Genomic DNA, 72,089 nt, shown 5'->3' with positions numbered 1-72,089 from the left:
ACAAAACAATTTTTAGACCTTTAAAGTATCGAATCCCCGTAACGAATATTCTTCTTGAATAAAGTTTAAACAAAAGATCTCCATTAAGCCGAAAATGAGCCTGAATATAAACAAACACTAGGCCAAGAGTAAAACTACCACTCATTACTATCAATAAATATATGAAAACCTAAACTAATAGAAATTAAAATTAAGAGCCAAGTCAAAACCAGCAAAATTATCATGAGTATGGCTGTTAAGCAACAAATATTCTCAAGACCGGAACATACTTTGCAATTTAATGAAAAAAACTGCAAAACACATACTTAGATTGATATATATTAAATACATTTTTAATAATTTTAATTTATTAAATTGAAAGAAGTGAAAGCATTCAATTGTATTTTTTTTGTTCATTACCTCGTCATTTATGTTTTCGTCTTGAAAATATTACTCAATAAATTCAACTTAGGTAGTTATTAAAATAACGTATAGCATTTAGTTATATAATATTTGGACAACATACTCCGCACAGTTGAGCAAAACAAGGCTGAATTTAAATGGGGGTTTACTATATACGGATTGGGTTTAATGGGGGTCATTTAAAGGGGGACTGTGTTAAATGGTGTTAAGTTGCAAGGAAGTTCAGTTGAACGGAGGTTCATTAAAAGCCATTTCAGGGTCACCTGTATCGAGGAGCGCAGGAGTCAAGCTGACAGGGGGCTCGGTTTCACGACAGTTCAGATAAATGGGGTTGAGTTTTACGAGGATCTAGTTAATCGAGGTTCACCTGTATCTTGAGTCAGAAGCACGACCGTTCAGTTAGCCTGTGTTCAGTTACACCATGGATCATTTATAGTTTCATAGTTAATTTTTAAGCTGTTTGTTGCCAAATGTATTTAGAGTGTACTCAACGATCAGATTTCATTTTGGCTGATCTTGGTTCTTTAAATTGCTTAACATAAGTAGACAAAATTTTATTTAAGAAGAATATAATTTAAATTTCCTTTTGCTCTTATGTAAGTTATTTTATTTCATAATTCAGTTTTTATAAGAAAGATGGATATCAAATTTGACCTGAAGTCCTATGAGACTCATTATGTATTTTGGCCAAAAAAAATGTGAATAGGTGTTAAATACCGTGTTTTTATCTTGTTCATTTTGACTTCTGATGAGTGAAGTGACTAACTATATCACTTTTGGAGGGGGTGGGGGGGGGAATTGTGGATTGAGCGTATTTTCGGACTATTTAGACATGTATAAAGGAATTTTTAATGGGGGCGGGGGCGGGGTGGAAAAAAATGGAAAAACAGATAATAACACGTACAGAGAAATTTGAGTGAATTTATGATGTAGGGAGGGCGTTTGCAAGAGCAGTGGCAGCGTTAGGCATTAGAGGCTGCAAAAGACTCCGTGTCAAAAAGGTTCCGCATTAGGGTAGGCATATCGTATAAATGCAACTCCATGTAAATGCTCTTCCATTTCTGTTCAGCACGGAACGATCCCTCATGCTGCTTGCCAAAAACTTTCATAGATTATATCTGAATTAGCTGTGAACCATGATTCAAATCTCTAAAAAGCCATGAAATTAATTTTGGATTTTTCTAAGAACATAACAGCTCTTTGTACAATATCAATTAATATCTTTTAGGGTATTGTGTAGGAGATGGGTGTTTGGGCCAGGATTGAATTTCCGACGGCTTAGTGCTGCAATGAGTTGTCAGTAGTAGTATTAATAGTAGGTGTCAGTTTTAGTTATCAGTGGTTTATTCAAACCTCTTATCCAAACTCTACAATAAATCTGTTAGCCACTCAATCAATTCTATATATTTTGGCCACACGTGCAAAAAAAAAATCGTAATGGATGACACAGAATAATCCTTCAATGTATCGAATCCCAATAACAAATTTTTTTCTTGAATAAATTATTTTACAGTTTTATAAATTTTTTTTCATTTTTCAGTATATCTTTAAATTCTGCAATCAATTTGATCGTTTTCTCATAGAACTTCAGAAGAAATGTCATTCGTCCTAGATGTCGGGTCCCTGAAAGTAAAAAAGAAGTTCTATAGATTACCTGACACTTATTTGGTTGACTCTATTCCTCAACTCACAAAAAAAGTTGGCGATGGCAAGACTGAAGAGGTGTATACTTCTATGTATCTTTCTAAAAAAAATGCAGTTAAGAGGTCTATAGGGTCTTATGCCAATGTAGAATATGAATCTCTTATTATTAAGGAGGCTTCCTGTTTGTTCAAGGGTAGGCACTCAAATATTTTGAGGCTTATTTTTGTCTGTCCCACTGAAATGTCAATTGGAATGGAGTATTGTCAGAAAGAGATGGACACGCCAAAGGGGAGTATTGTTCTTATTGCAGAGAGGCAATTAATCGGGCTTATGTCTGAAGCAGAAGCTTGCTATAGGAATAGGTTTGCTTCATAACCATTTTTTGAAATCGCAAAACAGGTGGCATCTGCCTTAGAGCATCTACACAAGCTCAAAGTTGTACATTCTGACCTCAAATCAGCTAATGTACTTGTTACTTCTGGGAAAGCATATAACTCCTGGGTTTTTTAACTTTCCGATTTCGGTTCTAGTCAATTATCAGTAGGGATTGCTTTTAATTGCTCAATAAACTTAAAGTGCCTGTCCAGTTCATGGTGTGGTACTATCCATTTTATAAGTACCGAAAGATTGAAATTTGAAAAACCAACTCTTTCATCAGATATTTTTTCGTTTGGAATGATTTTTTATTAGTTGCATGACTGTAATCTAAAACATCCATATGACAAGGAATCGATAAATGACATAGACGAAATTGAAACATTAATATTAAATGGCAGTCTACCTAATCAGTCGAAAATATCAAGTGAGCTCTCCATACTATTCAGGCTATGTTGCAATTACTCAGTATCAACTCGCCCTTCAGCAAGTGACGTTTTGAAGACATTACCATCTATGGAAGAAAAAGCCTTTCAACAACCAATGTTTGATACTTCCCTAATATCCATAGGATATTTAGTGTCTGACGATGCTACTTCGCATAAACAGCTGACTAGTAATTTGTTGTCTACAATTACCGACGGTCACTGCTCTCCTATAAAAAAAAAAATACCAGTATACCAGTCAAACATCAGCAGAAAAGCCTCCTCTCCTTTTTTAACAGAAAATCACTACTCCCAAGACAATATTACATAGTACCCCGGCAAGCAAAACGGTTTATCGCTCTAAGTCAAATATAACTCAGAGCCTTGCTCTTGAACCATCAAATATATCAGATACCAGAGCTGGAGAAGCTCTAAGACACTTTGGAGTAATCAAATTAAAAGATTTTCAAATGGAGGCTATTACTACTGTACTGGAAATGAAAGATATTCTGGTTATTTTGTGAACATGCTTTTGAAAATCTCTATTCCATCAAATTCCATCTATAATGAGAAGTGGCATCACAATCTTGGTTGTTCCAACCATGGCCTTAAGGAAAGATCAAGTAGATTACCTTAATACCCAAAATATTAAAGCTTTTGCCATAGGACAAAAGGGCAACAGAGAGGATTTCCTTCAGTCCCTTGAATATATTAAAAAAGCTGCAGACACAAATTAAATTATATTAGTAAGTACTCCTGAAATTTTATTAGGTCATAACGGTTTAGACGGATTTGTCCGAAGGAATGAACCTTTGCTTTTACTGCATCTCAGACTGGTAACAATTGATGAATGCCACCTTCTCTACGAATGGGAGGGGTTCCGGACATCCTTCCGTGAAATTGTAAATTTTAAAAGGCTTTTTCCAAGCATAAGTCTTCTTGCATTGACTGCCACTCTGTTACCCACGGAGGAACAACTTTTGGTAACAGAACTACTCCATTGTCCAAATGTATATCGTTCTCCAATGGATAGAATTAATATTTCATTAGACATAGACTATTATAATCCACCATTGGGCAAACCCAGAGACGATAAATGGAAGGAATAATGGGAACTAAATGTGCGAAAATTTGCAATAATCGCAGATGGAAAGCAAACAATCATTTACTTTTTATATGTGAAGGAAGCAGAGACAGTATGGTCTTTTCTTTTGCAAAATGGCATAAACGCAGCTGTTTACACTGGGTATTCTACCACTACCGACAAAAAGCATGTCCATTCCGCAATGCAGAATGGCGAAATAAAAATTCTTTGTGCCATAACTGCTTTTGGATGTGGTTTAAATATCAAAAGCATCCGGTGTGTAATTCGGTTTGGGCTTCCAAAAAATATATCAATTTGGATGCAGGAGCAAGGTAGGGCGGGAAGGGATCAGAACCAGTCAAAGGCAGTTTTACTGTTTAACGAATATTATGATCTCCATCGCTGTGTTTATTGGACGAAAGAACTCGGTTGTGACGCAAAAAAGAGTTTTGGAGGATTTTGCCAAGGTTATAAAATATATATACGCAGCATTCTCAGGAAAGTGCATCCGAAAAGAGCAGCTTTCATTTTTTGGGGAAAGCTGCAGAGCAGAATCATCTCCTTGCTGCAGCAGCTGCAATGCACAATACGAAAAAGTACACGGAAAACAAGACCTTAAAAAACTGTTTGATAATTTTTCTGCATTTGAAAAGTGTGGTATATATGGCATTACCGAAAGCCAGGTTTTAAGTTTTCTTGTCGGAAAATTAGACAAATATCTTGCAGAAAAATTGGATAGTCATGATTTTGATGAATGCCCCTGTCAAAGCATTGGTGCTGAGAAAAAGAAAAGGTTCAGTGCTCTCCTCCGGCAGTCTGTCGCTTATGGAATGTTGGACTTTGAGCTTCGTGAGTTGTTTTTTGGTGGAAGAAAGCAATATCAAATTTTTTTTTTCTAACAGGCTCTTTTCCAAATTGTGAACTTCCAAATTTGTTTTATGAGTCCAGATTTATCAGTTTTTCCAATGATTCAGGTAAAAACAACTACGGAAGAAAGAAAATATCTGGTATTGTAGATAATGCTGTTAAACTAATTGAATCCACTACTTGGAAATAAGCCACTTTATCAGATCTAAAATTTATTGGGCATACAGAGAAAAATGAAACTGTGCTTTACGTGAAAAACTGTGACATATTGGATTCTAAGACATCAGATAAAATAAAAACAGTCGAGATCCTGCCTTAGGATTTATTCAGCTAACACTCAAAAGCTCTGCACCTCCTACGAAAAAAACCATCCGAAGTCCCAGAACATGTTTTGAAGAAACTGAATTGCTCAATGTCACTATACACGTAAATTAGTGTGCTGGTGTAAAAACGTAATTAGGAGAAGTTTGTACAGTTGCATTTCAGAACTTTTTTACCAAGACCAGCTACTTGTAATATCAATTCTTTCATTTAGTTCAGAAAACATGCAGATGCAAGATTGTCCTAGTAAAGCCTATAAATTATGAAAATCGACGACAATGGTTTTTGGCTCTCGGGCCCAAAGTGTCATCAGAATTAAATGCTCACAGTCATAACAGTCTACCCGAAAATAGACTTACGCAGGAGATACGAAAGAACATAGCAAAGACTTTAGATAAAGACCCCAATATTACAGTTGCAGAAATTCACAAGGGAGTTGGTCTTGATTATATTCCTGCAGAAAAAAATCTAGCAGCTGCCAATTTGGAACGTGTTAGGAAAGTAGTTGATCGAACTCGAAACTGCAATTTTGTGAGTCTTAAAAGGCAACCAGAGACATTTAATGAGTTTATACAAAAAAGTATTCCTCCTGGACAGCACTCTGACAAGTCAGTGAATTCTAAACTTTTAAATTTAACCGGTGAATACGTTAGAAGTTTTTTGGTTGAAGATAGTAACTCCTTTTGCGTTATAATGTTTACATTTCAAATTGACCTCCTTTCTAAAGCAGATTTTATTATTCCAGACGTAACATATCCTGAAACCTTAGCACCGCTTAAATATGTTTTGAACATTGTAGTTTATGATGAAAAAACAATGCAGTATTTGGTAGCCGCCCGTGTACTGATGTCAAACTTGACGGCAAAAGCATATAAAACATAATTTGATACTGTATTTTGCTTTGTTAAGTAAAACTTTCCAAATTTCCTACCTCTTGATCTGGCTGTTGTTGCAGACTTTTCAGACGCTCAAAAATTAGGACTACACAAAGCAGTAAGTCAATCTAACATCAATGAGAATGAACGTTCCTGGTCCAATGATCTGGTATGGGTCAAAGGTTGCAGGGCTCATTGTATGCGCAGTGTAAGGCAAACAATCCAACAACTTTGCAAAACAACAGCAGAAAAAGATTGTTTTTCTGCTATATGTGAACTTGTTTGTAAAGTATCAACACATCTTGAGGCAGAGTGATATTTGGGAATTTTAGGAGTGGGACCAAACACGATTCAAATTCAGACATTTTCTTCAGGCCGTTCAATTAAGACTCTAAAATTCTCAAGAGGATGGACTTCCAATTTCAATTGGACATAGTGGTGGCTGCGTGCCAATAATCTTAGACTTATTTGAAAGAATTTTTCAAACTTTACAGACGAAGAGTGGGACTATTTGCCAGCAACTACTAATGCAGTTGAATCCCCCAATAGAATTTCAAAGCCTACCTCCAGAACACTGTTAGCTGCAATGAAATGGTACTACGGGATGGACAGGTCTATTGCGTCTAGATGTATTGCAGCTCGCAACGGAGTTTCCATTTCTTTTAAGAATAAAAGGTGTAAAACTCTGGGGAAAAAATTATTTCAGACAAGCAATGACGGTTCTTCTCTGTCAGTTACACGGAGTGGAAATTCCTGCAACTCATTTAATAATAGTAATGTGGCAGGGTTCATAGGAACGTATGTTATGGTGAAAACTCAATGACTCAAGGGAAAGAGCAATGGCCCACTTTTGGCATGTGTCTCTGAACTAACAGAGGATGGGTATCACGCAGTTTACCATGATCCACGTGATAATAATGTATTTATAGAAGGCCCTATGGACCCAGATGTAACTGTCCTACCTCATGATTTTGTGGCTCCGCCAACCAAACGAAAGCGTATAAAATGATTATTATTGAATACTTAGATTCTTGAGAATATTACCCATAAAAGGAAAAGTTAAATTGTACAAATAAAGCATAGAAACAGTCAGTTAATCTTTATTTCGCAGAACTTTGTTATATAGGAGTCTGAAGCATCTTATCTCAATAACTTAGAAAAACTAAAGAAGGGACTTATTAAGACACACTCTGCCTTCCACGTATTTGGGGAGACATGGGGGAGGGGGGCGAGGTAGTAACTTCAAAATATAAGTGCTAAAAAATATTAGCTTTATATTTCATTGTAATCATTATTCAAAAACGTTTTTATGGTATCATTTAGGCTCATTGTAAACAATATAGAAGTACAAAAAGACCTATATTTCTTTTGGCCATATGACTTTAAATCTTAAATGGTTTAAATATTATTTGAATGGGGTATCAATATAATGTAATTTTAAGTTTGACTTTAAATAATATGAAAATATCACTTTTTATATTTATTTGACCTTGTTTGACATTTCATGATAGTGATATTTCATTATTGTATATGTGTTGTAATCAGTTTTGGAAAACTGATGAAAAAATATAAAAAGATGAATTCAGTTAATTTTTTTTTTTATAGAACCTGCTTTTGTTCTTAATCAATATTTGTTTCAGTCTTTTTGAGAGAACGTACACAAAACCCCAAAAATATTATAGAACTATCACCGTTTACATACTTTTATATAACAATTTTGTGATTTTTAAGTAACGAAAGAATATTGAAAAAGCTTCTAGAGACAATTTATGTATTAAAATACTCCCACAACTTGGGAGAGTATCTTTGTGTGAGGTTTTAAATGTTCTTTAATTTGTTAAACAATCACAAAAGGGTTACAAATAATTACGTAAACAGTAATCGTTCTATAATATTTTTGGGGTTTTGTGTATCTGACATAGGAACTGAATAGTAGGCCCATTGAACTGAAGGATTATTTAAAATTGTGTGTTGAAATTTAGTGTGCGTTCGCGATCATTTTGTATTTAATTTAATTATTATTGATGAAATCTGTATTTATTTTTATTTTTTTATTATCGCTTCAATATTTTCGCTACGAAAGGTAAATTCTTAGTTTTGTTACAATCTTTTACAAGACTATTTTGAAAACATATAATTCATATTTATTTGTTTTTTTTTTCTTTTTAGTATTCTGTATTTATGAGTAGCAAAAATAGTTGCATATGGACAATTAAGTTTCAATATGAATATTCTTAGTTTGCATATATGGTCAAATACAGTAATTGAAAAAGTGAATACACCTTTTACCTGACAAGTACCATTTAAAAGTGTGTTTAAAATTTAATTTTTGTTCTTGAACATTTAGTTTTTTGTTTGTTTTTTTTGTGCTTTCTGTCAGTTTTGTTCTATACCATCTAGTATAGTATTTTATTGTTGATTACAAATCACATTTGACCATTCCAAAAAAGATGTGACTATTCTTGTATTAGCAGAGACAAGTGCTCAAGAGTAACGACAAATCAGTTGTGACCTTTGTTTTATGAGTGGTTTAAAATTACCAAGAAAATATACTTTTTTATAATGGATATGGTAATAGTTTCAACCTAATAAATAATAAACCAAAATCCAAGCACTATAGTAAATTGTAAATCAAATCCTGTAAAAACCAAAGGCTAAAAATTACTTTAAAAAAAACTGTCAATTAAAAATAATTTCCTGTTGGCTACTGAGGTGAGTCTATGTATATACAGACAAAAAAAATAGCTAACTAGGATTCTCAGCCATAAAGAGCTAAAAGTAATTTTTTAAGGAGGGGGGGCAAGGATAATGGTGTTGACTGGACTTTATTTAGTGAAAAGGGGTGAAAAGGGGAAAAGCAATAAACAGAATACTAACGTAAAGATAATAATATATATAACAAATTTTAAAAGAAGGATTTGTCACTCACTCATTGCGGCCTGCATGAATAAAACTTTAATAAATCGATTTATTCTAGTACACTTATGTTAGTTATTTTTTAGCAGGCAATACCCTGCCTGGTTCTAGGCTGATTTCCCTGGAAAAATTCTGGCTGATTTCCGGCAAGGATAATGGTGTTTAATGGTGTTGACTGGACTTTATTTAGTGAAAAGGGGTAAAAATAGGGTTAGAAAAGAGCCGGTCAGGATTAACAAAAATGTAATTATTTTAGGAGAGTGCAAAATATAGCTCTTGTCTGACCTACTCCAACCACTCAAATTTTCCATCCATTGATGCACTGTACACCGGTTTCTTTTGATAGTTTCTTTTAGCTTGGTATGAGAAAAGACAGAGAGCAGTGATAGAATAGATGAAAAATATGTAATTTTGTCTATATAATTGAAAATTAGGGGGGGCACTAGTTGGACAGTGTGAAGTTAGAAAATAATTCGTACATTAGAATATCAGAAGAATTGCGGCCAACAAATTTTGCATGCAGACCCGCTCTAATTTACCCCCACCCTCCTAAGTTAAACATATATCGCATAAATCTATTTATAAGGTATTAAATTTCTATCCTAGTTAGGTGTATTTTCTTAGGATTAATCCAGCTTCACTTTTTGAGCGGTTAGGGTGAGGCGGGGTTGATTTGAAGTACCGATTAATTTGAATTTTCTCTTTCCATCATTTCAAGGAGGCACACTTGTGCCTCTATAAAGAGGCGACCCACCACAATGTTAAGCGATTTCCGGTCCTAGCGGTCGCAGAGAGACAGCGGTAATCGCATTTTGTAGCCCAAGCTCAAACTAAGAAACGTGCAAAATTTCACCCCCCCCTCCGACTTTATCTTCATGGGTAAAAGTTGGCCGGAGGTTTCGACCCTCCGACCACAGCCCCCCTTTAACGTTGTCCGATTGGGCTGAAATTTAGAGGTTAAGCTTTCCTAGGGCCCGGGAGCTTATCCTCGAAATTTCAGCTCAATCCGATCACTCCAAATTTGTTTTTCTGTTTTTCCTATATTTGTTTTCCAAAAAACAAATATAGCCAATTAAAGTTAATTTTTTTTTTCTTGTTAGCCACGCCTACAGGCCACAGTTGGCAATTGATCCGAGTGATTGAATAGTCCTTCGTATCGGTATGCTACCTGTTAAGTCCTTTTGAGATTTTCAGGCCGAAAAAATTATCCCCCGACTTTATATTTACAAAGAACCTCGATTTCCCACAAGAGTTCAGGTTAATTTTTCCAACCACAGTCTCAAGTTAACGTTGTTCGATCGAGCTGAAATTTAGAGGATAAGCTTTCCAGGGGCCTGGGAGCTTTTTCACGAAATTTCAGCTCAATCTGATCACTCCTTCCCTGTTTTCCAAAAACCAAATATCAAGTTTTGTGGGGATTTGCTTGCGTCAAAAATAGATTCCACATACTAAAAATACAAATACAATTGTGACTCTTTAGTACAGCGGTTGATACTCCTGACTGTCAGGCGGAAGACCCGGGTTCGATTCCCCGTCAGAGGAAATTTTTTATATACTGAATTTAAAGTTTAAAAAAGAAACTCAGTTTCTTTTTTAAATTATTTGAAAAAATTACGTTTTCTAAAGAGTTAAAGAGGCTGAGTTACAAGGTCGACCTTGAAAACACCCTGTCGAGAATAAAAAGAAGAATACACAAATATCTACCAGTCAGTCAAGCAATAATAAGTAATAAACTGTACAAAAACTTGCATAAATTATTTAAAAAAAAACTATGTTTTCTAAAGAGTTAAAGAGGCTGAGTCACATGTTTTAACCTTAAAACGTACAGGGACTAGAAGGTACAGTTGGGGGGCTGCCGCCCCCCCCCCCCCCAAACCCCCCGCTTTCGCAGCCTTTAAATAAATAAAAAAATTTCAACTAAAAGTAAGGAGTGACATTAAAACTTAAAACGAACAGAAATTATTCCGTATATGAAAGGGGTTGTGCCCTCCTCAACTCCTCGCTCTTTACTCTAAAGTTTTTATTGTTTAAAAAAAGAGTTATGAGAAAGTCAAACTTTAGCGTAAAGAGCGAGGCGTTAAGGAGGGCACAGCCCCTTTCATATACGGAATAATTTCTGTTCGTTTTAAGTTTTAATGTCGCTCCTTACTTTCAGTGTAAAATTTTTTTTTTATTTAAAGGCTGCGAAAGCGGGGGTTTGGGGGCGGCAGCCCCCCAACTGTACCTTCTAATCCCTGTACGTTTTAAGGTTCGAACTTGTGACTCAGCCTCTTTAACTCTTTAGAAAACGTAGTTTTTTTTTCAAATAATCACTATGATGGGCCGGGAAAGGAAGGGGGGTGTGGAATATATTACTTTTCGTTCATAATCTCTAGATGATATTTAGACTACTTGGCTAATATCAAACCGTTTTATGTATACATGTGCTCGATTTATCCAACCAGTTGGCTATCAAAAAACAGTCTAAGTATGCACGAAAATATAAAAGAGCGAGCCGGTTGGCTACTGAGGTGAGTCTATGTATATACAAACAATAAACATAGCTAACTCGGATTCATAGCCGTAAAGATCTAGAAGTAATTTTTTAAGGAGGGGGGGGGCAAGGATAATGGTTGTGACGGGACTTTATTTAGTGAAAAGGGGTAAAAATACGGTTAGAAAAGAGCTGGTCATGATTATCTCTATTGATAAGGTATTATCTCTTATCTCTATTGATAAGCCCTTTTCAGTAATTGAATAAATGAATTCAGCAATAATTTATATTCAAATCCATGAAGCTGAGGAATGTTGCACTAAAAAATTTATTTGGGAAAATTTAATAAAAAGAGATAATGCAATTTTTACTGAAACAAAACAAGAACGAGCAATTTCTTGCAAACAAGAGCATGTTTGGGAGTAACGCGGCAAATATTGTGCTGGCCTTCTTCCATTCAGCTTGTAGCGTAAACACATGGCCTGAAATGAGAATGTATTATTGGTAAAGTTTCTTTCTCTTACGTTAGTAGTGTTGGGCGATATTTCGATTTTTCGATATATCGCTATATCGATATTTTCACTTGCGATATTCGATATTCGATATATCGATATCGATACTTCGGAACCGTTTTTGGCTCCGATACACACTTGTTTTTGCCAAAGTTAAATAATGAAAATCGTAGTTAAAGAGTATTTTGCATCATTTTTTTATAAAAACTTCGAATAATACACCATTGAACAATGAAAAAGCAACTTCGATTATATGAAAGAATATCACGAAAACCCAGACATGAAACTACTTGGGCTCAAGAAAAAAAACGCGGCTATATTTGGCTATTCAAAAACAGCAACATGTCAATGTTTTTCCCAGAGAGTCGGTTTCGCCGCTCAGTGGTCAACTGACCGGCCTTGGAAAAAACTCTCTCAGAAGGGACACTGGTGGTTGGCACAGACATGAACTTCAAGGCAACCTCGTAAAGATATTTCTGAGAGTCCATGTTACGAAAATTCCACTACTTGAGTGGATCCATTTTTCTTGTAAATAGAGAGTCCCTGTTAAAAAGCTCCACAGCCATGATAGACTCGGCTGCTGTCGAACCAAGTCCTGAGTTGACTACCAGAACTTCGTCATGTGAGCCCCACAAACTGTCATGAGCCTGTCGATGCTGTCTCGCGGGGTTTGTGACGGTACTTGTACCTGCTGCTACGGATTCAGCAGACAGCAAGGCCAAATCCATCTCTCTTGCTATTTTGCCCTCAACCGAGACAAGATCGTCAGGGGAAATATACATTTTCTTGAAACGCGGATCAAGGTATGTGGCAATCGTCACGGGTGTGACCTGACGAGGCTTATAAGCCTAGCTTGCATTTTCTCCATCAAAGCCTTGTGGAGGTCCTCGGCGACATTTGTAAATCCACCACAATCTACCTGAACAAGGTGGCGTCTCAAAATCTTGGATAAAGGCAGGACTTTTGAGATGGAGGGATAGCTTTCAGAAGAGAGCTCCATTGTGACCTCGTCAAAAGGTGTAAGTACCGCGATCACGTTTAAAATAACATCCCACTCACTTTCAGTGAGTAGGAGATCTACTTTACCCAGAAGCACAAGCAAACTTGGTACCGACTCTTTCAAATCTTGTAGACTACGCAACACAGCAAGAAGCGAATTCCGTCTAGTGGTCACATCAGGTATCAGTTTTTTGATACAAACATTGTCAATAGAGATCTGAACCTGGCGCAACTTGTCGGCAGCTACAACACTACGTCTGAAACAGCAGACTATGTTCCTAGCTTTTTGGACAAGAGGTGACAAGTCAGCAGTATCATCAATAGCACCCCTCACAATCAAATTCACAGTAAATGCGAAGCACGAAACATGTCTCCAGCCTTTACCTACAGCAGATGCAGCATCCTTTACAGCCCGTACCACATTTGCTCCATTATCGGTAACTACAGCTACAACCTTTTCCTTAACCCCCCACTCAGTGGTAATTTTTAGAAGATGAGCTGTGATAGCATAAGCACTATGCCTTTCTTCAATTTTCCCAGTAGTAAGCACGTTGCTGCAAAGGCAGCCTTTCTTATCAATGTACTAAACAGTGACAGCTATGAAACCCTCAGTTACCCGGGGGTCCATATATCTGTGGTAATGGAAACATGTCCTACTTTTTTTTAGCGCCTCCTGCAGCTTCAATTTCTCTACAGCATAGATTTCAGGGAGAAGATCTCTTGTCACTTTAGCTCGGGATGGCAAAGTATAATTGGGGTCAAGGCCCTGCACCAGATCTATAAACCCAGGATTTGAAACCACAGAGAGGGGTTGCATATCTTTTGCAATGAATTTCACAACCAGTTTGTTCATTTTACAGTTTTAGGGTGCTTTGCACTGTACTTGGTCTGTAACAACGAGTCAAGTCTCAGCTGCTTTGCACTTGGTGCTCCTGAGTCAGTCTGGTCACTTCTATCACGGGTAACTTGGTTAGGGTTACTAGCTTGACTCAAAGGTCTGGTTGAGTTTTGGCTATGTGATGGGACAATTTGACTTGAATCATGTTCATCATCAGATGGGCACGAATCAGAATCAGGGTTAACACTGGCACCCCCGGCCGATGTACTTCCTTTTATGCTTTGGTAATGTTTTTTGTGGTTTGTCTTGAGATGAGCATTAAGGTTGGTGGTATTTCCAGAGGTAGCAACACTTTTTTTGCATATTTTGCATAGTGCAGACTTAGCCGATACTTTTGTAAAATATTCCCACAAAGGACTTGGCATTTTTCAAAAAATGGTAGAGACCTGGACCTGCAATATATTAAACATTCAGAGGCAAATAGAATCCAATGGAACTGATTTTGTTAAATAAAGTGGTAGTACCAACCAGCAAATAATGGACCAAATGTGGGGATTCGATTTGGTATATAGGGTTGGATTTTGCTATGTACTCTAGATCAATAAGCAAAAGAAAATGATGAAAAATTACAGTATATTATCAGCTAAATTTCTAAATATCAATTATTTGGCAAAATATTATATTTTGCCAATCTGTTTTACAGAAATGTTATCTACTAGTCCAATAGCCATGTAGCAAGACAATACTCTGACATTAATGAGATTTCAAAGTCAAGACAGTGTTACCGCCTAGAGTCTAGGCGGTAGAGTCCAGGCTAGACGAGTTGTCGGAAACGCATCTGCCTAAAGAATAATCAAATCAACCGAGCACAACCTGGAGAGGCTGTGACACTATTTAATTACCAAAGGAAAAAATCATCAGACTCATTCTTCCTGACTGAGCATAGAAGCAGCATAAAAACAGGACACACAAACAGGCACCATTACAGAACCCTTTAGTGCACTTCTACATTTTTGAAAGACGCCCTCTGACTTACCCATTACATACTTCATACCAGCTTCATCACAGGTACCTATGCAACCTCGGACTGTTCGGACAAGAAACTAGTGCCGTGGTAATAGAAGTGTCAATCTAACCTTCAAACTATAATTTAAGCCTTTTGACCCTGTGTGGCAAAGGGAGGTTGTTAATTTCAGTTGAAGAGCTAAAATTATGGTCTAAAAGCTTGATTAATACTTTTTATCACCAACGTACGAGGCTATACCAGTCTGAGGTTGCATATTTTACTAGCATAGGTTCCCTGTACCTGACTTAAACCCTGATTTTTACGAGGTTGGCTGAGAAATTCTACTTCTACACTTACCCAGCTGGGAATCAATAAAAGTATTTTGGGTTATGGGGCTATAAGCCCCATAACCATCATTGTCACATCATTGTCACATCATCATTGTCACAATGATGATTTTATTTATATATAATAAACAGGCCTTAAGGGTGAGTATACAGGGTTGCGAGCTTTTTGGTCAATGAACATGTCCCTTGAGCATCCAAAAATGTGTCCTTTTCAGCCAAATTATGTCCATATTTTATATATAATATGTCCATAATATATCCATCTTGAATTCTCAAAAACTAGCTGCTTTCCGAAGTGTATAGCTATTTCACAGGTGCCCGTTAACCTAGAATATAATGAAAATGAATATGATTCATTTAATCATACATGAAAAATGAAGAAGTGTGAAAGCACAAATGTCGTAGATACATGTATTCAGTAAAAAACTAATTGTCTGAGCTTAAGGCTCATCTTCGTACGAGAGTTCCGCTTGACAGGTATGGTCGGCATGAGTGTCAGCCTTTTCACGTCCTTTTGTAGATTTTTGCCAAGCAGAGTTGTTGCACAGATCAGAAGGTACAATCCAGGAGTTAAGTGACGTTGCAGACCGTTTTGAAGCTGGGTTGCTCTTCCATCAGGAGGATGACATCCATCATAATTCAGTAATTGATTCTGTTGCAAGTTGCATCTTGAGCCCTTACAGGGGCCCCAAAGGTATTTAATTTTTTTAACCACACAAAGAAGTTATCAACAGTAGTTAAGTTACTGAAAAGTTGTTAAAAACATATCACTAATTTATAAATAACTTATTCAAGAGTAATATATTCAAAAAAATAACAATCAAACCTCATTTATTGGGCAACACAAATATAAACTGTTTTCCTTATGTTTCAAGTTTTCAAATGCCGTCAACAAAAGTAGCACTGATTTTTGCAATTTGTAAATTAGCTGTAAACATTTCAGGTTATATTTTTGCACATTTGGCTGTTGGGGGTGGGTAAATTTCGTGGTAAGTTTGCAGTGGACCATATAATCCACTAGAATGAAAGTAAAAACATCATTTGATACTTTTTATGCTCTTTCATAATTCATATAAAATACCTTCAGGGCCCATTTAAGGGCTCAAGATGCAATTTGCAACAGAAGCAATTATTGGATTATGAAAGAGCATAAAAAAAGCATCAAATAATGTATTTGCTTTCATCTTAGCTAAATTATTGTGCCACCTGCATATTTACCACCAATACCAACAGCCTAAACTTATACATTGTGCCCAAGATTGGGAGCCTGTTTTAAATGTTTAGGAGGAGTGTATTTTGATCAGGATAGCCTACTTGTCAAAGATTATGCATTAGCCAAGCACTGGGAGGTTTTACCCAATATAACCACTCCACTATAGACTAGTCTAAGTTAAGTTTGTATTAGTTTTATAAAAGTTTTCCAGAATCTTACTGGGAATTTCACATAAACCTAAGGGTGACTCATTCAAACAGGGTGCGTGACTGCCTTTGTTCCAGCAATACTTTACTAGGCTATAACTCCACACAAAGTTTTCATATAGCCTAATTTATTATCAACCAGGTAGAATCACGACCCTTCAAGGAGACCCTTAATGAAATTATTTGAAAAAAACTACGTTTTCTAAAGAGTTAAAGGGGCTGAGTCACAAGTTCGAACCTTAAAACGTACAGGGATTAGGAGGTACAGTTGGGGGGCTGTCGCACCCCAAACCCTCCACTTTCGCAACCTTTAAATAAAAAAAAAGTTTTTTAAACTGAAAGTAAGGAGCGACATTAAAACTTAAAACGAACAGAAATTATTCCGTATATGAAAGGGGCTGTGCCCTCCTCAACGCCTCGCTCTTTACGCTAAAGTTTGACTTTCTCACAACTCTTTTTTTTAAACAATAAAAACTTAAGCGTAAAGAGCGAGACGTTGAGGAGGGCACAGCCCCTTTCATATACGGAATAATTTCTATTCGTTTAAGTTTTAATGTCGCTCCTTACTTTCAGTTAAAAAATTTTTTTGTTTTATTTAAAGGTTGTGAAAGTGGGGAATTTGGGGGGCGGCCCCCCCCTAACTGTACCTCCTAATCCCTAAACGTTTTAAGGTTCGAACTGGTGACTCAGCCTCTTTAACTCTTTAGAAGACGTAGTTTTTTTCAAATAATTTCTGTACATGTTTGTACTGTTTTTCATTTTTTATTGCTTGAATAACTCTTAGCTTATCGTGTCTGGATTTATTTCTGGGGAGCTCCGTACCCCAACTCCCCCGCTCTTGAAGATTCTTGTGTTAAGGCTTTTAATTCCTGAATACTCAAATCAAATGCGCGGTAAGATTTTCTTTTGTCAACTTGTCTTCGAGCATGCGGTTATACGGCATGTTATCAAAGCAGTGGAGACTTACCTGTAACCTGAAGGCCGACTTTGATATTCTTCTGGAGACGCCTGTTGAGCCGAAGGATTTAATAGATTGGATTTAAAAAAGAAACTGAGTTTCTTTTTTAAACTTTAAATTCAATATAAAAAAATTTCCTCTAACTGGGAATCGAACCCGGGTCTCCCGCCTGACAGTCAGTAGTAACGACCACTGTACCACAGAGACAATTGCTATATTATTTTTAGTCTTTGCTATCTATTTTTGAGGCAAGCAAATCCCCACAAGACTTGATATATGGTTTTTTGAAAACAGGGAAGGAGTAATGGGATTGAGCGGAAATTTCGAGGATAAGTTTCCAGGCCCCAGGAAAGCTCATCCTCTAAATTTCAGCCCGATCGGACAACGTTAAAGGGGGACTGTGGTGGGAAAATTTAACATGGGCTCTTATAGGAAAACGAGGTTTTTCGTAAATGTAAATTCGGGGGATAATTTTTTCGGTCTGAAAATATCAAAAGGCCCTAACCGGTCAAAGTCCGCTTAGAATGAGTCCTCATTCACCTGGATCCGTTGCCAACTATGGCCTGTAGGCGTGGCTAATAAAAAAAAAAGAGAAATGAACATTAAGTGGCTATATCTGGTTTTTGGAAAACAGGGAAGGAGTGATCGGATTGAGCTGAAATTTCGGGGGTAAGCTCCCAGGCCCTAGGAAAGCTTAACCGCTAAATTTCAGCCCGATCGGACAGCGTTAAAGGGGGGCTGTGGTGGGAGGGTCGAAAATTCCGGCCCAGTTTACCCCATGAAGATAAAGTCGGAGGAGGATGAAATTTTGCACGTTTCTTATTTTGAGCTTGGGCTACAAAATGCGATCACCTCCGTCTCTCTTCGACCTCTAGGACCGGAAATCGCTTAACATTGTGGTGGGTCGCCTCTTTAAAGAGGCACAAGTGTGCCTCTTTGATTCAACTTGTAAATATGACAAAAAAACTTGTTAACTGACACTAATTACACATTTTTGGAGGATATTGCACTTCCAGCATAAAAATGTACTTACCAACATAAACATGTTATGATTTTTTGAAAATTGCGGTAAATTTTAAATAAAACTAGATAAAATCGCACAGTCCTCTGTTAGTTTACAAAATTTACAATCATTCTATTAAAAAACATACAAACTGTGGAATGATAAGGAATGACAATATCATTGTTGTTTATTTCAACGTTTCTGGAGCGTTCATTAGCTCCGTCTTATGAGTCATGGGATTTCATAGGTTATTCTTCTTCTTCTGGAAGATTTGGAAAACTTTTTTCTCTGTGGGACCTTTTCTGTTGGTCGTTCACGAGTAGATGGCGAGAAAAGCTGAAAATACTGGAAAATTCCGAAATATCGTTTTCGATATCGATATTTACGTTTCGATATTAGATATCGATATTTCGTCCGATATATCGATATATCGATATCGATATCGAATATCGCCCAACACTATACGTTAGGTCTTCATCTTCATGGTAAATGAGATCTAATAGCCAACTGGTTGGCTAATCTAAATGTGTATATAGCCGACACTTTAAAAGCAAACTAGTTTGCTACTTCTAGGCTCTAATATGTATTATAAACTTTATTGATAGCCAACTAGTTAGCTAATTTTACATTTGTAGGCTCTAGAAACTGTATTGATAGCTGACTAGTTGGCTATTTTAAACTAAAGTTTATGTATACATTGGACATTTAATAGCCAACTAGTTAGCTAAATCTTACATTGTATATAGAACTCTAACATTAGCTGACTTGTTGGCTAATTAAGGCTGCAATGTATATATAGGTGAGATCTAATAGCCAACCAGTTGGCTAATTTTAAGATTGTATATTTATACACGGTCGTTCTTATTAGCCAACTAGTTAGCTAATTTTGCATATGTAGGCTATTAGAAACTGTATTTATAGCTGACTAGTTGGCTATTTTAAACTAAATTTTATGTATACATTTGACATTAATAGCCAACTAGTTAGCTAATTCTATATTGTGTATAAAACTCTAAAATTAGCTGACTAGTTGGGTAATTAAGGATTCAATGTATATATAGGTGAGATCTAATAGCCAACCAGTTGGCTAAATGAAAGATTGTATATATATATACACGGTCATTCTTATTAGCTGCCTAGTTGGCTAGACATTTTTTTTCTATATATAATGCTTGGCTAAGGTTTTTTTTCTTTATATATAGACTGTACTATTTTCAATTAGCCATCTGGTGGTATCCCATTTTGAAGTATGGTACCTATTTCCACTCCTTCTCCCTCTAGAGGGTCCTGACCTTTGATGACCTTTAAAAATCCATGTGTTATAAAAGTGAAAGCTTTAAAAATAGATCTTCTGCTCGAATGAAGTACAACAAAATTGTTTTCAGCTTCACAACTTTGCTCAATCCCAATTTATAAGGATTTAAAGATATACAAATACATTTTCTAAATTGAAAAAAGAACATTGATACGGCTTGAAATTCTACACAAATATCAGGAATTGGATTTTCAGAACTGAGCCAGAAAAAAAGAAACTGATAACTGAAAATTAAGGTAAAATGTTTTTCTGTCATCATTTCAATAGGTATAGACCTGTCATGTAGGTAAATTTCAGGACCCTCAAGAGAGAGAAGGATTAGAGGTAGGTACTTCAAAATACCTTCTTTCAACATACTTTTGCCTGTAGATCCATCCCTGAAAGTTCCATTTTCCTAACCTAACCCCTTCCCAAGATAGCCAAAAGTAGCTAAAGTAGAATTTTACCACACTTTTTGTTAACATCAGTGAGCTGTAATATGGGTTAAAAAACAATAATCTTTGCAGAAAGATCTTAGTGCTAAAAAACAGCCCTAATGTTAATCATAGTAAATTGATTTTATCTCCTTTTCATACTAGATTACACACAGTGCTATATTAACGTCTAGAATCAGGTGCCCTTCTTTTCAATACTTGGTTATTTAATTGGAAGCTACATCCCTCCCCTCTATACCAGGTCTACTTCTTAGCTAATGAAACTATCCAGCATGTCTTATTTGATTGTCAGCCACTGAGTTTGAAGACCATTTCTCTTAAATGCCTCTGCTACATGACTAATATCCCAAATACTTACACTACAATCCTGAATTCTAACTTGCCTTGTCACTTAGACAGAAAGATTTTTAAGGCATTGATATTTTAAGGAAGAGTCAAATTGAATAGTGATTATTTATGCACAATGAAGTCATTAAAAAGAAGGAGTTTTATTTGTCTTTTGTTTTGGAGAGAGCAGGAGTGAGCATGAAGAAGCATATTGGTACCAGCCAGTCATTAGGTCTTAAACTGCAGGGTAAAGGTGACTAAGTACCTGCATTTCTAAACCCATGAATAAAATTAAAAAGTTCAATTGGGATTACTGTTTTGTTTTAACTGATAAGAAGACTTTGTTGCAGATGAGTACAATGAATTTCTCAATCTGATGATGCTTTTTTGAGAGTCAAAGGGATGAAAGGACTAATTGGTAGTGCATATACCCTGATACAAATTTTTGGAACTGGAACTGAGTGTTAAGTCTAACCTAAGGACTTTAGTACTATTAGTGGTCAAAAAACATCATTAATCAGATACAATGCAACAAATTTTCTAGAATCTTGATGAATTATTTTCATGGAGTAATTGAATTTTTTTCCATTAAAGCATCTAGGCCTAGGCTATTTGACATTTCAAAATGAAGGCTAAATAAGTTTTAAATGCTAATGCTTATGTAGATTACATTAGGGAAAATGGTAAACAATTCTTTGTTTGTGTGCTAGACTGGGTCAGATAGAACTGACTTCTTATTACTTTATTATGTAACATTGGCTAGCACATACAGTTAGCCAAACAAAAAAGGAATGGAAAAGCAAGGCCATATCCAGGGGGGTTACCCAGTTTGACCCCCCCCCTGAAATCTTTGACCAAGTCGAAAATAATTTGAAAATTAGTAAAACCAAGGTAAAAATCAGTAAAATTAGTCGAAAACTGAGTCAAAAATTAGTAACCCCCCCCCCCTGAAAAAAAATCCTGGATCTGCCCTTGTGGAAAAGACTTGGTTTGGTAAGCCTAACACTTTTGTGCATGATTTATTCTGTATTAAATGCTATAATAACAAAGCCAGTTGATTTTCCATTCAACACTGCTTCTAATTAAAGGTGTAGTCTACTTGGTCCACCATAACAATTGCATCCCTCTCTGACCTTATATAGCCCAACATAACCCTAGGCTACATAATAAACTTTTCTGACTCTTTGGGTTGCATTTTTGTAATTATTTCCAATTTACAGATGGCTAAGCCTTATGGGAATAATGCTTACTTTAACAAACAAATAAAGAAATTAGGCAAGTTTTGTATATAGACAAGAGTATTACCATAGATAATCTTTTGATTGCTTGTTTTACATTATTTATGGTATTTATGGTCATATATATGATAAAGCAACCCCTCCTCTTCCTAATTGTCCCTGATATGGCCTTTAAGCATAGACCTATACAAAACTAAAGCTTAAAGTCATGAAATTCTTACTAGGCCTATAAAATATGCATCAAGTTTCAGCTAATCACAGAGAGACACTTTAGATTATTAATTTTATCCTTAAACTGCATGTCCAGCAACATAAGGTGGTGTTGAAACTCCTATAGAAAATCCTGCTGTTTGTGTTTCTAGGTTATGATTAGACATCCCAGTTCAGGCTCCAGTCAGTATTTGCCCAGTCTTGATTGACTCTTTTCTTCAAGGCTCATAGAGTTGGGGACTGGATAGTGACTTCAGATAGACTTTTCCAGAGTGGGATGGAGCAGACTGACAAGAACTACTTGTACTCTTGCTTGAGGCAAGGCTCTTGCAGGGGACCAGTAGCTTCTTGTTGTGGCTGAGAGGGCAGGGAGAAAATATGACTTAAGAGGTCATTTTCTGGCAACTTACAAGTTGTTATTATGTCTTCTCTTTTCTTGTAGTATACTGGAGCAAAAGAGGAAATGCAGCTTTGTATTTTTGACTATTCACCCCCAACCCTTTAATAGTCTCATATGACCACAGGTTATGTTGAAAAATCATCTGAATTATTGATAGAAATTAATTCAAAAATGGGAAAAAAAGAGATATGATTTATTGATACTTGGTGCATATCATAAAGTAAAAGTTTCATCATTTTTTGGTTAGTTTCTTTGTATATCCTAGAGGGGGCTAGGGATGAGTTGTAAAAATGAAAACAAAACTTTGAAAATGAGTATAAAATTTGCAATCTTGAAATTTCTCTCTTTTTGTTCTAGCATGTCTCCTTCCAACAAGCTGCTATTCTTAACCTATACCCAAAAAATATTTGAATAAAACTCATATAGAGAAAATTAACCATTGAGAAGGGTGCATATTAAGAAAAAATTTTTTACTTAAAGATGCAGAAAAATTATTCTGCATATATAGTTAACAAATATTAAAGGTGTTTCCTCTTTCATTCCCTTTTCATCCACTTTTTTTTAACAAATAAAATTAATTTTACTTCTTTTTAATATATCATACCTTTGGATTTGAAAAAAAAAAAAATCTTGTAAAAACACCATTGTTGTTTTGTTTCTTCTTGCTAGTTTTCTGAAACAAAATGCCATCTATAGTATTGTTTTATAGCACATGTTAATAATAATAGTAGTGGTGGACTAAATTTGATCAAATATTATTAAGGAATAAATAGATTTGTGGAGTTGGAAAAGAATTTTTGTTCAATGTGTGAGAATAAATTGATGTCTTTTACAGTGGACTATCTGTCTAAAGAAGACATGCAAAAACTGTTGACAATAATATTCTGACAAATGAATTTTATTCTGAAACGTGATGAAAGCATTGCTATTTTGATATAACAAGTAGTTTTGTTTTGATATCAGAGTTAAAAGGATTGTGCATAAAAAAAATAAAACTAAAAAATAAAGAAAATAACATCCAACTTCAAACAATCAATTTGCAAAAGGACTTGGCTTGGAAAATCAATTCTTTCATTCAGAGAAATTGCACAAATAATGCTATATTTTGTAAAGTCCCAAGATCTGGCTGTGTGCTAGAGTTTATGGTGAATGAACTGAAAATTCCAACACACACTACTGTAAATTAGCAGAATTTTTGAAGAGAAGTGTGCTTGTACTTTGTTGATTCAAGCAGTGATCAATTAGGTGGTCCAGGAATAGTTGTAAAAATCAACAGATCTAAGATTAGAAAACAGAAATAGATCAGAGTACAATTTTTTTAGGACAGTGGGGGTTTGGGGTATTAAAATTAACTCTAGTTGCTTCTTCAGTGTTCTGTTTTTTTGGACTGGTCAGCTGATACATTATTAGATGTTATATGCAATTGGATTTATCCTGGCACCACTGTAATGTTGGATTGCTGGAGAGCATGTAATACTTTAAATACTCAAGGATTTTTTTTATCTAACAGCAAATCATTTGATCAATTTTGTGGACTGGGCAGTGGTGCTCACACTCAGAACATTGACTGAGAGTGATCAAAATGTGGGAGCTTCACAAATTGGGATATTCTTAAACTTTGCTGACCAGGACTATTATCAAACACACTCTCACTAGGGACACCAAGAACAATTGGAGCACAATGTCAACTAGTATTTTTTCAAAAAATGTTGAGCTTTCAGTTCTTTCCTTTTTGTTTCTAAAGCTGACAGGCCCAGTTCATAGTAAAAAGAAGGGATTGGTGTGGATTTGATGCACCCAAGAACTTGTCTTAATATCTATTGGAGAGCAGTATCTGGCTTCTGTAGTAGCCTGTTAGGTTAGATGTTTCTCTATAAAGAGCAGAACCATAATCTAGCATGCTGATTATTACAGCCTTTGTCAACTTTGCAACAATTGTGTATAGGGCTCCTCTCTTACCAAGACATATGGCATTCATAATGTGAGTCCTAGGTAGCAGTATTTCTCTGAGCTTGGCTCCATCTAGCGATAATTAGCAGTTGAATGAGTCTTTCCCCTAGAGGATAGCACTTCAGAAGACTTTAGTACTAGATGGAGCATCTTTAATACATGATCAGAAAAAAAATTATGGAAATATATAACCTGGACATTGGGTTCCCTCCCTATATAGCCCCAGCATATTGCAGTGGTTAATCTGGTGCTGGATTGAGAAGCGTTTCTTGAAGATTTTCTTGAAATGCCCTCTTGTCACAAAAGTTAAGTTGATATGGCATCAAATGTGAGTCCTAGGTAGTGTTTCTTGAAGATTTTCTTGAAATGCCCTCTTGTCACAAAAGTTAAGTTGATATGGCCTCAAATTTGAGTCCTAGGTTGCAGTATTTCTCTGTTCCCTGAACATTGGCTCCATCTAGTGATAGTTTGGGCTGAATGAGTCTTCCTCCCAGTTAATAGTATTGCATCAAACTTTTTAGGTGAGAATTTCATATTGTTTTTTTCAGCCCACTTAGTCAGGCAATCAAGTGCTTTTTGAGTTGTGGCATATTATAATTGTAGCATATTAAAGCATATTACAATTTTTTGAAGTAGGGGTAAATGCAGTATGATCAGGATAGATGTATAACTTAGATCTAGGAATTTCATCAGTATCACTACAATAAACTGCAAACTAGAATGGGCTTTAAACTCCTCCTTGTGGGAGTCCTGCATTAGGTTTCCACCTTGATCCTGAGTTACTGTTGCTGATATTAACTTCCACTCCCCTCTTTATCGAATAATCACCTATCCAATTTACAATATTCTTTCAAATTGTGAGGTCATTTAATTTGCTTAACAAACTTGTGGTGTCAACCCTATCAAATACAGCCTTCATATCCAGAAATGACACCAATGATTTTTCCTTGCTTAAGTCCTAATTTTATTTAGTGTTCAAGTCTGAACAGTGCATTAACAGTGCTCCTGTTGGCAGGGGTTTTCCGAGAGGGGCGGGGTCAAACTTTTTTGGCATTCGGTAAAATTTTCGGTAACGGCACAAATTTCGACCGAAATATTGCAAAATCGGCCGAAATTTAGCAAAATTCTTAATTTCTGGAGAAAATTCGGCATAAATCAGGTAGCAATTCGGTAAAATTACGAACATCACCCCCTCCCCCAATGAAATTAGCCTCAGGACGCTCCTGCCTGTTGGACACAAATCCAAACTGCTCCCTCTGTATGTTCCTCTGAATTTCAGGCATGATATGAGTTTTTATAATATGTTCCATCAACTTACACAGGCATGACATTAATGCTATGGCCGTATAAGAAGATAGAAGGTTTGGATCTTTCTCTTCCCTGAGTACAATTATAGCTTTTTTCCATATCTGGAGCACTTCTGTGGATTCCAGTGACTTAATAAAAAGAATAGTTACCATTTCTACCAGCTTGGAGTTCATCATCTTCAGCGTTTTACTGTAAACTAAGTCTGGCCTTGGAGAGTCTGACTTGAGCTTGCTTGATGCCAGCACTACATCTTCTGGTTGGATACAGGCTCAGTTTGCCTCATATTTATTTTATTTTTCTGATTTGAATTTCTTCGACAATTTTTTTCTAGCTTTTGTCTTATTTGGCAATCAAAATACACATCAGCAGTACCATCTTCAAGGCAACCCCCTTTTAGCAGTCTTTGAAGAAAGAGACCTGTGAGTTGTTGCTGATTGTCAACTTAAGCACCCATGCAAAATCTGTATCGTTTTCTGCCCTCCAATGTTTTGGAGTGATTAAAAGAACTATCTTCAGCAGACGCCCAAGTGTCTTTATGAGGCTCTACAAGGCACTAGTTTGCCCTCGTCTAGTTGTTGGAATATCCCTGGCGTCACCCTACTTCAAAAAGGACAAAAAAATACTAGAGAGTACAATGAAGAGCAACCAAAATGGTAGGCCTCAAACAAATACCATACAAAGAGCGTTTACATTACTTGAAGCTTCCTACTTTCAAATACAGAGGAGATGTGGTGACATGATTATGGCCCACAAAATTATTTCTAAAAATAATCTCCCTGGGCTCCTTGCCCCCCCCCCTCAGAACGTCCTGTGACAAAAGGGCATTCCAAGAAAATTTTCAAGAAGCATTCCTCAATCCAAGAAAGAAACTATTTCTTCAGCCAGTAAGTAACAAACTTGTGGAATCAACTGTCTGAAGATACAGTGGCTGCTGATTTGATGGGTGCATTCAAGCAAAATTTTGACAAAGAATGGCAACAGCAAGAGTTCCTGTACAACTGGGAATCTGTTGAGCACTCAGCCCACATGTAGCAAGCAACCACATCAAACAACCTACAGAAGTCATAACAGAGCATTACAAGGATGAAAAGTCCTTAGATTCGCTCCAAGCTGCAATTTAAGGGAATTAGTGCCTTCTGACATTGGACTTTCTATCCAGGGTTGGAATTCAAATTTCTTAGTCTTGGTTTCACAAAGGCAAAATGTTTTTTGCTGCATGTGTCATACATGTTGTAACTAGTTCTGTCATATCTATTCACTGACGTTTCTGTTGCTTTTGGGTGTAAATCCAACAGATGATCAGCTTCAATTCTCCAAGCTGGTCAAAGTTCTTCTTTAAATTGACAGGCTTTAATCTCTTGTTCCTGAGGGGCAGAGTTGGTAAAGGACAATTTGTATAGGGTGATGGTCAGATAAAAGGATATATGGGATACATTTGTCATTGTCCACTGAAAGTTCTGTAGATGCTAAGGTAAGGTCAATTGTTAAGGTGGCACCTGTCCCTGGATCAAATCTTGTTCCTAGATCCAAAGGGGCAAGGAGGCAAATCTTAGATGTGGGATTTGTTATAAGATCAGCAAGGTCACAGGAACAGGGGTCTTTGGTAGACAATGTATCTCACATGTGGTTATGGAGATTAAGATCCCTAGCTTTTAACTTCTGCATCTCACAGGCTTCTAACACTTTTTCAAATTGGTAGATATTAAAATCACTTGTTGATATGTTATAATTATTCACAACACTTAACCAATTATTTTTTGGGCCCTTCACCTTAATAATACCCACTTCATTCTTACCAGGTACCTTTGGGCACTCGATATAGGTAAGCCATTCTTCACAAGTGTTAGGATTCCTTTCCCATGCTCTTGGTCCCATATCACAGTGTTGTAATTTTGTGTCGTTGGGATAGCTTTGTCCTTAGGTAGGAAACTTTCCTGCACTATATCTGGTTTTTGTCTAAGGATAAAATTTCTTAGCTCTACTATCTATGGTCTACATAGCCCTTCAGAAATTGAATTGTATAACCTTTGTTACTCAGGATATTTAATTAACTTGAAATTCCTCTTTGATTGTACTTTGTTGAGCTCATCTTTCACTTTTTCCTTTTAGGTATAGAGGCACATGATGTAGAGTATTTCTTCATCTGAGGAATCTGTCAGTTCTGCTGTCATCTATACCTTTCATGACATCCTTTACTAGTTGTTTGCTTTCCTCTTCCATATGTTGTTGTTGCAACAAAAAGGAGCAAAGGTTTGTGACTAGAGCTTGCTGATTGATTTTCTTAATTTCAAAATACCACTATCATGGTTACAGGTGTGAACTCCTTTGGAAGGATTGACAGCACTTAAAGTATGAGGGACCTGTTTTGTCATTTGACTGAATGATTGGCCATCCAGGATTGAGTTTCTTAGTTTCTCAGCCTTTTCTTTGAATACTCTGCATGTCTTGCTGCTGGCAACATGCTGTTCAGAACAATTTGAGCTCTTCTTTCCTTCTTCCTGAACTAATTTGGTGCACAACTTAAAATAATGATTACCTTAACATATCAAACATTTTTCCTTACTATAATAGTTAACTGCAACATTTCCAAACCTCTGACACTTTCCTAAGATCTGAAATAAACTGATTCACATACAATACTAAAGCCCCCCTAACAGAAATTCATCATAGAAACACAACATACTTTTGAAGTCAACTGTAATAAAGTATGCTTCCTGCTTTCTTCTACTTTTTGATGTGTCAGCTTCATTCAAGATTTTTGTTTTAGCCATTTGTGAGTGTTATCTAATCTTTCTTAAAACCCTTTTCCCTGTCACCAACAGCCCTACAGAGCAAATATTTACTTTTTCCAGTAAGCTTTCCACTCGGGAATTTCCCCTTTCCCTTCGAACACTAATTCAGCACTTCCAACTTCCAGACCTCTTAATTTTAAGACTTTAGTCACTATTTCCTCAGTTTTGTCTAGTGTTTCTACAGAACCACTGTGGGTCAAGTTTGGTTGAACACTCCCATAATTCCTTCCAATTATGGCACATCAGTTTCCCAAAAAAATCAATGCAGGTTCTTGACAATGGTCCTTTATTAACTGTTGATGTTTTACCCCAAAACAAGATACCTGATACTGGTGCAGCCCCACCAACCGTCAGGTCCAAGTCAATTTTCCTTGATGAAGCAGAATGTTCCCCATTCCCTATAGAAAATCTGCCAGAAAGGCACTTTTCAAACAATAAACACACATGAACAAGTCAATATGCAAGCAAAGAAACAAAAGTACAAGCAATAATAGAAGCAAAACAGTGACAAAAGAACAAGCACTAACCTACAGCCCAAGCAACATAAGTGAAGCTCAACCAGCCAGCACTCACTTGTGAAGAATTATGTACCAAAGAGAAGCTCTTATAGTTCCACTGTCATAGTTCCACATTTGTGCTAAGATCTTACATCTTTTGACAAAGAACGCTTTAAAGTGAAATTTTAGGACTAAGATCTTACTTCTTGTGCCGTTCTAAAGTTCACTCATCATTGTTCTGTGTGGCAGAAAAATGGCGTCCTTCACACTTATTGCTCATATCAATGAGCTGTAAAATCTTAGAACAAAGATGAACAAAATAACGGAAATATTTACAGAAAGATGTGAGAACTTAGATGTAAGATCTTAGAGCAAAATAACGGCCCTACAATAAGGCTGTTCTTTTGCTCATCGTTGTGCTAAGATCTTACATCTTTGGACAAATTATGCTTAAAAGTTAAATATTAGGACTAAGATCTTACTTCTTAGGCTGTTCTTTTGCAAACATCTTTCATCAGCAGTCTAAGAGCAATGATGAGTATAGCCTATCATCAATGTTCTCTAGTGAACTGTAGGATCTTAGAACAATGATAAACTAAAGAACGGTAATCTGTGCAGAAAGATGTAAGATCTTAGTGCTAAAGAACGGCTTTAAATGGCATCCAAATTTTGGATTCAAGGTGTAGCCAGCAAATTCTATTTTTTTGTTGAACAGCTTTTTTTTCAAGTTTATGGGAACATTTTATTTTTTCAAATGTAGATAAAAATAGAATTCAACTCAATAATGTGATTAATTGAAACTTACTGCATTTTATAAGGTAAGAATTTAATCGCCTTTAGCCTTTAGTCTTGTATATAGCCTGGGGCAATATCTAGGACAATTAGGGGGGTGTCATTGTCGTAAAATATGACTAAGTGCTGCAAAGAGTATAAAATAAACAATCAGAAGGTTCAAAAGGTAATAGAATTATAGAACGCAACATTCACTACAGTTTGATTTTGAAATTGATAGCATAAAGATCGTTTCTAAAGCTGAATTGTAAGTTTTTAGATTTTTTTTTCTTTTTCTGTTTTTAGATAAGATTTTCTTAATTTTGAATACTCAATTGTTGAATGCTTGATAGATTAAAGAAAACACAATCTTCTGTCTGAAAATATTTTACTAGACTAAGCTATGTACAAGGTTGGGGAATTAAAGATTGAAACGGAAGTTACCCCAAAAATATGATTAATAAAAAAATTGTAAATTATTGCCTATAAGGGGGGGTAGGGGGCTATCATTTTTAAATGATAATACCTCATTTTTTATATGGAAAGCAGGGATGTCTAAAAAATATTAATTTTTTTCATTTAAAGCGGAGATGGAAAAAAATACTATCAAATTCCCTGGGAAACCATTGAAATATTTTGATAGACCCAGGGGCCCCCATTGGGACTTATTCATTACATTGGGTATTTTGCGGTTTCTCATAGGCTAGTGACCCAATTTAGCTTTTGTGTGTGCTCCCTTTTAATTAGATTCTTTGGAGCTTATTGAATGCCACGGCGAATATATGACTCAGTTTTCCAATAGTTTGAGGTATATCCGAATAATTTCGCCTTTTTTGTTGTTGTCTTTGTACCCCTTTAATCAAACCCTCAATTTTTTTTTCAAGGAACACTAAGCTATTTAACGTTATTTCGCGTGTTTGTTTGAACCATATAGTCACCTAGTTAATTATTAAGTAAATTTTTTTTAATGTAAAGCTGAGACAGTGTCCTAGCAAGGTGGTATCCAGAGGGGGGGGGTAGGGAGGATTACATTTAAATGATAATATCTCGAAATTTTTTTTAATGAAAGCAGGGATGCAAAAAAGTTAATTTTTTTTAATTTAAAGCAGAGACGACATCCTATAAAAGTGGTATCCAGAGGGGGGGGGGGGGTTGGGAGCTATCATATTTAAATTATAATTCCTGGATTTTTTTTTGAAAGCAGGGGTGCCAATAAATTAATCAATTTTTTTTTTAAGCAGAGACGGTATCCTATCAAGATGATGGTATCCATAGGGGCGGGGGGGGGCATAGGGAGTTACTATATTTAAGTGATAGTACCTTGATATTGTTTTTATTGAAAGCAGGGATGCCAAAAAATTATTTTTTTAAAGTTAAACTGGAGACGGTATTCTATCAAGGTGGTATATTTAAAGCGGAGAAGGTACCCTATCAAGGTGCATGGTATCCAGGGGGGGGGGGGGTAGGGAATTATTATATTTAAATGATAATATATTGAATTTTTTTTATTGAAAGCAGGGATGCCAAAAAGTTTTTTTTTGTTAATTTAAAGCAGAGACGGTATCCTATCAAGATGGTACCCAGAGGGGGGGATAGGGAGTTATTTTATTTAAGTTATAATACCTTGATTTTTTTTATTGAAAGCAGGGATGCCAACAAGTTAGTCCTTTTTTAATTTAAAGTAGAGATGGTCTTCTATCAAGGTGGTATCCAGAGAGGGGGGGGGTAGGGAATTATTATATTCAAATAATAATATCTTGAACTTTTTTATCGAAAGCAGCCTCATTCCACACAAAGATAAGTTGATTTTTCTTCATAACAATTATAACACAATCCCACAGATAGAAAAGATTTCCAAGTTTGACAGAAGGATTTTTTTTTCGACCAGTTGACCCCTAGATTTTTTGTCCCTCCACACTATTTTGAAAAATACCTTTTTTTTTTTACACATACTAATATTTGGACTTCCATTAGTATACCAGCTTACCCGTCACGAGTTGCCACGATCTTATCCGTCACGGAAATTCAATGAGAATACCCCTAAAGAAAATTTCTAAACGTTCACTGTCTAAGTTAAAAGTTTCTAACGTCATAATGTTTTCATTTTAATTTAATTATAATTGAGAAACCTATTCGAATCACACCAGATTACGCTGAACTGCTACGTATGCTTATCGAAAAGTGCTTAGTGTTCTTATTTTCTCCTTCGTATAAATTCATTTAAGTTCGACCCAGCTAATTGGTTGAAACGGGCACATTGATCGGACGATAGATTCTAGTTTCTTTACGAGTACTGAGGTCATTCGCATTTTGTCAGTTGGAACTGTTGTTTGATTATTTTTTAAGGGAGAATTTTAAGTTGTTCTATTCAAAACTATTATAAATGATTGTGAAAAAAATTGGTAGGACAGGTTGATGTGTTTTACATATATTTCTGCTTGCAATTGTTTGTTCTTTTGTGTATTGTAAATATTGTTTTATGTATGGTATTTTTCGACAGTTGGATAATGTTTTGAAATATGAATCAACACATGTAAATGAAAGGAGGAAGAAGCCAAGCGAAAATACTCCGTACAACATCTTTGTCCAATCCCTATGATAATTTAAAAATTAACAGGATTTTCGTGAGTTATACTTTATCTATTTTTTTCTTTTTTTTTTTTTATTGTTATTAAAACCCGTTTTTAATACAAGGAGGGCTTTTTAGGAATCTTAAAGAGCTAAAGAAAACGATCAATATCACAGTCGCCCATTTCAACTGTTTTAAAGGTGACAAAGCAGATATTGGCAAAGGGCATTATGAAAAAATTAAGCTTCTAGGTTCAAACTTATATTCAAAGTTTTTAACCAGATAACTGACGAATTTTGTGATACGGTATTTGAAGTTTTGTTTGCAGTAATGCTCGATGAAAAAAACTACTAATTTTGATAATTATTTATGTTAAGAATACATAGCTAATTGATACTTCAACTATTATGCAAGGGTTCGCCACAGACATTTCGTTTCTACCAGATTTCTACTTCTCTTGATGAATAACAAAGATGACCAGTTTCCAGACAGTGACTTGTGAAGTTTTGAACTCATGAATAGGCTCGAATCTGTTGTAAATTTAAGCTGTGATTTGAGAAACTACTACTACTACTACTAAAAACTCACTGCAGCACCAAGCCGTCTGAGGCCCACACAGCTACGCACGCTCCTCCTCCACCCCAATCTATGCAAAGCTTCCCTTTTTACACCCGCCCACGAAGTTCCCATTTCCTTTAAATTTTTTTCTTTATGACGTCCTCCCACCCCAGACGGGGACGACCTGCTTTCCGTTTAGCCCTAGATGGTTGGCCAAAAAGAACACTCTTTGGCAATCTGTCATCCTTCATCCGCACAACGTGCCCTAACCACCTCAACCTTTCTTTCATTATAGCCCTAGAGAGCGGTATTGAACCAAATTTTTCGTATAGCCTATTGTTTGAAACACGGTCAGTCAGCCGGGTGCCCAGAACAATCCTTAATCAATTTCTCTGGAAAACATCTAGGAAATCTTTATCCTCTTTTCGGAGAGTCCATGCTTCAGACCCATATTTGACCACTGTCATAACTCTAGCTTCTAATATTCTAATCTTGGTTCGCAGACTTATCTTCCTATCTTCCAAACTTTTTTTAAATGTGAAAAAACACCCTGAGCCTTGGCTATTCTATTTTTAACATCTTCACTGTTCCCACCGTCTTTATTAATAATACTACCAAGGTAAGTGAAGCTGTCCACTTGATCGATCTATTCGTTACCCAACGTTACCCTTTCATCTTCCCTTATTCCCAGCCTTACTGACTTATTCTTCTTAACATTAATTTTCAAACCTAATCTAGCACCCTGAACTTGAAAAACCACTAAAAATTCATTCATTTTGCTCACACTTTCATCTAGGATGCTTAAATCATCAGCATAATACAACTCCAGGAGACTTTTTCCTCCCCATTTGATTTTATGGTCTCCCATTGCCTCTCCTGTGCTCCTTAAAACACATTCCATCAAAATAATCCATACAAAGGGGGATAAAACACAACCCTGCTTAACTCCTGATTTAATACAAAACCAGCTGCTAACCTTATTTACTACCTTAACCGCAGCAGTGTTATTTTCATACATAGCACTAATCACTTTAATGTATTTCTCTGGCATACCATACAAGGATAAGACCTTTGCTAAAGTCTTTCAATCTACATTATCAAACGCTTGCCCGTAATCTATAAAACTGAGGACCAAAGGTGTTTGAAAACTCAGGCAATTTTCAATTATTAGCCTATGAGGGAAAGTTTGGTCGACACATCCTCTACCTTTTCTAAAACCGCACTGTTCTTCTCTTAAAGCTTTGTCTACGGCATCTCTCAGTCTAAAAAGTATCATATTACTAAGTAATCTACTACCTACAGAGACCAGACTAATGCCTCGATAATTACCACACTCACTATTATCACCTTTCTTATAAAGTGGCTTAATTAAGGTTTTCCTAAAATCGTTAGGTACTTCCCTTTTTCAAAAATTATATTCATAATCTTCAATAACTTATTTCTAACCTCAGAGCCACCATATTTAAGAAACTCATTTACCAATCTATCAGCACCTGGAGCCTTATTATTCTTTAATCCTTTTAGAACTGTTGCTAATTCCTCCTCACAAAACAAATCTTCCTTCACATCCAAGGTATCACAAACTTTTTCATTTTCCTCTATATCTTTTCCTGCAACTCTATCTCGGTTAAGAAAGTTCTCAAAATGTTCAGCCCATCTGTGTTTAGTTTTTTCCTTATCGCTAATTGTAACCCCATTCCTATCTTTAACTGGGACAAGTCCAGATTGACTACTCCCTCTCAATTTATTAACATGCCAGTAAAATATTTTACTATTATGCCGTCTATCTGAATCTTTCAGCTCCTCGGCAAAGTTATCCATGGCCTCCACTTCAAACCTCTTTAGTGCATATTTTAATGTTTTGTCCACTTTCTTTATATTTCTTTCGTTTTCGTATGATTTATCACTCAGATAATTCTTGTACAGATAATTTTATCTTTTCTATTAACCGTAAGGATTTTTCACTGATATTGTTAGCTGCAGTTCTAGCTTTATTCCCTAAGACACCTTTAGCAACTTCACAAAATTATTTTTCTAAAATTATTCCAACCATCTTCCACATTATCAAGTTTTAAACTCTCAAGTTTAGTATTCAACTGTTCCTGGAAAGTTTCTCTCAAATTCCCATCCTGGAGTCTACCAACATCATAACTTCTCGGAAGGTAGTTACCCTTCGGATATTTCAGTTTTAAATTAACCCTTGACACTACTAGATGGTGATCTTTACTTTTAACATCAATAACAGCACTCCTATATACCCTAGTATCTTGTATTGATCCTGGCAGTCTTCGGTTTACTATAACATAATCAATAAGGTTTACTGTCTTGCCGTCACGTGAATACCATGTAAACTTACGAGCTATTTTATGACCGAACACCATATTGGTTATAGCTAGATTGTTTTACCTACAAAACTGCAAGAGTCTATATACCCTACTGATTTCTTTTCCTACAAAAAATTTACCTAAGCTAGAGTACCATCTATTTCTATTTCTACTAACCTGGGTGTTGAAAACTCCCAGTAAAAACATCATATTTCTACCTGGACCTTGTCTATTTCGTCCTGTAACTGTGAATAAAATTTAGCCGAGTCACCAGTGTCTTCGTCAGCCAGTTCTACAGATGCATATACTACTATAGCTCATACTCAAATCGTTTTAGTCATACAATCAGTAATTAATCCTAAGTTATAAGTACCGTCCAAACCTAAACAGGACGTAAGAGATTCCTTGCGCATCATAAGCTCTGCTCCTGTCTTACGCACCCACTCCTACCTAGATAAAGGAATTAACTCTATGTCGCCCATTCCCCGACTTTCTGTCCGTAGCATATGAGTATCTGACACTCCTAATAAGTCCAGTTCGAATCGTCTTAATTAGACAGTCAAAATATTAGTACAATAGTCATTTTTTAAGGTCATAACATTTCAAGTTCCAATTTTCACGTTCTTTAAGTCATTGAAATTATTTTCGCCTCAAGAAAAGCAATGATCCCGGATACCAGTGCAGGACGGGGATCACATATCTTCTCAAGTCTACAGTGAAGTGCTTAAGCCGGCTTAGAACCGGACAGCAAGAAGTCCCTGGGACCTCCATGAATGAAGGCTTTGTGCAATTCTGGGCCCATCTTGGTCACAACATGGTTTTCAGCACTTGGCGATGCTCTTCTATCAACAAGAGTCGAAATCCTGCACAGACAGTCTCAAGCCTATTACCTCCAATTCATTATATATTCATGCCTACAAATATTATGCTGCTACGGGGAGGCAACCCATAATAGATAAATTAGCGAGGAAGAGGTCTTTCAGCCCGAACACGCCCTTCAAAAAATACCAAGCCCAGAAGAATTGTCCATTAGTCAGAATCCCGTGCGAATGCTTTTTCGTTTACTAGGCTATAATTTCCTCAAGCACGCCACTCCTAAAGTGGGATTAGAGTTTACTGCAAGGTCCCCAGTCTTGCAGGCACACCGAAAAGGTCGAGGCAGCCCTTTGCAGAGGCCGTTGTCCATACATCTGGATCTTACGCCCTGCCACAATTGTCCTCCTATAGAGGACCCTCCCGCTATGGTGTTCTGCATCACCATGCAATTTAAACCATTACTGGGAGAAGGTCTGCAACTCATGGGACTTGTGGACAAACCAGTTGGCCTTTTTGAGTGTACATTTGAGGGGCCTTCTTCTTCCTCCGCCTGTATTTATGACTCCTGGCGAGGCTGCCCCAGTTTCGATTATGGACCCCCAGGGACAAGTTCCCCCCTTGGTCCGTGCCTCTTATGGAGGTACTCTACATATCTGTAGAGCGTTCTCCTATCACCACCTGGTGACACACTGAATGGCCTGGGGGAGGCCAGATAGAATAAAAAATCTCCTAAAACTTATTCTACCTTTTTCAACACAGGCTTGGGCCACATTTATACCGTTTGTATGGTTACCAAACATCTGCTCATTGTGAGATCGAATCCTATTAATTCCCAAAACTACCTGGATTTTGAACAAAATCCAAAGTTTCAGTATTTTGTTATGTCCGTTAAGAATGAATCAACCTACATCCAATCATGATTCTATCTCATCATGAGTTATTTACTTTATATAAATTATCTAGTTAAAAACTAACTCAAAAATGAAGCAAGCAACTAAAATATTCAGTAAAATAATGGTTTTACAGCAATAATAGTTAAATAATAATAGTAAATTATAGCTAAATAATAGTAAGGTAATTGTTATAATGTGGTAGGATTTATGGATTGCTCAGAGAAGTGGTTATAGAGAATCAGAAAGATAAGTTTACTAAATTACAATAGTAAAAAGTATGCCTTAGATTCATTGTCACTACTGTTTGAGCTGCTTAGATTTTCGTAAGCACAAAAGCTTCCAAGAAAGAGGTGCTGGTAAGGCGACTTCAAGACACACTTATAATAGCCACAAAACTTAAAATTCAACCATCTCATTTAAAATATTTCGACTACCAGATTGTAACAATACACTACAGAAAAATAGACGGAACTCATAATACTAAAAATAAAAACAACAACAGTGCTTGTACACTATAAGAAATTAAGGTAAAATTCTACTTTAGTTACCCCTGGCCATCCCGGAAAGAGGCTGGGTTAGGAAAATGAAACCCTCAGGGATGGATCCACATGCCGAGGCATGTCCCGGGAAGGTACTCCGAAGTACCCACTTCCACTCCCTCCCCCTCCATACAATGGTAAACTATCCAAGCTAAACCTAAGTGGTGCTAATATAGTCAAGGAACTTACGCAGGCTAATCGTGTTTATATTCAGTTACAATTACTGATTTTCGACTGAGATCTTTTATTCAAAATTCTTAAATATGTAATTAATGACCTGAATATATTTTCCAATATACCATTCAATATAAAAAACCTCTAGTAAACAAAAATTAACCAAGGTATAACGAAGTGACATCCTTTTTCTGAATCTAAATTACATTGTTTCAATGGAGAAAAGCCAGGTACATACTCAGGCCCGACAAAGGATCTTTGTGCCCATCTCCGCCTAAATTTCCCGATGTTTACATTTCTTCCTATGTTTTCTGCACATCTGCTTCTATTTTAGGGATTTTCCCTAAAATTTTTTCCTTCTCTTCCCCCTTAAGGATTTTCTCCTTCCCCTTTAAAGATTAATCCCTTCCCCAGATATGAATTACAGGAATGATTCAATTCAATCATACAGTGAAAACTTTTCAGGCAGCAAAAGTGAAATAATTCTATGACATTTTACCTTCTTTGGAAAATTAGTGTCCTAGAGATTTTTCACTACATATTTTTCCTTCTCTTCCCCCTTAAGGATTTTCCTCTTTCCCTTGCAAATATTTTCCCCTTTCCCAGGAAGATCAATGTTTGAAGTACCAAGGGCAGTGAAAATGAAATCTATGTATGTGTATATATACGTGTGAGTGAATTAAAAAATAAGAAAACACCGAGAATTCTGTTTCCAATGAAAAAGACCTCCAAATTCGTTTGTGAAGTTTTAGTTAAACAGGAAGCCAAATGAAAAAAAGAAGAAAAATAAGCACAATTAAGCTAAAAACATAGCTTAAGAAGGTTTAGCTTTTCACTGAAGGCATAGTTGCCTCTAGAAAGCAAAAGGTGGTTAATGCTAATTATTTTCACGGAAGAAAAGCGTTGGCAAATTTAGCTAAGAAGTTTCGCTAGTTCATTTTTATTATTCAACTTGGCAACACTGACGAAAATGTGATACTGCCCTAAAAACTTCAGAATTCCAAACAAATAAATGATAAAAGCTTTTGATTCCCCCCTTATTATTTCCCATGTTAATAACATAAAGCTTTCTTTTTTGAGTATTTCAACAGGCCAGGTCTTTTTATACCACTTTTTTCTTCAACTCAATTCAACATAATTCAATTTGATAACTCTAGATATAGCATGGTTGCTTTTTCTTTTCTCTGATTCAGATTCTGAATAAAAACATTACATAATAAATAAACATTTATTATGTAGAGAAAATAGAGAAAAACATTACATACGTAATATTTTGGCTTGAGTTTCGTCATCTTATCGTTAGCGTACTTGCTGTGGTCGGGGTATCATACAAGTACCATTAATTTTTAATTTGCATCATGTCATTTACGTTCGCCCAAATTGTTGTCAAAACTTAACAGGAATTAAATTCATGGATTTGGTCAGAAATTAGTCGTAGTTAGTATTTCGGAAATAGTTTATTGTAGACCATTCGACATTAAATTCACTTCCCGAGGCATTCCTTAGAAGGAGGAATAGGAAGATAAGTCTGCGAACCAGATTAGAATATCAGAAACTAAGTGATGACAGTAGTCAAAAATAGTTCTCAAACGTGGGCGCTCATATAAACTCAGAAAAATTTGCTTTGTTTTCCAGAGAAATTGTATACGGGTCGTTCGTACAAAACAACAAGAAAACAAAAGGAAAAAACTCACATTTAAAGAAAATCGAAATAAGATTGAGAGCCAAAGCATAAGACACTAAGGAAAAGTATTTCCTTCTGCTTTTCCCGATGTTTTTGTACAGCATTTCATTGTTGATTTTACTATATATATTTTGTTTAGACTAGCTTCTTTTTTTTTATAGATGGTTGCGGAGTTGAAGCCGTAATATTCGGATTTTTCCTATTATTTTTGTGTTAAAAGGTTGTTTCTTTTATTTTTTTTTACTGTGTTATTAAAAATTTCAACCGTTTTTAATATACCTTTGTTTCAAATATTATTAATACTTTTGCAAATTATTTTATCGATATTGGTAGGTGAAAGATAAAGATAGTCTAAGAGATGGTAAATGGGGGTTTAGGAAAATCTTGTGGTCGGCGATCGGAGGAGTGATATCCAGTTTTTGAAATTCATTTTGAAAGAGTACGTGATGCCAAGAAAATGCTAAAAAAGACCTTTTAAAATCAATAAACCTAAAAAAATGACCCTAAAAAATAAAGATTTTTTTTCAAACTGCATATTTTTTTAGCTTACTTTCATCCATCAGACTGAATTAGACCCTTCGTTAAACTTTATACCATATTATATATTATTATTATTATAAGTTATATATTTATTATATATATATATATATATATATATATATATATATATATATATATATATATATATATATATATATACACACACACACACACACACACACACACACACACACACACACACACACAAATGCATACATACACATACATATATACAAATACATACATCTACACATATATATATATCTATATATATATATATATACATATATTATACATATCTACTTACATATACCTATATATATATATATACACACACACACACACACACATATATATATATATATATATATATATACAAATGCATACATATACATACATATATACAAATACATACATCTACACATATATATATATATCTATATATATATATACATATATTATACATATCTACTTACATATACCTATATATATATATATATATATATATATATATATATATATGTATATATATATGTATCATTATTTATATATTATTACCTCTAGAATATATCGTCATGCCCACAACAGAGGGACGCATCTCAAAATCAAAAGTGGATTCTAAACCAGTTGAATTCAACTTCAAAAAGCATGAAACAGAAATGAACAAATTTTGGGGAAAACATCAACAATTATTGTGGGAACAGCAATGGTGGCAAGCCGGATGTTTATGACTCTTTAGTATTAGAATAACAGTTAAACTGAGCGATTTGTGCTGACAGTATGAGTTTATATCAGTCAATACAGGAGAACAAAATTATTATCTTTATTGGCTCCTACCTTCATTGGTAAGAACAGGTAGTTCAAGCTTTATAGCGGCCATCTAATTCTCACTTTCTTCGCCTCAGTTGAATTTACAGCTTCCTTTATGTTATTTCCAAAATGTCATAAATGTACAGTTTCTTCTATTTTATATTCTAATATTTGCAATAAAGCTGTTGAATCTAACCCTTTTATGCAGTTGTAAAAAATCGATAAGTGAGACGAAACACTATCAGCTCAACACATAGAACAAATAGAATCGACGAAGAAAGAACAGAAAAGCTTTTCTATCCACAGATCTTCTACATGATTTTACACCTCAAATGAAGTGTCGACGGACAAAACTTAAGGTACAATCGTCGTATACCAACTCGCCATAAACCCAAAAGAAGGTACACATTCACAATGATACCAAAAGGAAAATATTAGAAGATTGTGCCTTCCAGGTATCAATCGACCTAAGATTAATCAAGTAGTAAAGATTAATAAGAAATAAGATTAATAATTGGCAAAAAAGTGTTTTATTTATATCATTGGTATTTTATTAGTTGTAGATTTATAACTTGAAAATTGGCCGTAACATTTGTAGTCTAAAACCACCGGTCAATATTGATCGCGCCGGCGGCGCGCCGCCGACGTGTTACTGGCGGCGCGGCGTGCTGTTTTTGGTTCCGCCGCCGCCAGTCTTCCCTCACCGGCGCGGCGCTGGGGTCTAGTATTACCTATTCTAGCTTAGGGGGTTATAGTAAGATTTCCAGTACTTTCGTCAATAACTGACCTGCTGGTTTGACTGAATGGTCATTTTTACCTACTGATTTGGTGGTATTGCGGCCCCCCTTCCCATATACGACGCCCCTGCACACTAATTGTATATTTTTTTCGTTTCATTTAGAGCAATGAATGATCCTCGTAACCTTGAGGATAAGAAAATTGAGCTGGATGACAATCAGAAGGACATTCCTGGTGCATCTGCTATATATGCCTTATTAACAGAAGCTCAGAGGAAAAAGAGCACAACCTTTAAAGTACAATCAAATTTGTTAGATAAAGTGAAATCATTCCTACCACAGCTACAAAGTGAAAACGAAAAATTGCAAGTTTTAGCTGAGTCAGACCCAGGAAAGATTGATATTGAAAACATTAATGAGAATGATGAACATGTTGAAATGAATATTGGAGTGTTTCAAGGGGAATTGATAAGTGATTCAGAAAGCGAAGATTCAGATTCTTCTATTGAGGAAAAAGAAAGTAATATCAGCAAATCCAAACTTATAGAAGAACTGTAATTGGTGTACAAATGGTCACACCAAGTGAGCTAGAAAGTAGGAATGAATACATATCAAATCTAAGTGATTTTATGGAGGAAGCAGAATCAAATTTTAACAAGATTTTACAGAGTTGTGGCTGGGAAAGAAAGGTAATATGGATCAATTCTGCTATAACATTTTTCGATTTAGCTTACTATTTATGTGTTGGAGAAAATTTTTCAACAATATTTAATAAGATATGCAACTTTGAAAATCCGGACACACATAGTGTTGTTTAATTTAGTTTTACACCTCAATTTTTCCTGAAAATTAAAACTTAATACCATTCCCAAAATATTGTATTTATGCCATTTTTACAACCTGGATACACTTGCACTCTTTCGATTTAGTTCAATAGTAAGAGAGTAAGGAGTAATAGTTGTAGCCCTGAATGTTTTAGCTTAATACCCTCAGTTGTTCTTGAGATATTGCTGAGACGTCTTATTGGCACCCATCGTATGCATAGTGCCTTTTGATTTAGTTTTAAAGCAAAGTAAAACTTTCCATGAAAGTTTCTACTTTATGCCCTACCCTAGGGTATACCTTATAATCTTTATACCCTATACCCTAGAAGAAGTAATAATAGGAGCAGCAGGAGTAGTTTTAGTGATAGCAGTAGTTGTGTTAGTTGTTGTGTTGTCAGTAGTAGTAATGGTGTTCACATTGTGTATTTTTGGGTCTAGCATTTTTGTTAGTTCAACATACTCCTCAGGTTCCTCTGGAAGTTTCAGTCTCCCCCTCCCCTGGTTGGTTCAATACACCCCTTAACATGCACTGAAATTTCAACTTAATACTCTTAGCTCTTCCTGTGATATACATGTTGCAGTATTTTAATAACCTACATGTACATAGTGTGTTTCAATTTAGTTCACTATCTTTTTCAATATTCCCTGAACCAAATTGTAGTAGTTCTAATAGCAGTACTAGTACTAGTAGTGTTAGCAGTTGTAGCAGCATGCACATTTTTCATTTTGTCTAGTTCAGCATCCCCCTCAAAATGTCCTGAAAGTTTTAACTTAATACCTTAGCTAGACTATTCCTGGGATACTGCTGATTTGCCCTTTTGACAACCTGTTTGTGCCGAGTGTGTTTTTATATGGTTAAAAATCCACCTAAACATTCCCCGAAAATTTCAACTTCCTACCCTTAGCCTCAGCAGTAGTAGTCATAGCAGTAATAGTAATAGCAGCAGCAGTAGGAGTAGTAGTAGTAGTATGCACAGATTGACTTTTAGTTAGTTCAATGTCCCTCTCAACACACCCTGACAGTTTCAACTTAATACTCTAAGCTATTCTGAAAAATAATTCATGCATCTTTTTAGCATCCAACCTGAATACACAGTGTGTTTTGATCTACTTCAACGCTCTTTGAAACGCGTAACTCTCTGAAAGTTTTGCCTTGATATCCTTAACCTCAGTAGAAGTAGTAGTCATAATATTAGGAATAGTAATAACATGCACATATCCCCCCTCAACATGTCCTTGGTCAATTGATCATCTCCCTCCTCACTCTCTTATAGTTCAAACTTAATACCCTCCGTCATTCCTGAGTTTCCTCCTTTTGACAGTCATTCACAAATTTCCTCTTGTATGCACATAATATGTTTTGATTTAGTTCAACACTCCGCTCAACATTTTACCATCTTTGTTTTTATTTTCAATATCCCCCTCAGCACATGCTGAAAATTTTAACTTAATACTGTAAACTGTTCCTGAGGCAATGCTGATATGTCCTCTTGACAACCAGAATGCTTATACTGTGTTTTGATTTAGTTCAATACTGTTTCAACATTCCCAAAAATGTTTGCCTTAAGACCTTAGCTGTAGTAGCAGTAGTAGTAGTATCTGTAGAACTAGTAGTAGTATCCTTAGTTTTAGTAGCAGTAGTAGTAGTTGTAGTAGTAATAGTAGTAGATTCCCCACAACAAACCCTGTAAGTTTCAACTTCACATACCAAACCAATCCTAAGATATTGCTGATATGCCCTTTTGAAAACCTGCATGCAGATGGCGTGTTGTGATTCAGTTCAACTCCCTCCCCCTCAATATTTCGTGAAAATTTCATGTTCATACCCTTAGCTATAGTTGTAATAGTAGCCACAGTATTAGTAGTAGGAGTAGCAGAAGTACTAGTTGTTGGACTAGTAGTAGCATTAACAACAAATGAACTAGCACTAGTAGCTGCAGTAGTATTAACACATAGCCTCTTGGTCACTAGAACATCACCCTCATCAAGCCCTGGAAGTTTTACTTAATGCAATTAGCTGTAGCTGATTTTGCTGGTATGTCTTTTTGATAAGTGAACGGACCTCTCATAAATTGGATATTTTATTAACATTGTCAAACCAGTAAGCTTTTTCATTGAATTATAATCCCAGTGAAGTTAGTTAGATTTCGCAATATTTCAAAGGATTATAGTTCCTGACCTATAATAAAACCTTTGCTAAATCTTTTAACCTAGTTTCTGGACATTTACATAAGTTTTTATGGTTTATGATTTACAGACACGACTAATCGAAGCAATTTGGTTTCATAAGTGGAATAAGGGATTATTATTTATGGACTATACTACTGTAAGTGAAAATTATTGATCTTGAAATTTGAGCGAAAGATAAACTTTTTTATAATCCAGTGTTGAATTTCATACAGAAAAATCTCGAACAAGGGATTTCCCACGATTCGATTAAAGATCCTGCTTTGGATTTTCTTTTCGGCTACTGATGTGTTAGATGCGAGAAAGCTTTTCCTCCAGGAAGCGTTTCCGAGGGAAGTTCCACCCAGGCGAGTTGGTAATAACGCCCAACAAAATAGTATTGCCGATATTATTGCAGCGTTTGAAAGATGCGACTCTGAAGATATAGATGTGCCGGACTTCGTGATAAGGAACGCGAGTGAAATCCCGAGAATTCCCGCATCGTCATATTCCATGCTTAGTAGTAAGGTACACGCCTGTTTTAATGAATTACGCGCTTTGTCAGAAAAGCTTCAAACCCCGCCCCCTTCCCCCCCCCCCCCGCCGCTCCCCCTTTAGTTGAAGATAAACCTACATATTCAGTAATTGTGAAAAATGTTCCTACCGATTTAAGTGATCCTGGTTTGCGAAAAGATAAATTGAATACGCTTGAAGGTCATGAAGGGATTTTAAGTCTAAAACCTGATAATCAGAATAAAAAGTGGATTGTAGTTACTTGAGATAGGCAGTCAGCCGTATCCCTTGCCGCCTCAGCCTCTAAGAGCCTACCTAATGTTCAAACCAAGGTCCTTGATAAAAAAGCACTTGGTATTGTTCGGGGTATCCCTGAAAATGTATCAGAATCATCTCTAAAGGAAAGCATACCGGGATTAGTACGTGCTATAAAAATAGGACATTCAAAATGTTTTTGTTTGGAATTTCTGGATCAGTTAGCACTGAAAAGTGAAATTAACCATGGTCTCCGACTTGGATATGAGCTTTTTCGTGTTGAAATCTACCAAGAATTACCGCGTCGTTGTTTCCGGTGCCAAAAGGTAGATCACACTATTGATAGATGCCCACGTTCTCCTGATTTACCAAAATGTTCCCGCTGTGCTGGGGCTCACGAAAACACCACGGACAACCCTTGCTCAGTTGCTCTTAAGTGCGCCAATCGCGGAGGAAATCATGTTTCTTATAGTTTAAAATGCTCGGTACTGAGAAATGCGCTTGCCAAGACAACATGATGACTTCTCCTACAGCCTTAAGTTTTGTTTCTCTGAACATTAATGGTACTAAAGATAAAGATCTGCAAATTGACGAACTGCTAAATTTTGATTGTGTATTCCTACAGGAGCATCTACTTTCCAAAGCTAATACGAACAGTTTAAGGCGGTCTGCTACACATGACATATTTATTCGAGAAGCAAAAAAGACCCGCGGTCGCCCTTCCGGCGGCACCGCTATCTTCATTCGGTCGGGATGTGCAAATTTATTCTGATGCTAATATTCTAGCAATCCAGTGTAATAACATGGCTTTTGTAAATGTGTATCTCCCATGCAATCATCGAAACACTCAGTCATTTACTGCTTTTGCTAAAGCTTGCCATAAACTGAAATCTCTTTTCATAAAATTTGCAGATAAAAATGTTGATTGGATCTTAGCCTGGGATATGAATACTGACATATTGACCTCATCTGATCGATCTGAACTCCTGCTAGATTCTCTGCCAAGTGTCTATCATATCGCTGATAAGAACCTGACTTCTGCTTAAATTCATAATCGAGGCTCCGTTAAATCCAACCTGGACCATATTATTGTGTCTAAGTCCGGTCTAATTAAATCCGAGGTGTTTGTTGATGAAGATAAAATCAATGATGACCATCTCCCTATTTCGTGCCTAGCTGAGCCTCCTGATGTTCAAGCCCACTTTAAGGGTCCCTATTCAAAGTGGTATCAAAAGCCCATTTGGAATCGGATAAACGATGAGATGTATATTACTGCTTTATGCACTCTACTCTCAACTATTAAAGTCCCGTTTCACTTGCTCCAGACTTCGATAAAGTGCCCTGATTCTAAGGAAGACCTAAATTCGTATTATTACCATATAGTGGCATGTCTAAAGTCGGCCACAAAAGTTGCGGTTCCGATTGAGCGCATGCGTTCTGGGTCTCGCAAGCCCCTGTGGAATATACAACCGGAAGTGAAAAAAGTAAAGAACCGCGCAAAGTTTTGGTTGCGATTGTGGAACGCTTGCGATCGACCCTCCTCCGATGCTGTGTTTACAGTCAAGCAAAAAACGAAGAAAGAATACAAATCTTGCTTACGTAATGCAAGGCTCAACGCGTGGGACGCTCCAAATAGTAAAACGACTTGGAGTAGAGTTATCAACAGCAGTAAGTGTTCTCCCCCACCTCAGTCGGAATTAAGCCTTATGAATTTTGTGCGCAATTTTATTGACATATTTTCCGTATTTAATCAGTGTGTTCAGAAACATTTTTCTAATCTACTTAGTTCGGTCCTGCCAGTGTCTGTCTGTCAATATAGAGCCCCTGCGATAAGTATGAGTGATTTATATTGGGCGCTGAAGAAAGTAAAAAGATCAGATTCTCCTGATTGTGATGGCCTATGCTTTAGGAATTTTGCTTATGATTGCCCATTATTGTTGAACCACCTGCAGTTATTATTCCAGATTTGTATAGCTCAATCTCTGGTTCCTGGTAGTTTTCTTTCCGGTAGTGTCACGCCTATACTTAAACGCGGTAAAGATCCAGATTCGTGCTCGAATTATAGACCGATTACTGTATCTTGCTTTAGCTCGTATGAGTAAGATTTTTGAGTATGTCCTTTTGCCTGAAATAACTTCTAATGCGATTTTTCGTCTTTTCAACTAGGATTTAGAAGAGGGGTTGGTTGCCCCCAGGCGCATCATGTGCTCAGCCGGTTGTTAAAGGAAGCTTTTGCCCAGAAGCGTTCATTGTATTGCTGCGCAGTAGACATTTCTGGGGCTTTTGATAATGTTGTTCACGCTCAGGCCTTGCATTCCCTTGCTTGTTCCGGAATCAATTATTCAGTTATTTCTACATTGCGATATTGGTATGATAATTCTTATGTGCGCATTAAGTGGCTGTCAAATACTTCTGATTCGGTAGCTGTTAGGAAAGGCGTTAGACAGGGAGGAGTTTTATCTCCTTGTATATTTAATTGTGTCCTCGCTGCTTGTTTAAAACATCTATCTCCTACTGTGTTTTTTCGTGATATTGGTGTAAGTTATATTGCATACGCCGACGATGTCCTTTTAGTTAGTTCTTCTCGTCGAGGGCTGGCTCAGAACTTCCATAAGCTGTCTTCTCTACTTTGTGATATTGGCCTATCTGTTAATATGGGAAACTGTGAGTTTATGTGTTTTAATAGTAGCATTTCTGTATCTCCATTAAACCTCGGTTCGATTTCATTTCCTTGTTTGGATAAAATCAAGTGGCTAGGTGTATCGTTTTGTCCGTCCATTTCCGAAACTTGCTCTGAGGTGGATACTCATGCATTAAGTAATATTAGTGTGTCATCTGGTCAGATAGGCCCAAATAGAGGACGTTATAATCGTAAGGGCCTAGCTCGGCTTTATGATAGATTTTGCTCTCCAGGTGTAAATTTTCTATCTGGATTCCACCACTTACTGAGGAAAAAAGATTTACGGAGACTTAGAAGTGGTTACTTTAGATATTGTAAATATCTGATGTATTTACCCGGCCGTGTTAAAAATATAAATATTGTTTCCCGTTATGGTGTCATTGATTCTTACGTGCGACTGGCCAGTGTGGTTAATTTGTATTTTTTTTTTTTTTTTGATTTCGTAATGATGTTGTTATTTTTTCTTTTATATTTTCCATTACTCCGCAGTGTCATTTATAATGTTCATATGTGGGTCATAAATAAATTATTATTATTATAACCTGTATATTCATGGTGTGTTTTAATTTAGTTCAGCTTCCCCCTCAACATTACCTGAGATTTCATCTTAATACTCTTAGTGTTAATAGTAGTTGCAATAGAAGGAGTATTTTTAGTAGTAGTAGTAGTATCAGTACTAGCATGCACATATTGCCTTTTGGCCAATTGATCTTCCCCTTTATGCATTCCCTGAAAGTCCCAACTTAATACCGTAATCTATTCCTGAGATACACCCTTGTGACAATCTGCATGCACATAGTGAGTTTTGATTTGGTTCAAATTTTCCCACAATATTTTCTTAAATTTTCATTTTCATACCTTTAGCCTTAATAGCACTAGTATCATAGTATTATTGGTAGCACTAGAGTATTTGTAGCAGTAATAGTGTTGTATTATTTCTAGTAATAACAGTAGTAGCAGCAGTATTAATAGCAGTAGGGGTAGGCACATGTTGCCTTTTGGTCAGTTGAACATCCCCCTTATGATGCCTTGGAAGTTTCCGTTTGTTATGGTAAGTCATGCCGAAAATATTCCATTGCTGATACAATCTGTATGTACATAGTATGTTTTGATTTTGTTCAACTTTCCCCTTAACATTTCCTCAAATTGCCACTTCCCCAAATGGTCACAATATCCTAAGCTTTGGTAGTAGGCCTACTCAAAAGTGTCCAAAAGGTAATGTCTAAAAAGGGAAAACATGTCCACGTTTTCCTAATCACAAATACTATGCATAAACAATCAGGTCAACTGCATAACTTAGAGACTTTTCCCCGAGGGATGTGTGTGTGGGGGGGGGAGGGGTTGCCTTCCCCAGACACATAGCTACTGGACTTTTCAACCATTCTGAACAAAATGGATATCTCAAAATTGTGATTCGACGTGTGTGGTGAATTGATGGGCGTGGGAGGGGGTTTCCCTCCAATCACTTTTGACTCATAAATGGTACTAGAACTTTCGATTTTCCATCGAATGAGCTCCTTCCAAAGTTTCTACAACAAACTCTTCTAAAGGAAGTGCATTGCTGAAAAAAATCAAATAAATAAATAGTTAATTGTGCCCACATTGCTCTTTACTCAGGCAGCGCTATTGTGCTGCCTATGAAAATGATCTAAATTAGTTTAAAAAAAGGGGTAACTGTCCTGAAATCGCGGAACTTTTCCCATTTTTCAACTTAAATGAATGAAAAGCAAATTTCAAAATATAATTTGATAGATAGATAATACCCACAGTTAGACACAAATTAGAGGATCCTTGAGGGAGTTCAAAACATGGCAATGAAGATTACCTTACAGTTGTACCACTTTACATCCTCTGAAAAGGTAGAACAATTATCAAGAACTCGAACTACAGCCAATAGATGAAACAACCTCATCCTTCAGCATTTCGCAAAAATTCAGTCAAATGGGCATTCACATCTTATTTTTGAATTTGGTAACAAAACAAATATGATGAAAGATGGCATTCCATCCTGGACTTATTTCTACAACTTCAGACTCAATTGGAAACTAACCTTTAAGGTAGTTTTCATCACCTTTTTATAGTTTAAATTCTGTTTCACTTAAACTATCGAGAAGGCTTTAATTTCATTATGTTCATTCCTTTGAAAACAATTTTAAACGTTTTTTTATCTACTAAAGTAAAACGAACTTTTGACGCCACAACTCAAGTCGACAAAGCACTACAGACGTGGTGTAGGTGCACACAGCCCCTAAAAGAGGGATGGGAGGTTTTTTTGTTGCTGGAAGTACAAAATTGGAAAAAAAGGCATTTTTATGTCAGCAGTTTTTTATGGGGGGTCATTTGGACCAATTTCAGGAAGACGTTGTCCTTATCCCTTCCCCCTCTATGTAGGACTGTAGTTTGGTATTTATAGTGTGGTTATATCAATGGTTTGATTTTTGCCAATTTTCAATGTTGATTTTTGCCAATTTTTAGAACTGCAAGAAATGTAGAAGTAGTCCATTAATCCTAGATTGTGACTGTCTTAGACTCAGTGTCCCACCTCAATGGAAAAATGAGAATATATGTGATTCCAGTTCAGCTGCCTTATTTAAAAGTAAGTCACTTTTGATACCTAATTATTTATATTTGAAGGGTTTAGTATGAAAAAAGATTCTGTTGATTTATCTAGATTTTGAAATACCTCAGTAGAAATTTTTAGTGAGTGTATTTTGCTGAAATTAAGTACCGACGAAGTTATTTTAGCAGCTACTTAGATACTCTAATAATTTCTTTAGACAGCAATAGGGATCCAAATTCACCTGGGTTTATTTTTTTGCTATCTATCTTCACTTTAAGATTATAGACAATACAAGACAATAAAAAGAAAGAAAAAAAATATTTTTGCAAACTTAGCGACCAATGATTGAGTAATATAAAAAATTTCATAAATTTACTACGGGTATTTTAAAATAGTACATACTTTAAGTAGATAATTCCCAAGAAAGATTCTATTTACTAAGAAATCCTCTGAAAATTTTGGTAATGTTTGGAAATTCACCTCAGTCAAAGCTGGATCGAAAGGACCATTCTCGTGGGAAAAATGTAGTCTAAAATAGTGCTTCTTTGATTTTTTCTTCTAGAATACGCTCATGTAAAACGTTCCCTTTTTTCACTGGAGAATTGTTGAAAATTGGTACATCAATTGTTTACTGAAATATTACAGAAGTAAGGTGTTCAAGTTTAACCAGTTAAATATGACTCAATCCATAATATAGAACTAAGCTGAACTACTTGTAACTGCTTTTTCCTTGAGCAACACAAATCTTTACTGTAAAAACAATTTGTATTTTATTCAAGAAATATTTTTTATATTAAGTTCCATAATTAGTTTTAATTTCAAGCAATTAAGTCAGTGTGCATTTCTAGTGATTTTTGTTGTGCAAATTATGTTTGGTCTTGCATGGGGGTGGGGTCAGCCTTACTCCTCTTAAAACTTGTTAAACATAAGTATATACGTGTCATAAAAAAATGAGCAACATAAATCTTTACTGTAGAAACCATTGTATTTTATTCAAGAAACATCTTGCGATATCTTGAAACAAGAAACAATTGTTTTTAAATTGTTTATAAAACAATTTCTTAGTTTGTTCAAGAAAGATTTTTCATGTTAAGTTCCATAATTAGTTTTAATTCAAGCAATTAAGCTACTGTGCATATCTAGGGATTTTGTTATACAAACTATGTTCTGGTCTTTAGAGGGTTGAAATAATATCTATTATTTCGACCAGTCTTAATAGTAAAATTCATTGAGGTTTCGAGGCAAAAGATGTCAGATCGAAATGAAAAATATAGCGTCGGAATTGCTATTGACGAAGACGCTATGTAACGAACTTGCAGCCCCCCACCCCACGTTGAACAACAAGGAATGTTACATTTTTGCAAGAGTAGCACAGATGTCCTATTTTTTCTTGTTTTTTTTTATTTTATTCGCCGCTAGTGGGGCATACATAATAGAGAGCTTAAGAGCTTATTTGAAAGGAAGTTACAATATCTAGTGAATTTTACAGTTAATAAAAGATACTATCATAAGCAGCGCAATAGCACCGTCTAAGTAAAGAGTGATGTGGACACATTTTATTATTTATCTTTTTTTTCACCAAGGAACGTCGTATGGAAGGAGTTGTTGTATAAAATTTGGAAGGAGCTAAGAGTCAAATATGATTAGTGGGCAACCTGAACCCCTCCCACGCCCATCAATTCCCCAAACACATCCAATCAAAATTTTGAGATAGCCATTTTGCTCAATATAGTTGAAAGATCCAGTTAGGCTACTATGTATCTGGGGGGGGGTGTCAACACCCACAGCCAAGTAAGTAATGTAATTCGCCCATTGTTTACATATAATATTGGTCAGAGGCAATGCAAAGCCATAGTGTTGCCCATAGTGAAGAGCCATGTGGTTTCGATGGGTTTTTTTCCAGGGGCACGTGTGGAAGGAGTGGTCGTATAAACTTCGGAGAGGGCTTGTTCGATTAGAAGCCGAAGTTCAAGCGCCCTTCTTAAGATTCAAAAGTCACTGAGGGGGGGGCAACTAGCCCTCCCCCCCCTCCTTCCACGCCCTCTTCCCAAAATGCATCCAATCAAAATTTGAGATAGCCATTTTATTCAAGATAGTCCAGAGATCAAATAACTATGCCTCCATGATTGACAACCCCCCCCCCCCACAGCCCAGGACAAGGGCGGTACGTTGTGCAAGTTGCCTATTGTCAACAAATAGGGTTTTTACATAAGGGGTGGTTGTATAAGTTCGAAAAGGGCTCATTTGATTGGAAATCGAAAGTTCTAGTTTCCTTTTTGAGAGTCAAAAGTGATGGGAGGATAACCAGCACATCTGCCATTAGCCCCACGAGCCCATCAAACTATGCTTCCAAAGTTAAGGAAACCCCCCACATCCCTTGGGGTAAGGGCTATAAATTATACAAGTGGCCCATGGTTTAACATGTAAGGATTATAAATCGAAATTTTTAGTTCTCTTTTTAAGAATCAAAAGTGAACAGAGGGCAACAAAACCTCACCTCATGCCCTTCCCCCCTCCTGAAATGCATCTGATCAAAGTTTTGAGATAGCTGTTATGTTCAAAATGGTCCAAAGGTCGAATAACTATGCCTTCGAGGCTGACAAATCCTCCCCCATTCCATGGTTCAATGGTTGTAAGTTATGCAAGTTGCCCATTATTAACATAAGGTTTTTACGGAAGAGGTAGTTGTATAAACTCTAGAGGGGATTATTCGATTGGAAATTTAAAGTTTTAGTGCCCATTTTAAGGAGTAAAATGTGATCGGAGTAGGCCTACAACTAGCCCCCACACCCTTTTTTCCCCAAATGCATACGGTCGAAATTTTGACATAGCCATTCGCTTTGAAATAGCCCAAAGGCTGAAAAACTATGCCCCTAATGTTGATGAAAATCCCCACAACCCATGGGGCAAAGGCTGTAAGCTATGCAAGTTGCCCATTGTTACATATAAAGTGTTATGGAAAGCGTGGTCGTATAAACTCTGGAAAAGGCTCATTCGATTTTAAATCGAAAATTCTAGTTCCTTTTCATGAATCAAAAGTGATCAGAGGATAACTGACCCCCTCCCCTCCTTTTCCACGACCTTTTCCCCCGAATGTATCCGATCAAACTTTTGAGATAGCTATTTTTTTCAAATAGTCCAAAGGTCAAATAACCATGCTTTTGGGGTTGACAAATCCCCTGCCCTCCACATCCTAGTACAAGGACTGTAAGTTATGCAAGTTGCCAATTCTTAACATATAAGGTCTTTTATCAAGAAAAGAGGGCTTATTTGATCCTGGATCTCCAAAAAAGCTTAGAGTATTACGGTGAAACTTTAAGGAAATATTAAGAAGGATGCCAAATACAATCGAAACACACTTTGTCCATGCTGGTTGTGAAAAGGGAATATCGGCAATATCTAAGGAACAGCTGAGGGTATTAGGTTGAATCTTTCAAGGTATATTGAAGGGATATTGAAGAGATTGGAGGGCAACCAGACCCAGTCCCCTTTTGCTCTTTTTATGTTCCCTACTCTTCAAAAAAGGTTGAAATTTTGTAGCTCATTTTGTTCAACTAGCCAAAAGGTATAAAGGTACTGCCATACAGCCCCGGGGTAAGGATTATAAATTTTGCAATTCCTGAATTGTTTACGTGCAGGATTTATCATTTGGGAAAGGGAAAAGTTTTGATTCTGGGTGTATTCGGAAAGACCGAGGATATTGAAATGAAACTTTGGAGAATGTAATTAGGTATCTTAAACTAAATCAAAAGGCACTAAATATATCTATTTTATCAAAAAACGGGTCTACGATATCTTAGGAACGGCCGAGGGCATTAATTTGAAACTTTCAGGACATGTTGAGGGGGATGCTTTAAAATGGTCGGAGGACTGCCAGCCCCCTCTCATGCCATCTTTAGCTGCTCTCTCTCTCCAAAAATATTCGATCAAAGTTTTGAAATAGCTATCTTGTTCAAAATAGTCTAAAGGTCAAATAATTATGTCTGTGGGAATGACATGACACTCCACAGCTTTGAAAAGGAATGCCAAACACATTCAAAACATATGATATACAAGCTAGTTGTCAAAAGGGCGTATCAGTAATATTTAAGAAATAGCCATTTTGTTCAACATAGTTGAAGGGTTTGGTAACTACTATGTATCTGGGGATTTCAACCCCTCAGAGAAAGGGCCGTAAGTTATACAATTTGCCCATTATCTATATATAGTATTCTGTATAGGGAAAAGGCATGTTTGACATTTTGTGTTCAAAAACACCAAGTGTTTTCAAGCGAAGCTATGAGAGAATGTTGGAGGGAGTGTGGAGCTAAACTAAAACATGTTATGTGCATACAGTTTGCCAAAAGGGGGAAATCCAGGAATGACCGAGGGTATTAAGTTCTTACTTTAAGGAAATGATGAGGGGGATGATCAATTGACAAAGGACGAGTTTAAGGGGATGTTGAACTAACCAAAAGGCACTATGTGCATGTTACCACTATTGCTACGACTACTAATTTTTCAGAGATTAAGGATATGAAGGTGAAACTTTTATGGAACATTTAGGGGGGTGTTGAAGTAAATCAGAACATACTGTGTGGATTCAGGTATCCAAGAGGACATATGAGTGATTTCTCAGGAGTAGTATCAAACAGTTCGTGGTAACGAACTGTAAGTAAGGAGCGACCCGGCTCAATAGTAACCGAAACTCTAAAAAACGGAATTTCGATACCAGAAGATTAGTCAGGAGAATCGGATTCCAATGCTGATTTCAAATATATAAGTTTCATCAAATTTATTCTCACCCATCAAATTTACACGCCTGAGAAAATTTGCCTTATTTTCAAAAAAGGGGGAAACAACTCCTAAAAGTCATAGAACTCTAATGAAAATCACACCATCAGATTCAGCGTATCAGAGAACCCTATTATAGAGGTTTCAAGCTCTTATCTGCAAAAATGTAGAATTTTGTATTTTTTGCCAGAAGAAAGATCACGGATGAGTGTTTTTTTTTTTTTTTTTGATTTTCCTAGGGGTGATCGTATCGATCCAGTAGTGCTAGAATATCGTGAAAGTGCTCATTCGAACCGAAATTAAAAGTTCTAGTGCCCTTTTTAAGTGACCAAAAATATTGGAGGGCAACTTGGCCCTCTCCTAAGCTCATTTTTTTTCCAGGGTTGCCCCATAAAAATTTTGATAGAGGGCTGTTGTCCATCGATGTCAATAGTCTAGTAAATAATTCACTAAAAACGACTTAATCACCCACAGCTCACGGAGGAAGGGCTGCAAGTTATGAACTTTGCCCATTTTTTACACATAGGTTTGGTTATTGGGAAGTATACAGGTGCTTTAGGAGGATTTTTTTTCTAGTGGGGGTCGGAGTAGGGGTTACGGGGGAGGATCTGTCCACTGAGGACCTGCAATTTGAGGAATGAATATTCTCATTAAGGGGGCGCCAAATCTCGTTGCATTAATTAAAAAACGGTTTGTTATTGTATAAAAAAACAAGTTTATTTTAAGTAAAAATATGGAGCTATATTAAAACTTAAAAAGAACATAAAATATTATGTATATGACAGGTTTCCCCCCTAGTCAATACCTCGCTCTTTACGCTAAAGTCTTTTAGTACTTTCGAAAAAGCTATCTAATCTAATTAACTGGCATTTGTGATTCAGGGGTTTGTGATTCGAACAAAAATCGATCTCTAGCGTAAAGAGCGAGATATTAACTAGGGGTCAAACTCCCTAATATACGTAATGAAAACATATGAATATAGAAATTCGTTACGTAAGTTAATTCGTAAGTTACGTCAGAAGAAAATTTCGAGAAAGCCAATTAGCCAAAAAAAGGAAAATTAATGTGCGAATTTCGTTTTAACTATTCATGTACGGTGAGCCAAAATCAACGCTGCATTAATTCAAAAACGTTCAGAAATTAAATAAAACAACTAGTTTTCTTAATTGAAAGTAAGGAGCGACATTAAAAATTAAAACGAACAGAAATTATTCTGCATATGAAAGGTGCTGTCCCCTCCTCAACGCCTCGCTCCTTACGCTAAAGTTTGACTGTGTCTCACAACTTAATTTTTTAAAACAATGAAAACTTTAGCGTAAAGAGTGAGGCGTTGAGGAGGGGACAGCCCCTTTCATATACGGAATAATTTCTGTTCGTTTTAATTTTTAATGTAATTCCTTACTTTCAGTTAAAAAAAAACTTGTTTTTTTTTTTAGTTAATAGAGTACTAAATTGAAACTCCCAGTGCACGTTGTGGAGGATGTTGAACTAACCAAAAAGTACTGTATGTATGCTACTACTACTACTAATACTACTACTATTAAAGTTAAGGGTATTAAGGAGACATTTTCAGAACGTTTGGGGGTATGTTAAATTAAATTGAAAAACGCTGTATGTATGCTGGCTGTCAAATTGCTGTATCAACAGTGTAACAAGAACGGTTAAGAGTATTAGGTTGAAAATTTAGCTATTGAAAATGAACTATGTGCATGCTAATACTTCTACTAGTAATAATACTGCTACTGCTATTAGTTTATTCTTTCTCTTGCTTATTCGTTCTAAGTAGTTCAAAGGTCCGTTCAACGAGTCTACGGCTATGGCAAGACCTCCATACCCCACGGGACAAGGACCATAAACAAAAAAAAATTGCCAATTGTTTACACACGTTTAAATGTTTAAATGTTTACACAAGTTTTGTGATGGAAAAAGCTGGGGGTTCAGTTTAATATTGGGTATATGATTGGCCAGTAGTTTTCAAAGATCGCTCTCTAGCTGAAAAAAAAATTGTGGGAGAGGTTATTGATAATAAAAATAGGATAAAAATTTTACCTCATCAGTTTTAAACCTACAGCTATAAGCCTATGGACCAAGAGGCGCTAAATGCTCAGAAAGATTGCGGCTAATAAAAGGCCCCAAAAATGTTTTTTTCCGACGGGCTAAAAAAAAATATGGGTAAGTTCTTGGCCTAAGGGGACTCCAATGCAGAAAGAAAAATAGAAAATAATTGGTTTGTCCCGAACCAGGGCCTAACAAAGGGACAAAAGAAAATTTCACTGGCTGCTTCACATCATATGGGTTTTCGTAGAAACATAGGAAGGGGCCTATTTGATTTTGAAATGAAATTTCTTGTGCCCTTTGTTTAGGAGTGAAAGGATTTTGAGTGCAATCGTCCTCCCGTTGTTTGACCTTTTCTGCCACATATCCCCCACCCGTAACCCCCCTTGAAACTGATTCAAATTTTGAGATAGTCATTTTGGTAAAAAAAAAAAAAAAGATGAAAGTACTTAACTTACTTAAGGCTTCTGCCATATGATATGTGGCATGGAGAGTGTAGGAGCTTTGTTCCTCCAGGTGGACCGATCTGCTGCTATGAGGGTGGCCTCGTCAGCAGCAGTGTCGGAAAAAGGTACCTAGATCTAATCATGACCTAGGCCTAGGGTCAGTCGGGCTTGCAATCCTCCACCCGAAATTGATTGCAATAAAAAAAAATATTGAAAGGTCAGATGATTATGTTTCCACGGTTACATCACCCCCAAAGCCATTGTTCGTAAACAAGCTATAGTAGAAAAGGTGGCTATGTTCGTTTTTGGTTTTATGATCACACAGGAGCTCACATAGGAGGCATAGGCGTAGAGTAGGGGGGGGGGAGGGACTCAGTCCCCATCCCCCCCCCCCCAAAAAAAAATCGAATTCTCCCCTGTAACGTTCAGATTATTAGCACAAACAGACTTCACAGTTATCTTCTCAGTCTTAAGACTGATTCTTTTGACTGATCATGCAAATCAGTTTCTTTTCCTTCCTGGCGAGCAGAAAAAGAACCTGTAGATTTTGACAGTTACAGCCATAATTAGGCTTCAAATTTAATCTTGATTTGGCATGAGCCCCCTTTTCCTGGAAAGTGAAAATGAAGAGTAGGATCCGCTGGGCAAAACCGTCAGTGCTCAGTGATTATTTTGAACTTGAACGGACTATGAGTGAAAGAAACAGAGGCGTAAAATTTAACAATAAAAGATTAGAACACTATTTTTCTGCTAAGAACTCTAAAGACAGAACCAAGTTTACAGATGGGAACTCACATGTTGGTACCGGAACAGGACAGATAAACGAACAACCGAGCACTTGTAGTTTTAGTGGTAATGTTCGAGCTAGTGATGTAAATGAGAAAGCAAATGACCAAGGTAGCCCTAGTTGTAGCAATGTGTCTAGTGTAGCTCATACAGTTAGTGTCAGCGATGTCAATAGTAATAGTACTACCAAAGGCAGAGCATTTTAAGCTAGCTGGACTGAAAAGTACCAATGGTTACGACTTGACACGACTAAGAACGGTGTTGTGTGTACAGTCTGCACAGAATCAGTGAATATGAAAATGTCCCTTCCAAAGACTTCTCGCGATAAAGACTCCTTTGACACATTCGTAACGAAAGGGTTCAGCAGCTGGAAAAAGGCGCTCGATCGCTTGAAGTCGCACGAAGCTTCGGCATTTCACAAAGTAGCTATCGCAACCACAGACTCTTTGCACCCCGGTAATGACGTGAGTCAACAGCTAAGCGCGCAACACAAGCAAGAAGCACAAGGGTTTCGCAAAGCTCTGAAGCTCATATTTTCGTCTTTGAAGTGCCTTGCCTCATAAGGAATACCTATAAGAGATAAGCAAGAAGAGTCTTCGAACTTCCGACGCCTTCTTGAACTAAAGGCAAATGATGCTCCGCTTTTAGAAAAGTGGCTTGTCAGACCAGATAAGCACAAGTTGTTGGTTGTCACCTGACATTCAAAAGGAAATATTAGAGGATATTTGCCATGCTACGCTTAGACTCCTCATAGATCAAGTGAAATGTACAAGTATTTTGGAGTGATGCTTGACGAAACCGCTGATGTTTCCTGTAAAGAACAGATTTCCGTTTGTCTTAGAACTGTTGATGACAACCTCGACATAAGCGAAACGTTTTTTGGGATTTTTTGTAACTGAAAACACAAAGAGTGAAACACTATTTAAGTGCTTGATGGGTGTCCCTTTGTCGTTTCGGTCTTTCGTTACAAAATTGTCGTGGAAAATGCTACGAAGGCGCTGCTAACATGTCTGGGAGCGAAAGGGGTCTACAGTCTCTGGTGAAGGCTCAGGAGGGAAGAGCCTTTTATGTGCATTGCCGTGCTCACAGTCTGAACCTGGTTGCTCAGGATGCGGTGGAAACTAACATCAATATGGGGAATGTTAGTAACATGGTCCAGAGATTTATCGCTTTTGTTAGAGGTTCCCCGAAACGGTTGTGAAGTTTCAACAGCGTAAAGCTGGATAAAGGGGTGGTACTCTGACCATTCTGTCCAACTAGGTGGATCTTAAGAAAGCCCTCTATCGCGACAATCACTAGTAACTACTCCAAAATAATCCATTGGCTTGAGGACTTCAGCAATCATCCAGAAAACCATATAAAGACTGCCGAAGCTGATGGATTTCTTGAGACCTTTACCAACCTTGATAGATTCTTCAAGCTAAAAATTCTTCGCATTATTTTTACTGCAGTAGAAGACTTCAATAATACACTTCAAAGAAAGCAGCTCCACTTCACAGAAGCTGAGGAAATAATCGATTGCCTCTGTAAGGTCTTGGCAGGTATGAGGAATGAACATCGCTTTAAACTGCTATGGGAGGCAGCTGTCTCATGTGCAAACATTCTGGGTCTCAATGAACCAATGCTCCCGAGAAAACGCAAAGTTCCCTGTCGTTTTTATGGAAGCGGTGCTCATTACCATCCGTCTAAGCCTGAAGATACTTATCGCCAAGTTTTCTATGAAGCTATCGATTGCGTTCTGATGAGCTTGACTACAATATTTGAACCAAGCCAAACAACCCAACATCCCTCTAAAGTAGAAGAGTTCGTCGCGGTGTATCTGCCGTTTCGTGCGTGCAAAACTTCTAGAAAGATGATTTTGAGAACTACGCCCAGTTGCAGCTGCACCGAGACATACTCGTTGATCAAGCTAAAGCGAACAAAAAGCAGATCCAGAAATTTGATGCTGTTTTCAGTTTTCTTAAAGAAAATGATTCCCTTGCCAAAGTTGCTCACCAGATGCTGAAGTTAATTAGGATATTGTTGTGTATGCCAGTTTCAAACTGTACTTCGGAAAGATCGTTTTCAGGCCTCCGAAGGCTAAAAACATATCTTCGGTCAACCATGACCCAGGAAAGACTGAATCATTTAGCTGTTTTGTCAGTGCACAGGGAAGAAAGCGTAGATTTCCACGAACTCACAGACGAGTTCATCAAGCGAGCTCAAGTTCGGATGAAGGAACTCTTTCATTATTCATAACTCTTTTATTAGTATTCGACCGACCCGTAGCATTGGTGAGTACCAATTATTCACAGCTTAAATTCGAGGGGAAATTTTGGCACCTTGGGACAGGGTTCAGTCTAAACAGAAATATTTAAAAAATCAACGACGAGATTCTATTCATATAGTAATTTTAATCTTATCCTAAAAGCATCTAGCTATTATCAGAAGAAGGCCAAAGAAGCCTTTAATACAGTTTTAAAATTTTAAACTTTTGCTTTTATTCTTGCCCGAGGAGTCTCGATGTTGTACTTCGGTTTTTTGTTCAGACACAAACAACATTTTTTTTTACCTCATCTCCAAAAAAAAAACTTCCTCGCTTTTAACCCGAAACTCTGTTGTGAATTTAAGAGACTTACGAGCACAGTTTATATAATTATCCAGTAAGATTACCGCAGATGATTTCTGGCTCTTCATTCTCGGTGCGAACAAAAAGCTCCTCCCACTTATTTCTGCACTTATTGTCCACTTATTGGTTGAGCCGGCCAAGTGGTTTTGTCAGTACTTATTCCGTAGGAGATTATTCTTTGTCTACCCGTGAAAAGATCTAATGCCGCTTATGTTTATATCCGCAAAACCGTTCTCTGGAGCACTCGCACCTCGGTCCGGGTTTTTATAATGGGTGAGATAGGGAAAGATCATACTGGATAATTATATAAACTGTGCTTACGAGATAAACCATGTCAAAATAGCGTCCTATCTAACCCACATCTCCCCTAAGGCAAACACAGCTTTTATGTTGCTTTGTTTTTGGTGCAAGGGTTGCCCTCCCCCCCCCCCCTCCGGAGAAATCGAATCTCTACGCCTATGATAGGAGGGGAGGTAAGTGGAAGTTGAACAATGTTTTGGCAGAAAGAGTAAAGCCAAGTCAAAAGACACCATGTATATCCAGATGATGAAATTCCCTTGTCTGCCAAATCTCTGGAATGGCTTGGGGCATCAAAGAATTTGCCTTGAAAACCGTAAAAATGACAACCTTATAATTAATTTTCAGTAATTAAGAGTCCCGTCCTAATAAATATTTCGAGGGGTGTTTTTTTCAGGCATGACTATCATTCTTGAGGCATATTTATATAGGTATTAAACTTAAATGTTCGTCTTGCAACTTTGGCTTCGAACTACTCTTTCAATTTTGAATGTTAACGTTACTGTTATTGGACTTCTCACTAATCACTCCAACGCCCGAGCAAATAATTTCAGCCATTCTAACTTGCTTAATGTGACATTTGAGGTTTGCCCATTTTAGATATTAGTAATTTTTATTCCGTAAATTACTAATTCTCAAGTATGACATGAAATAATTTAGAAAATGGGAGGGATCGAGATACTTGAATCTCTAAAAGAGGGGAAAATCTTCAAATCAATTAGATAAAGATTGTTACCCTGTAACTTTTGGTTTAAACTGCAGTTTTCTATTTTATGCTATTTTTTGTCAATTTTTTATATTCTAGGCAATTCTTCGGGTTTCGCCAGTACACCAGAAGAAAGACTTCGTCGTTATGATGCAGCTATTGGCGCTAATAGGTCTGGATCATCATTGGTTCAATCGTCTGATAAGCTTTTAACTCTTGAGTAAGTACTAGTTATTTAAATGCTCCAGGGAAGGCTGTAAACTGGGAAGGCAGGGAACTGCTTTTATTTTACTGATACATTGTAATTGACCCTCTAACGTTTAACATCCTTTCTCTTTTTAAACTAAACAGAAGCAGAAAGGGAGGAAATTGAAAAAAAAAAAAAAAAAAAAACAGTAACTAGGTGTTTAATATCTGTATAGTTAAGTATGTCTGCTGATGATGAAGACCGATAGTGTCTCGAAATATTCAAAACTTTCGTTTTTGTTTTTTTCACTGTCCCTATTTCGACTTATCGACTTATCCCTATTTGAAACTCTCATTCGTTTAGTAACTAGATGACAGTAAAACAGAAGATAATATTCACTTGCTTTGATTTTAAATAGATTTTTAATATTCTTAAAAAAAAGAAAAAAATGTATAAATACAAGTACTTCTATACATGATTATACAAAAAAATAATATCTGATCCAATTATATGCGCTTTGACTGAAGTATTCATACATCAGGAGGTTATATTGAATTGGAATGTCACTGAAATTTCTTAATCACGAGATTTCTTACGCACCGAGGTCAGGCCCTGGGGTGGAAAGAGAGAAGAACGATATTGTCATAATCGATTTCTTTGGAGAAAGGGGATACAAATTGCAGAAAGTATTTTTGGCAAAGGGTTTTGTACCACCCTTATCCCCCTCCTATGCATTTAGATTTGGTCTTAATAATACGGTATAAACTCCCCATTCTGGTTGTCCAAATAAGTAATAAGAATTGGTTGGCAGTAAATGAGAAATATTGTTGAAGTATGGCAAATATTTTCGTTTTGTAGTAAAACTAAAATATTTTAGTTTTAGCTGCCATCCAATATTTGTGGTCACTTAAAAAGGGCACTAGAACTTTTAGTTTCCGACCAAATGAGCCCTCTACCGACCTTCTAAGATCACTGGTTCGATACTATCTCCCCTGGGAGAAACAAATAAAATGAATAAGTAAACACGCATCTGTGATTCTTCTTTTAGGTAAAGCCCCCTTGATAAATAGTTTAACATATTTAAAAATGCCTTGACTACTATATCGCAGCTTAAACAAACCATTGGAAGACAAAAACCCTGTTTTTATTCTCCCAAGATGCTCTCAAGAGAAACTGCTGAATATTGATGGTACTAAAAATCTTTCGCATTTCCCCTGCATATTTCTGGCATTTTCCTTATAGCTAGGCCTATGTATTCTCTCTATAGATTTAAGGCCAGTTATCATTTGCTACTCCTAGATTACGTTTGCACCTTTTTTTGTCATCGTCCTGTTTAGATTGGGTAATTTCGTTATCAATATTTTTTTCACAGACGTGTAGGGAAAACGTACCTGCTGTTTGAATGACAGCTGGTGATTTTAGCAGAAATTCAACCTTGGGATTAGTATAATCTCGTTTAAGGAGAATTTTGAGGCTTTTATGATGGAAATAAGGTTGGGCAATTTTTCTTAGTTTTAACTCTGCTTGGTTTTATCTAACTTATAATAATGAAAATGTATTTATGAACAACTTTGCAAACGCTGAGGGAAACCGCAATGAAATAAGAAACAGGATGAATACTGAATATAAACCAACACAATGAGTGAGCAAACATTCGAATTAGCCAATGGACTCAAAGTGTTCATCTTGAAGCACTTAATTTTTAATTTTAACATCTGAGGTCTTATGCTCAGAGGTCAGTTCCCTCTACCCCCTCCCTCTTTAAAAAGCCCCAACCGTGTGCCTTTAACCTCAACGATTATATTTAACCTCATCAGGTAGTTCACAAAAGTCAGTGGGACAAGGAAATAAGAAATTCGTAGGACATTGACCACTGTCTCATGTTGATGCAGCAAAAATTCATATGACAGTGTAACATCTTCGATTTTTGTAAGGGTACAATATCCTTTCAGAGGTGTCAAGCTTATTTCTGGGTAATTTCAGCTAAGTGGATACACTTATTTGTCCTATTGCTTTTCCTATTAACTGCTACGTATGAATATAAGATTAGAATTTTGTGGTAAAAGCTTTTGTAATAGTGATTCTTTGTTGTTACTATACATTGTAAAAGAGAGCACGAAAAACTGTCATGTTGGTAAAATTCCAGACGAGGTTCCTTTTCTACCTTGGAAGATAGTTGTGTTTGAAGGTTGAAACTTGCAGGAGTGAAATCTGGTATAAATTGTGCCCAGAATGGGGTTTTCCAGCTCCTATCCTGATCTATTTTCTATTTCTAAGGATTAAATAACAGCATAAAAGACTATGGCTGTCTTATCCATGGAAAACAAATATTTTTCCTTAGTTTTCGTCTGAAAGACCTTTTCCTCTACCCTAGATTATGCAAATACAATTCCGATTGTTTTTAGGAAATTTTGAGCTGTGTGTATTTACGTTCTTTTAAATTTCAAACACATGTTCCCAAATTCTTTAAATTCTTGTATATCAGAATATAGAATAAGTCATGATGCTGAATGCACTTTCTGTCTTTCTTGTGTATGCAGCAGATCTAATTCTGAAAGTTTCAGTTTTATAGTACAAAGCTTGTCCAAGTCAATCAAAGGTTGATGTCCTTTGAAAGGGGGAGGGATAGAGATGGATAACATAGAAAACTTTCTTGAGCCAGAGTTTAGGCTTTTGAAACGTTCTTGAAAGTTATATTCACATAACTCTCCAAATTTTCTAGAAAGCAGAGTCCTTCTTGTAAAGTCCTTCTTCTGAAGTTTTAGACTTCTAAATTTTCTTCACATTTCTGTATTGGAAGCACCGCGTTCAGTTGATGGTCATTAAATTTAACAATTTTTTGTGAAGAAGCGGGTTAGGATTCAGGTATTCCGTTCTTAAGGTTTACCAAACTCGTTTCATCTCATGCTTAAGAAGTAAGAAGCTCTCTTTTATTTTTATTTTTTTTTAATAACCAATATGTACTTCAAGCCTGAGGGCTAAAAATGAAAGATTGGGTAGTTTGGTAACCATAAACTTTGCCTAATGTCCATCTTAGAAAAAAAAGCTATGAAAGAAAGAGTAGGATGTAGACTACTCTTGTGTCGGTCCCAAGTGATTCTGTTTCTTTTTACGAATAACATCATCACTTTGTAATGTCCATCTCTTTGTTTTTGCAGCTTCTCTAAACCAATCGAAAAGCCTAAAAGTAAAACCGAATTACTGATCGAGAACAGTCTAAGGAAAAGGAGAAGACCAACGTACAAAGGAAAGACTCATACGAAATCGAAAAACTACAAAGAGGTATTGTTGCTTTATTCTTATTATGTAAAATTCATCACAACTGATGAGTTTAAGCTACTCTAAACCTTTTTTCGATGTGCGTGTGGAATAGTGAGGCAATATTTTGAGTTGCTTGCTATTTACTATTTGAATTGCTTGATTAAATGTAAATAAGATCAAAAGGACTTTTTCCCTTTCTATTTTAGCTCTTTCTTTTTCATATTCCTCTTCTCCTGTGTTTAGGGCAAATGTTTTAAAATAAGTATTTTTGGACACGGGCCTGATTCTTAGGGATTTTAAGAGGGTTCATCCTGGGGAATGGTGACGAAAATATAACGTTTGTGTATTTCAACCACGCTTTATGGAGGGGGTTCTTAAGAACAATATCCACGTAGAGAAGATTACCATGTATCCCCGTTCCTCCTATGAAAGTTCCCCCATTCTTCCTTCTATGACCACATCAGGATTGTGAGTCAGTAAAAAATTAATTCTGAATCTTTTTCAAGTTTTAGCTTATTAGTAATATCTTGTAACGCTGAATGTTTAACTAGACTAATATTCTATAATTTCTTGGTGAAAATCAAGTCATTAGAATGAGAAAAATGTCGAGGTAGCTAAAAAATCTAGGTATAAAGAATAGCAAAGTTGCTACTTTCGGAGTTTGTTTATTTCTCTCAACTGGAACTGTAGGTTTATGTTCTGTGTGCTAATTTTTGATGCGTTGTTTTTCTGCGTTTCTATTACATCTACTACTAGTAACGATCACTTCAGTACAATGCCACCCGAGGCCAACACAGCTACGCACGCTCCTCTTTCATCCCAATCTATTCAAAGCCTGCCTTTTTACTCCCTCCCAGGAAGTTCGTATTTCCTTTAAATCTTTCTTTATGACGTCCGCCCACCCCAGACGAGGACGACCTGCTTTCCGTTTAGCCCTAGACGGTTGACCGAAAAGATTGCTTCGGCAATCTGTCATCCTTCATCCGCACGACGTGCCCTGGCCACCTTAACCTGTCTTTCCGCCCTAGAAAACGGTATTGCACCATATTTTTCATACAGCCTACTGTTTGAAATACGGTCAGTCAGCTGGGTACCCAGAACAATCCGTAAGAAATTTCTCTGGAAAACATCTAGAAAATCTTCATCTGCTTTACGGAGCGCCCATGCTTCAGAGCCATATTTGAACACTGTCATCACTGTAGCTTTTAATATTCCAATCCTGGTTTGCAAACTTATCTTGCTATTCATCCAAACCTTTTTTTAACTGTGAAAAAACACCCCGAGCCTTGGATATTCTACTTTTAATATCTTTACTGCTCCCACCATCTTTACTAATAATACTACCAAGGTAAGTGAAGCTGCCCACCTGATTAATCTTTTTGTTACCCAACATCACCTTTTCATCTTCACTTATTCCTAGCCTTAGTTACAAGTCTTCTTAACATTCATTTTCAAACCTATTCTAGCACCCTGAACTCGCAAAACCTCTAAAATATCATTTATTTTGCTAACACTTTCATCTAGGATGCTTAAATCATCCGCATAATCTAAGTCCAGGAGACTTTTTCCTCCCCATTTGATTCCATGGTCTCCCATTGCCTTTACTGTGCTCCTTAAGACAAAGTTCATCAAAATAATCCATATAAAAAGGGATAGAACACGACCCTGCTTAACTCCTGATTTAATACAAAACCAGCTGCTAACCTCATTTCCTACCTTAACCGCAGCAGTGTTATTCTCGTACATAGCACTAATCACTTTACTGTATTTGGCTGGTATACCATACAAGGGCAAAACCATTGCTAAAGCTCTTCTATCAACAGAATTGAACGGTTGCTCATAATCTATAAAACTGAGGACCAACGGTGTTTGACAGCTCAGGCACTTCTCAATTATTATCCTAAGAGTGAAAATTTGGTCGACACATCCTCTACCTTTTCTAAAACCGTTCTTCTCTTAAAACTTAGAGATGCTGTCTTCAGCATCTCTTAGTGTTAAGATTATTGTATCACTAAGTGATTTGGTACCTACTGAGACTAGACTGATAACCCGATAATTTACCACACTCACTCTTATCACCGTTCCTATACAGTGGTTTAATTAAGGTTTTCCTAAAATCGTTAGGTACTTCTCCTTTTTCAAAAATCATATTCATAATCTTCAGTAACGTATTTCTAACCTCATAGTCACCATATTTAAAAAACTCATTTGCCGCACTATCAGCACCAGAAGCCTTATTATTTTTTTATCCTTTTAATACTGTCGCTAATTCTTGCTCACAAAACAAATCTTCCTTCACATCCAAGGTATCACGAACTTTTTCATTTTCCTCTATATCTTTTCCTGCAACTCTATCTCGGTTTAGCAAATTCTCAAAATGTTCTGTCCATCTCTCTTTAACTCTCTCATTATCATTAATTGTAGCCCCCTTCTTATCTTTAACTGGGACAAGTCCGGATTGACTACTCCTTCTCAATTCATTAACATACCAGTACAATATTTTACTATTATGCTGTCTAGCTGCATCTTTCGGATCCTCGGCAATTTTATTTACACTTCACACCTCCTTAGTTCATATTTTAATGCTTTCTCCACTTTCTTTACATTCCTTTTATTTTCATATGATCTATCACTCAGATAATTCTTGTACAAGTCCCTTCTCTTTTCTATTAAACATAAAGCTTTTACACTAATATTCTTAGCTACAGTTCTAGCTTTCTTCCCAAAGACAACTTCAGCAACTTCACAAATTATTTTTCAAAAATTATTCCAATCATCTTCCACGTTGTCAAATTTTATATTTTCAAGTTTAATATTCAACTGTTCCTGGAAAGTTTCTATCAAATTCTCATCCTGGAGTCTACCTACATCATAACTTCCCGGGAGGTAGTTACCCTTCCAAAATGTCAGCTGTAAATTAACCATAGACACCACTAGATGGTGATCTTTACTTTTAACATCAATAACAGCACTCTTGTATACCCTAGTATCTTGTATTGATCCTGCCAGTCTTCGGTTTACTGTAACATAATTAATAAGGTTTGCTATCTTACCATCACGTGAATACCATTTTAACTTATGAGCCATTTTATGACCAAGCACCATATTGGTTATAACTAGATTGTTATACCTACAAAATTGCGAAAGTCTGTATCCATTACTATTTTCTTTTCCTGCACCAAATTTACCTAGGCTAGGATACCATCTATCCATATTTCTGCTGACCTGGGCATTAAAATCTCCTAGTGAAAACATAATATTTTTTACCTGGGACCCTGCCTGTTTGCTCCTGTAACTGTAAGTAAAATTTATCTGAGTCACTAGTACCTCCGTCAGTCGGTTCTACAGGGGCATATACTACTATAACTGATATTCTGAACTTTTTAGTCATAAAATGAGCAATTAGTATTCTATTATCAAGACCATCCCAGCCTAAACAAGATTTAGAAGCTTCCTTATTCATGATGAGCCCTACTCCCTGTCTATGTACCCCATCCTTCTTGCCTGAGTAAACAAATTCTATATCATCTAATTTCATGCTTCCTACCCCCCGGGGATGTGAGTTTCTGAAACACCTAATATGTCCAGTTCGAATCGTCTGAATTCGTCAGTCAAAATGTCGATACGATAGTAATTTTTTAACGCCATAACATCCCATGTTCCAATTTTCATATTTTATAAATCATTGAAATTATTTTGGCCTCTGGAAAAGCAATGATCCCGGATACCAGTGCAGGACGGGGATCACATATCTTCTCAAGTCTACAGCGAAGTGCTTAAGTCGGCTTTGAACACTTCACTTATTCCTAGTCTTACCGACTTATTCTTCTTAACATTAATTTTCAAACCAGTTCTAGCACATTGAACTTGCAAAACCACTAAAAGTTCATTCATTTTGCTCACACTTTCATCTGGGATGCTTAAATCACCAGCATAATCTAAGTCTTGGAAAGTTTTCCTTCCCCGTTTGATTCCATGTTTTCCCATTGCATTTCCTGTGCTCTATTTTGAAGACAAAGTCCATCAAAATGATTCAAATAATTCGGGATAGAACACAACCCTGCTTAACTCCTTATTCAATACGAAACCAGCTACTAACCTCATTTCCTACCTTAACCGTAGCAGGGTTATTCTCATACATAGCAATAATCACTTAAATGTATTTGTCTGGTATATAATACAAGGATAGTAACTTCGCTAAAGCTCTTCTTCAGCTGAATGAAATGCCTCCTCGTAAACTGAGAGCCAAAGAGTATAAAACTGAGAGCCAAAATGGGTTTGATGATTCAGGCACTTCTCAATTATTACCTTAAGAGTAAGAATTTGGTCGACTCATCTCTCCCCTTCCCAAAACTACATTGTTCTACTCTTAAGATATTATCTACAGTATCTCTAAGTCTAAAAAGTATCATCATACTCAGTAATTTGATTCCTACAGAAACCAAGCTAATGTCTCTATAATTACCACACTCACTCATATCACCCTTCTTGTAGAGGGTTTTAATGAGATCTTTCCTAAAATATTTAGGTACTTCTCATTTTTCAAAAATCATATTCATTATCTTCAGTAACATATCTCTAACTTCATAACCACCATATTAAAAAAAAGGGATTTTCCTGTAAGAAGAAGTTGAGTAGCAGTTTTCTGCGAAAGGGTTGTCAATTCGCAAAAACTCAACTCACAAAATATTTGTCTTAAATCTGTAGGGGGCGAATTATTGCTTTTTAAAAATTTTCTATGAAAACATAAAAAACAACATTTTTCAACTAAATACCCCAGAAAAGGGTATTTTTCAAAGTCTGGGGAGGGAAAGGCAAAATTTCAGGGAAGCACAGGCCCTGTCCTCCCCCTCCCCCCCTCATATCCAATTGAAACCACTCTGTGAGTGAAATGACAAATGAAGATTAATCTGAAGAAATTGCAAGATGTGTATGAAATTTTGGTAAAAAATAAGTTTATGGAGAGTTTTGGTTACTAGCCAAAATCACGCTGCTTCTGTCACCTTTGTTGTAGCTCTTAGCAATAGTATCATCCAAATGACTTGCTACCAAATGCTGTAATTAGCATTGAGGCTGATGAAAGTACATTCACTGAAAGAGTATTTAAATGAAAATTCCGCTGTCCAAATTTTTCTTTTAATATTCTCATTTGGGCTGATCTTAACTTAAAATCAAGAGCTTTTTGCATTCTATTTTTCTTTTTTTTTTCTTTTTTGTGTGTCCGTGCTTGACTCTCTGCCTGCCCGTCCATATGTTTTTCTATTGGCAAACAGACATATACACACTTATAAACCTACACTCTCAGATACAGACATAAACACATAAAAAATTGTATTGTGTGAAGAGACTGCCTAAGGCAACAACACACACATACACAAAAGTAAATGAAAACACGAAGTATAATACCATAAAAAAAATCCCCCAAACATTGACTTTTTTGGAGTTAAGGGCTTGCCAAAAAGTAACCACACATTCACAGAGAGAGAGACAATCACATATGGTTGTTCCTGTGTGTCGCGTTTATGTTCAGCTAATTTTATTAGAACGCGCCCCTGTGTATTGTCTTGTTGTTTGTCAGGTTTTGTTTTTGTGATTATAAGAGGCATTCTTGCAAAATACTTCAACTCGTTTTTATTAGAAAGGAAACGAAAACTTATCAAAGATATGAGTTTTCGATAGAGAGTTATGTCGGGTCAGCAGGTCTGATAATATGAGTGTATAGGGACAGAGTTTTGGGTACCTATTTTGCGGAGAGACTCCAATGCCTAGCCTTTGGAAAGACGCTGATGTGATCAAAATAAAAAAAAAATTGACGATGATTAAAGTGATGCGGCGGTGTTTCTTAAAGTAACACCTTAAAGGAAAGCCCATGATGGGATGGGGGGAGGGGGGGCCTGAGAAATTACTGTTCCTAGTTTTTGCTGGCTCTGGCATCAAGCCCTTAATAGCAATTTTTGTTTTGTAAATTTTGTAGGTTTGCTCAAAAGCTTTAGATCTAGTTAGTAGTAAGTGGTTGAATTAACATGAATCAACTGTGTAAATCCTGTTTGGTTATGTTCCTTTTTTCAGGTCCTAAAAGCCATGATAGAGAATATTAATGAATATGTTTGCAGTTCAGACAGTGAAATTCCGAAGTAATCAGAATTGTGGTTTAGCATTTATTTTAATAAATTTCTGTTCCTTCTACTGCTTTGTATTTTGCAATTCACCAAACGAAGATTTGGCCCTTGCTCATATTTTTTTTTCAGGCATAAGTTTAGTTGGTCAGAACTGAAGAAATGCAGATGAAAGGTAGAAAATGTGCGAATCATATGAAAAGTATACGAAATTGTAGGAAAGTCGTGAAAATATCTTAATTTTGATGGAAAATTTTGTTCGCTATTGCTTGTACTGTATTACAATATAAGCAAAATTTGTAAGAAGTTAAATCCGTTTCCCTAGAAAAATAATTCTTTTATCCTCATGAAAAATTAAACATCAGCAACTATAACGACAAAGTTCTTGATATTGAAAAAGTAAAACTAATTAGGAAAAATGTCGACATCTTGGGGGGTTATTTTGTACTTGTTCCGTTCTCGTCATCGATTACATGCTCCGTGATTGTCTAGGGTTTCGCATCTAA

At 36.4% G+C, this 72,089-nt stretch overlaps 2 protein-coding genes across 5 annotated transcripts; both read left to right on the top strand.

The window, feature by feature from the left end:
* The first annotated feature begins 18,975 nt into the window (after window positions 1-18,975).
* LOC148954448 (uncharacterized) lies at window positions 18,976-41,908 on the top strand. 4 transcript variants are annotated; one of them, XM_089087093.1, is made up of 3 exons: window positions 18,976-18,992; window positions 27,756-27,896; window positions 41,515-41,908. In XM_089087093.1, exons 2-3 carry the CDS (start codon window positions 27,829-27,831, stop codon window positions 41,906-41,908), a joined length of 462 nt encoding a protein of 153 aa, XP_088943219.1. In that variant the 5' UTR covers window positions 18,976-18,992; window positions 27,756-27,828. The 4 variants fall into 4 exon arrangements, with proteins under 4 accessions (XP_088943219.1, XP_088943220.1, XP_088943222.1 ...); XM_089087094.1 differs by lacking the exons at window positions 18,976-18,992; window positions 27,756-27,896 and adding an exon at window positions 21,090-21,109; XM_089087096.1 differs by lacking the exons at window positions 18,976-18,992; window positions 27,756-27,896 and adding an exon at window positions 32,307-32,330.
* On the top strand, window positions 41,906-71,653 carry LOC148954447 (uncharacterized). The gene is made up of 5 exons (XM_089087092.1): window positions 41,906-42,039; window positions 50,264-50,384; window positions 62,119-62,239; window positions 65,365-65,488; window positions 71,537-71,653. Exons 1-5 carry the CDS (start codon window positions 41,920-41,922, stop codon window positions 71,603-71,605), a joined length of 555 nt encoding a protein of 184 aa, XP_088943218.1. The 5' UTR covers window positions 41,906-41,919; the 3' UTR covers window positions 71,606-71,653.
* Window positions 71,654-72,089: the final 436 nt, after the last annotated feature.

This window comes from Artemia sp. Qi Xiang Cuo, chromosome 3 (assembly GCF_049724085.1).
Source record: "Artemia sp. Qi Xiang Cuo chromosome 3, ASM4972408v1, whole genome shotgun sequence".
Classification (NCBI taxonomy): domain Eukaryota; kingdom Metazoa; phylum Arthropoda; class Branchiopoda; order Anostraca; family Artemiidae; genus Artemia; species Artemia sp. Qi Xiang Cuo.
The sequence above is the reverse complement of the archived record's forward strand: the minus strand, read 5'-3'. Positions and strand labels throughout refer to the sequence as shown.

Coding starts and splice junctions, on each gene's coding strand:
- LOC148954448 (XM_089087093.1), top strand. CDS start 27,829: ATGACATCCTTTACTAGTTGTTTGCTTTCCTCTTCCATATGTTGTTGT. Junction 27,897..41,514: donor TGCAACAAAAAGGAGCAAAG/GTTTGTGACTAG, acceptor CGTTTCATTTAG/AGCAATGAATGATCCTCGTA.
- LOC148954447 (XM_089087092.1), top strand. CDS start 41,920: ATGGTCACACCAAGTGAGCTAGAAAGTAGGAATGAATACATATCAAAT. Junction 50,385..62,118: donor TTCAGCTGCCTTATTTAAAA/GTAAGTCACTTT, acceptor TTTATATTCTAG/GCAATTCTTCGGGTTTCGCC. Junction 65,489..71,536: donor AATCGAAAAACTACAAAGAG/GTATTGTTGCTT, acceptor TCCTTTTTTCAG/GTCCTAAAAGCCATGATAGA.